General features: G+C 32.4%; 5 protein-coding genes across 8 annotated transcripts; 4 read left to right on the top strand and 1 right to left on the bottom strand.

Annotated features, from left to right (window-relative positions):
- Positions 1–11,988: 11,988 nt before the first annotated feature.
- Positions 11,989–16,279, top strand: LOC118048451 (auxin transporter-like protein 2). 3 transcript variants are annotated; one of them, XM_073410233.1, is made up of 8 exons: positions 11,989–12,626; positions 13,020–13,239; positions 13,346–13,531; positions 13,676–13,788; positions 13,909–14,190; positions 14,742–14,949; positions 15,062–15,319; positions 15,794–16,279. In XM_073410233.1, the coding sequence occupies exons 2-8, from the start codon at positions 13,066–13,068 to the stop codon at positions 16,019–16,021; spliced, it is 1,449 nt and encodes a 482-aa protein (XP_073266334.1). In that variant the 5' UTR covers positions 11,989–12,626; positions 13,020–13,065; the 3' UTR covers positions 16,022–16,279. The 3 variants fall into 3 exon arrangements, with proteins under 3 accessions (XP_073266334.1, XP_034914029.1, XP_073266333.1); XM_035058138.2 differs by having other exon boundaries at positions 11,989–12,771; XM_073410232.1 differs by lacking the exon at positions 11,989–12,626 and adding an exon at positions 12,781–12,922.
- Positions 16,280–22,445: 6,166 nt separating this feature from the next.
- Positions 22,446–24,852, top strand: LOC118048452 (histidine-containing phosphotransfer protein 5). The gene is made up of 6 exons (XM_035058140.2): positions 22,446–22,693; positions 22,854–22,984; positions 23,138–23,206; positions 23,398–23,469; positions 24,043–24,115; positions 24,508–24,852. Exons 1-6 carry the CDS (start codon positions 22,631–22,633, stop codon positions 24,556–24,558), a joined length of 459 nt encoding a protein of 152 aa, XP_034914031.1. The 5' UTR covers positions 22,446–22,630; the 3' UTR covers positions 24,559–24,852.
- An 8,194-nt stretch (positions 24,853–33,046) lies between these two features.
- Positions 33,047–34,937, top strand: LOC118048453 (probable aquaporin PIP1-4). Of its 2 annotated transcripts, XM_073409756.1 has the most exons (5): positions 33,047–33,517; positions 33,628–33,923; positions 34,010–34,150; positions 34,243–34,353; positions 34,647–34,937. In XM_073409756.1, exons 1-4 carry the CDS (start codon positions 33,184–33,186, stop codon positions 34,333–34,335), a joined length of 864 nt encoding a protein of 287 aa, XP_073265857.1. In that variant the 5' UTR covers positions 33,047–33,183; the 3' UTR covers positions 34,336–34,353; positions 34,647–34,937. The 2 variants fall into 2 exon arrangements, with proteins under 2 accessions (XP_073265857.1, XP_034914032.1); XM_035058141.2 differs by lacking the exon at positions 34,647–34,937 and having other exon boundaries at positions 34,243–34,645.
- Positions 34,938–48,719: 13,782 nt separating this feature from the next.
- Positions 48,720–51,482, top strand: LOC118048454 (glycerol-3-phosphate 2-O-acyltransferase 6). The gene is made up of 2 exons (XM_035058143.2): positions 48,720–49,469; positions 50,459–51,482. Exons 1-2 carry the CDS (start codon positions 48,846–48,848, stop codon positions 51,326–51,328), a joined length of 1,494 nt encoding a protein of 497 aa, XP_034914034.1. The 5' UTR covers positions 48,720–48,845; the 3' UTR covers positions 51,329–51,482.
- Positions 51,483–56,987: 5,505 nt separating this feature from the next.
- On the bottom strand, positions 56,988–57,377 carry LOC118048455 (josephin-like protein). The gene has a single exon (XM_035058144.2). The coding sequence runs from the start codon at positions 57,375–57,377 to the stop codon at positions 56,988–56,990; it is 390 nt and encodes a 129-aa protein (XP_034914035.1).
- Between the last annotated feature and the right edge of the window lie 14,712 nt (positions 57,378–72,089).

Raw genomic sequence — 72,089 nt, 5'->3', positions numbered from 1 at the left:
GAACCGTATTTCCCTATCGATCAGCCCCACTATTATGTTGCTTTATCGAATTCACCTCATCTTTCAGATCCTTGTACGTCCTAGACAACAGCTCAAGTTGCTGGCCTATGGATCGCAATTGGAAAGCTACGTCAACGTTTTGTGTCGTTGATTCGTTGTTTTCAGACATTCTTTGAATCTGCAAAATTTGGTCAGTAGCACAAATATATCCTCACACCTCTCGTGTATCACACAAAACAAAAATCAAGGCTTTTCACTCTATTAAGCTCTCTACGTCTTTTACCTCACAACTTGCTTTCTTTTGGTTCTTTAGGAACTGAAATCAACAAATCAAAGTCAGTAGCTTTTGTGGCGCACTCTAATTATAATTTTCAGACTCAAGAATAAAAAAAAATATACTAAAAACAAAGCAAAACAAAACTACGATTACGATTTTGCGAATAGCAATGCAAATTCGTGCGAATTGTGGACGAAACGAAGACACGAAATAAAACAAAAGCGAATATTGGCGAAAACAATTACTTAACTCCTAGATAACCCAAATATAAGAGAAATTAAAAGATTCAGACAAATCTAAACAGTATAGATCATGTTCTCAAACTTGAAGCAAATTATGCAATTTTTACGTAACAGAATTGAAACCCAGACCAAACGATCTCCAAATGACCTCAAATTCAATATTTAGTAATAGAATACTATGAAAACACCAAATATCAATTTATAGATCGTTCTCTTATGTCTAGTTACCCAAACCCCTTGTATGATCAATTTGCGGCAGAATTGAACCTCCAATTAAAACCTCCAGAAACTGATATCAAAATAATCTCAAATTTAATACGTGGTGCGATCGCATACCTAGTACTCATAATATGAAGTTTCAATAGATTCCAAGGTGTTTTACTTAGGGTTCACTAAGAGTAGTGTTTCTATGGCAGAATTGAAACTCGAATTCAAACCTCAAGCAAATAATATCAGAATAAGCCCAAATTTGATTTAAGATGCGATCCCACCCCCAATAGACTGAATATGAAGTTTAAATTGATTCTGAGGTGGTTTGCTTATGGTTCACCAAGATTTGTGTTTCTGCGGCAAAAATTGAATGATCCTTCAAATTTCAACTAATAACTCTTTTCTCTATTTCTTTCTGTTTTTGTTTCTTTTTAATAAACTGATATGATTAGAGACTGTATCCAAATGAAATATAATTTTTTTTTTTTGCTTAGATGACGCAAACTCGAAGAACAAGAAGATGGACACAAACACCAAAAAACTTAAGGGAATACTAAAGAAAAAAAAACGAAAATAACAGAATGATATGACCTTATTTCGGAGCCTAGCTCTGATACCAACTGATGCGAACCTCGTGAACACGTGGTCACGCAACCCACAATCAAGATTGAGATCTGATCCCGGAAAGCCGAAATAGGTCTGATAGGAGTGTGACACAATGGAAACCTGCCCTAAGGCACCAACACTATTGGAATGAGTAGAATGACGCCACGAAGCCAGTTAATCTTTGATAATTCAGATTCAGTTCATTCAAGAACTGAAGAATGTAAGAATCACTTTCACACGTTAAAACTGAAAAATTCAGAATAATAATCATCAAAGCTGCCGAAATTTTGGCCTACATGAGTTTAAATAGTTCTTGAAAAGTTAACCCTAATGGACCCTTTATGTGGACTTATATGAGGTCCACTCAAAATTGGCCCAAAACCTTAAAATGAAAAGCTCATAACTTAATCCAAACAAGCCTTGGGCTGTAGCTAACAAAATAAAATAAAGCTCCTAATATTAAATCCATGTTCTGCCATGAGAAGAAGAGAATGAACTAAAATAATACAGAACTGATTGAAGGCTTATTTATAGCCTTACATGTAGCCCCTTAATCCTAGAAACAAAAGGAAAAGGTAGCCACCATGTTGTTTCCAAGTTGTATTAGGATTCTTTTGTTTCCTTTGTTGTCCTCATCTCATGGCCCAAATAAGGTTGTATTGGACCCCTCTTGCACATGGATAAGATGTACTAGGATCTCCTCTTGATACTCCAATGGACCTTCCAATTTTGACTTGGTGGAAACCTTCAAAACCAATGCATTCAATGCGTCTTTCAATGTCTTTGTCTTGGGCCGAGTCATTGGTCCATTTGAAACATGTAATGGGTCCTTAGTGGTGTTTCTGAGCTGGTTTGCATCACCGTCAAACCAGGTTACCTGTCAAACCCAAGATCCGTGTCATGAAATTTTGATAACTAAATAGAAAAAAATTAAATAGAAAAAAATTGAACATTAACAACCTAAACTGAACGAAAAAAAAAATAATTAAAAAAAAACAAAAAAAAAAAACAAAAGACATAAGCTTGTTACTAAAGAGGAAAAAGAAAAAAAAAACACATGAATCAACTGAGTTAACTCGTCAAACCTGTGATTCGCGTCATGAAAGTTTGATAACTAAATAGAAAAGACAATCGACGGGTTAAACCAAAAAAAAATTAACAAACTAAACTAAATGAAAAAAATTGATTAAAAAGGAAAAAAACAAAAAAAAAATTCAGGTTAACTTGTCAAATCAGGTTAACTCGTCGAACCCGAGATTCGTGTCATGAAAGTATGATAACTAAATAATTTTTTTTTTCACATTAACAAACTAAATTAAACAAAATAAAATTCATTAAAAGAAAAAAAACAAAAAAAAAGCAAAAAAAAAAAAACCCAAAAAGGCATAAAAAACAAAAAAAAAAACAAAAAAAATTAAAAACTAAAAAAAAAATTGTTGGGTGTTTCACTATGCACATTGTGCACAGTGAAACACTAATATGTAAAAGGCGTGGGGAAGTTACAGTACTTTCCTCACGTCTTTTAGAGTATTACTTAATGGGTTCGAACTCTGACTAGAATCAAAGGTGAAGGGCCCTTTTCGCAGTATTGTAAATTTTGGCTCTGGTTTTTGTTTTTTTAAAAGAAAAACATTGTATTAATTCTAGTATGAATACTAATAAGCTTTTGATCTATAAATGTTATTAGTGTGCTGGAATTAATTTGATTGTTGTCGTGGTGGTGCATGGTCTTTAAATTTTCTCTTGCTAACAAACAATAGAAAGTTGGACTTTCTACTTATTAAAATAAAGGACACTAATTCAATCTTGAAAGTTAAAGTAATTACATCTATCAATTTCTTCATCTGCAATTAATATCATCAATCTTGATAGAGAAAATTAATTTTAACATTCTATAATTTTATTAAAATTTTACTTGTAAATCAAGTTTTGAAAATTTATAGTTTTGTATTATTGATCAATAATTTTTTTTTAAATCTATGAAATGAACAAAATACCCTCATATATAATAAATTGAAAATCCTAGCTAACTACAAATCAAACCTCTCTCACTTTGACTGGCAACTTCTCTTTCATCTTAACATTTCTCTCTTTTTCAAAAAACCTAAACCAAGCCTATAAATTATTGTTTCTAATCATTTTTTTTTCTCATTCTTATCATCAAATGAAAATGGTTAAACAACAAGACTTTTTTCTTCTGATAGCTTCACGACTTGCAATCTTGTAATCGTAGCTACAATCATGTCAATCTAAGTACCAATGCTCCTAGCAAAATAAAATCTAGTTAATATGTTATGTTCAACCACTAAGCAAGTATTGAACTCAAGAAAAAAGTAACAATTGAAGTAGAATTCTCCACATGAGAATATAACAATAAAGGAGCAGTTAGTTAATTAGTAAAGAACAAGCCACATGCAGAGTTAGTTGGTTAGCTGTTATTTAATAACTATTATAGTTTGTTAGGTAGTTAAAGGTTGCATGTTGTATAAATACTAATGTAGGAAACGTGAGAAGTAAGAAATCAAATAATCACTATTTGACAGTTAATTTTGTTATACCTCTCAATATTCTTCTTTTCCCACTCTTAATCTCCTTCTTAAACCACTATTATTAAGAAGTAAACTTAACAATTTGGTATCAGAGCATCGATCCATAGCTACAATGGTGGGGAATAACAAAATTAAGAAGTTGGAGAAATACCATAGAAAGGTAGATAAGCAAATACAACACTTACATGAGAAATTATATGCGATGGCAGAAGATCGAGTACGATAATTCAACTCAAAATTGGATTTTATCATAGCTTCATTGAAAGTATCATCAGGGGAAATGAAGGCTGAAAAAAAAAAGAATTAATACAGATATTGATAAAATCTTTTTCATGACAAAAATAATTAAAGAAAAGAAGGCATAGAAGGTCAGGAAATCCAAAATAGTGGATACAATGTAACCTTGCTTAAAGTAGAATTGTCGAGTTTTAATGCAGAGAATCTAAGGGACCGACTCAGGAAATATAGGAAATTCTTTAAACTAAATTTCATTCCAGTTCAGCAATGGGCATAGATAGCTTTTTTTATATTTAGAAGGCAAGACAGAAGTGTGGTACAAAGGATTGTTGTTTGGAGGGGAGGGTTTGGTTGGTTGGGAAGAATTTAGTAAATAATTTGTATGGGATTTGGCAACGAAAAGGATGTGGTCGAGGAATTCAATAGACTAGTGCAAGACAAAATTATGGAGGAATACGTGGAGAGATTTGAAGAACTAAAGTCCCTCATAAATGCTTTCGATCCATCATTACCTGAATTTTATTACATTTCAACTTTCCTAAATGGATTAAAGAGTGACATAAGACCTATGCTCAAGATTATGAAACCTATTATATTGATTCAAGCTCTCGATGGTGTTGCTTGCATTGGTGACTAGGAGGAATAATAGTGGTTGAAGGTGGAGTACTAATGTTCCAAGTCGAAAGAGAGAGAGAGAGAGAGAAAGAGAGGGATGGCATTGTTACTGCTACTGGTAAAACTGGTCACATAAACATTATTGCGACTACTAGTAAGGTTAGTCATAGAAACACTATAGGAATTGAGGTTTGTAACCGCTGCTAACGGGGATGGAGGTGAATTTGTTGGTATTGATGGTTGTTGAGGGGTCTGGTGTAGCTAGAACAAAAAAGGTCGTTGGCTAATATGAGAGAGAGAGAGAGAGAGAGGTTGGGTTTATGGCTGACGGAAAGGTGGGTTTTTTTTTTAGCCAAAAATCTTCCTGGTAAAAGGGAAATGAGTGTAAAAGGGGTTTTGTTTTTCTTTCATTTCTCCCCTCCTGATATTTGTCACGAGGATGGTATTTATAGGGGTAAGGAGAATGTTGGACCACCTTACTCATGCCCAAATACATGCCAAGAAAGGCTGGCTTGGCAATGTTATTTGGGGTCACTTTGCAACGGGTTCAGAGTTGCCAAAGCACATAGTTTTCTGCTCTTTTTTAGGTACAATGGAAGGCCACAAGAGGGGTGTGTTTTGTATCATGGTATGGGGGACATAGAGGAGAAATAGAGGGATAAAAAACAAATGGTAAAAAGAGAGGAAAAAAAACTTATCTCTTCCATCTATAAAACTAGTGTAGAGAAAAAAGATGGTGCATAATAATAAAAACAATGTCATTTCCTCATCCTCCTTCTCCTTCTTCTTCTTTTATTCACTTAATTAGCAAAACAACGTCTTTTTAACAAAATAAGTCATTTCATTTAAATAAAACAGTGTTGTTTTGGCGTTTACAAAACAAACTAGGTTTAGAAACTCTTCTCTCAAAATCAATTCTCAATTTTTGATTTATTTAATCAGGTCAATAATTAAGATTTTGATTTTAAGAATCAATTTAATTTCACCCTTGCCAAGTTTTTAAAAAATCCCTTGATTTAGCGCCTTTTTCATCTTAGTCATTGATTTTGAATTTACGCAAATTGATCCTCAATTGAGCATTCAACTTTTTTTTTTTTAATTTGACCCTTTATTTCACCGATTTCAAATCCTGAAGTCTTGCGCCTTTTACAAGTTAGTCCTTAGTTGTGAATTTCTTCAATCAAATCTATAATTGCTCATCAAACTTTAATATTTATGCAATTAAACCATGATTTGATCTAATTAACTCTTAAAATTTGCAATTTGGCTCTCGGACTTTAATTTTTTCTAATTAAAGCTTAAATTGGCTTCAAGAAATAATTTTCCTTACAATTAAACTTTTATAAATTCAATTAAACCTTAAAAAATCAAATTGAATCCTTAAATATATAATTTTGAATTTTCTTCCTCAAAAATTAAATTATCTTTGTCAATAGGGTTAAATTTTCTAATTTTATATATTTTGACCTTTTTCAATCAGTCTTTGACAATTTCCTAAGAGTTTGAGCATGTTCTTTTCAATATATATACATACATGTGTGTGTATATGTGTGTGAGAGAGAGAGAGAGTGAGGGGGTAAAGGGGGGGTAACAATTAACTCCATATCCAATTAAAAAAAAATAATGCATAAAATGTAAACATATATATAAGCACAATAAAAACAATCATATTATTGGTTAAATCTTAATAATCAATTCAAATTATAATTATCAAAAATTGAATAAGTGGACTGGTTGTGCAAAGAAAAGACATGTCTCTTGAAATATACATGGATTTACCAATACTTTATACTAAATTTTATTAATTTAATTACATAGAATGCAATAATTTAGTAGTGATTTTAATATGATTTATATTATATTCTATGACGTATTAAAAGGCAATCAAATTCAATTTAGAAGGCTGGTATTCTAGACTCTAACCAAGAAAAACATCACATTCAAGAAAAGAAACTACTAGTCTCGTACTATTCTGTTTGATTGCTATATATGTGGGTCATTGTATACCTTCTTTTTGAGTTGCAAAATTGATCGGATTATTATTCTCATCAATTGATCACCCACCACGTGAGGTGCTTCAGGACCACAGTCAGCTGCGCCCCTCCAAGAAATCGCAGCAACTGGACTCCTGTTAGCTCATAGGTTTTACTCATGTGGACCAAGATCGATCAATGGTCCTGCAAAGTGCACCATGGTGATAATGTTTATCTCTCTCTCTCTCTCTCTCTCTCTCTCTCTCTCTCTCATATATATATATATCAAAAAGACACATATGCACATGGATGGTGATCAGGCGAGGCTTCAATTCTCAACTTCTCTTGATCAAGAGGCCAAGCTTTTCAATTATGTAAAGATGGAAAAAAAAAAAACAAAAACAAAAACTTTGGGATCTTGGAGCTGGTATGATTGTCTCCTGACTTTAATTAATTGATTACTAAAAACACAGAATTAATCAAGGTGGCTAAGGACTAGCTAACCATGCCATGAAGGGTTATACATGGTGAGACCCTACACGACCATTCATTAAAGCGAAAGGTTCAAGTGAGTGGAGGCATCGAGTACCTCCTCAGTGCATCAGCTCTAAACTCATGGAAAGGTATTTTCCGTCTGAGTTGATGAACTGGCCCCCATGCACCCAGTCCTCTTGTTATCCACGACATTTATTTAAGATTCCACTGTTTTAGAAATGCGTTTTTATCCAAAAAGCATGGCCTCCCTGGAGGCATCGTGCAAAAGATCCACTAACTATTTCATGATTACATAATTAACTCCCATGAAGAGGTTTATTTCATTTAATTAATGCCAAGTGCCCGAGATTTGTACGTTGATCATGACTTGACTGCATTAATTTGTTATCAGAATATTGAGGTCATAATTAATATGTGCTTTGACCTAGCTAGTAATTATACTCAAACCTTGAAATATTAAAAACAGGAGTCTACTAGCAAATCTTGAACCAAAGAATTAAATGATTAAAACTTGAGGGATTTAGCTCTGTTGCCCTTACACTGAATCAAATTGCCCACCAGGCACCATTTACCAGGCTTAAGAACACTTATGGGTGCGGTGCAGTTTGATGTGAAAAGGCACATAGATCGTGAATGGTGACAATATATAGAATCACTAGTCAATATAAAATGAGTGGATTTTCTAATAATGAAGAAAACAAAGCCAAACAATGCGTGCAACACCAAGAGACATGCCAATTCCAACATTTTGTTCTCCATTGTTTGTTTTTCTTTTCCCTAAATATATTTACTAGAAAAATGAAAATAATACTAGTATTAAAAATTATAAAAAACCAATTGGGTTAATTAATCTTTCATGGTAAACAAATACACAATGTATGCATTGTTTATTGAAACAATATAATAACCATTTTATCATTCTAAAAACACAAATGAACTAATTATCGGAGGTAATATGATTTTTTTTGCAAAGATTTATTAGTTATTATTATATTGACAGGAGTCAAATCAATCTTCTAATATTTTTTAAGCATAGTAAAATGATCAAATGACCTTTGAAAAGAAAAAATAATAATAAAACAAACTATATTTTTGTATTTTTACTTTTCAAAGCATAAACAAATAATTATGTTACCCTTAAAAAACAAAGTTTCTCTAACTTGCATCAAGAGGCTTTCTCATATTATCATCTTAGTTTTTTAGCTATACTCAAGTTTACTAGAGGATAATTTGATAATTTTTTAAATATAAAAATTATTTAAAAAAAATTAATATGTTCATTATGATGCACTAGTACGATGGTTGTGGCCATGCCATTTGGGCAACATGTGAGGAGGTGTTTAATGGCCAAATAGTAGCTTTCAGGGTGGTGTTTGAATCATCTCAGCAACCTCTCCATCCTTAAGCAATGAGAGTGGCTTATTGACCTTTAGTTTGGTGCAAATGATTTTTTTTTTTCCTTCATTTCTTTTTCCTCCTTGATTTTCACGCTTGACCCTCAAAAATTTCAAAGCAATCCTTTGATTTTTTTTTCATTAGATTTGATCCATGTTCTTTTGAATATTATTTGTTTTATTTGAAATAATTTATAAAAAAATTTAATTTCATCCTCCTTCAATTTTTTTCATTTGTTGAATTTGATTTATGTTCTTTTGATTACTATTTGTTTTATTTGAAATAATTTATAAAATTGGGTGTTTTTTTAAAAAAAATTTCCTCTAATTTTTTTTCATCTATTAGATTTGGTTCCAATTATTTTGATTGATATTTATTTTATTTGAGATCATTTTTAAAAATAAATTTTTTACAATTTCATCCTCCTTTGGTCCTTTTCTTATCATATATGATCATTGTTGTTTTATTTGATTTACTTTTCGGGTCATTACTTTGACGACACATACAACCTCTTTTAATGTCATAATGCAACATTTTGCAATAATGTTAGAATCATATCAATAAGTTTTTTTTTGTGGTGGAGCAATGTTCATAATGCAGCTACATTGAGTCTCTAACAAGTTTTTTTTTAAGTATGATATTAATAGTTTATTTTTTATAGTTAATTATTGTTAAAAAAATTTTGTTTTCTCATGTTTTTATTATTTATTTAAAAACATTAATATTGCCCAAAAATTTGTTTAATATTACATAAAAAACCAATATAGTCAATTAACTACGGAGTAAGTGAAAGATGGAGATTAAGGAGGGGGCCCATGTGAGGGGCATGGGCGGAACATATTCCTAAAATTGATCCTCGTGGAAAAGACCCGAAGGGGGCGTCAAAATCCATTCACTAATCATTACTTCTCCCACTAAGCCACAAAGCTTTTTTTTTTTAAAAAAAAAAAAAAACCTAATGTTTTATAGTATGACAAAATAAGCGGCTTTCTTTCATTGGTTGCCACCACCTCACCATGTGCACTTTATTAGTCAATTTTTTCCCCTCTAATATGGAATAATTAGAGAAAGATGTATAGGGTAATTATGGGAAAAAAGAAACTGAAGTGGAAGGCTGCGTTTGGCTGGGAAGCGGGCCTAGATTGGAACCCTCAACCAAGCCGACAGATCCCCGTTTGAACGGGGCAACGTGTGGATTTTGCAAGGAATATGAGTAACACATTTCCCATTTTACATGTACTCCTTAAGCACAGGAACATGGTGGCTTGCTGGCTCCTCCACCACCACCACCACCACATTGGTTTCCGCTGCTGACACAACTTGAGTTTGTTTAGGACTAATGCTTATCGTTTCCATAATCTCTTGGCCAAAGAATCTGTCTTTGCCTCTTAGGATAGTCAAAGTTGTCTAATAAGTAGAGTATTTGTTAAGTCTTAATTATACGAAATTGCCCCCTGCTCGATTATATCGTCATTGGAATAAATAAATAAATAATTGTTTTCTCATTAAGTAAAGGAAGAAGTTCCTTAATTTATGGGTCCATCAATAAAGCGTAAAACTTCAAAAAGATATTCAGAAAAAAAATAAAAAAAAACTATGATAAGAAAAACAATATTTCTTTTAGGCGAGAAAAGGTTCTGTAAATTATTTTTTCTGACAAAAACAAAAAGCTGAATTATTAAGAAATACAACAGTGGTTAAGGATAGATCCAGCCGGCTATGATGGGCCACCCTGAGCCGTTGAATAAAAAGGCATGTCGCCTATGATGAGCCGGCGGCAAGTAGGGTTAGAGTGGTTCATTGCGCGCGTGTTTTTCTTTTAAGGCGTGCCCAAACTATTTTTGCGGGTCATCGTGGATCGGCTTGAGCCACCTCTAGTTACAAGGAATCATAATCGTGCGGTTGCGGCTGCGCCAATTTCATATTACTTTGGTGTGAGTAATTGCATGTTGTCTTGGTAGTCTTTCACGTAAAAACTAACATTTATCTCTCCCTTTCAGATTATCATAGTTACAAAATCTGTCCGGTATAGTGACTTGACCCAAGATTCAGTCAATCTGAATACATTTCAGTTTTGATTTTGATTTATTAGATATTGTAATTGTGGATGTTTTTTAAAGTATATTTTATTTAAAAATGTATTAAAATAATTTTTTTTATTTTTAAAAATTATTTTTAATATCAGTACATTAAAATGATTCGAAAACATTAAAAAAAATATTAATTAAAAACAAAGAAAAAATTAAAAAAAAAATTAATTTTTTTTAAATATATTTTTAAAATGTAAAAATAAATAGGGTCTAACTTAAAAAAAATTGCTTCACAAACAACTCATAATTGATAGCAATCTCTCATTCCATAGCTTACTAATCAAGAAAAGAGGATTATATAAAACAATCACTCTAAAGGTGGAAGGAATAGAAATCATGTATCTATATAACATGAGTATTGATCTGGGGGACAGGGAAGAAGTTTGATGGAGCTCGATTAATTAACATTTAATAATCCTTTTTCAGTTCAATAAATGAATTTTTAAAAAAGTGGAAAATGGAATTGATTGGGAAATAAAATGCATGGAATTAGTGGATCTGAGCTTAGGTGTTTGTACACTTTGGTTGGTTTTTACTTGAAAATATAAAAATATTATATTTTTTATTTTTAAAATTTATTTTTATATAAATACATCAAAAAAATTAAAAAAAAAACATATAAAAAAATAATTTACAACAAGAAAAAAAAAAACTTCAAAATTTTTGAAAACTTTTATTGCAACACGGGGTTAAGCACCACCTCAGTAAACAATATCTTTTATCCAAATGTTACATATATGTGATATTACGATGCAAAATGTTTTTAAAAAAATATTTTTTATTTAAAAATATATTAAAATATTTTTTTAATTTTAAACATCATTATGTTAAAATTATTGAAATTTAATGTTCTTTTATACTGAAAATATTTCTAAAAAGCATGTTAATTAAAACACAATGTGAAATGGCCTCATTAGGATTCTATTAATTATTTATTAGGATTTATTTTGAAAAAAATATATATAAAGAAGAGATGATATCCCTAATTTATCTTTTCTAGTTATATATTTTTATTTTTAAAAAATAAACTCTAGAAAATAACTAATAAAATAATACTATTCTTTTTAGCATTATAATATTACTTGTTTTTTCAGTGTGCTACAAAACAGGTTCGAAAAATATAAATAACCCTTGAAAAAATGAAAGGCTGGGAAACAGGTTCTTAGGCTAGAAACTATAGCCCTGCAATGTTAATGCTAGTGGTATATAGTAGTAGTAACTTTAATATAAAGTAAAGAAAAAAAAAAAAATGGACTTAATTTTGATTTTGGGGTGCTTATAAAAAGGAAGGTCCATGGAGGTTCAGTCCTTGGCAAGTGATGAGAACGAAGTCCCCATCGCCTAGATCTCTAAATTCTCTTCTCTCACACACAGACACCAAAACGAAGACTGACAAAGAATCGAATTAAGAGTGGAATTGGAATACAACAAGGGATTTTGGGGTTCATTTCCACCTTTTTTTTAAAGAGTTAAAGTGAGGAATTTCAAAGCCATTTTTTATATAAATAAAACTAAACAGTAAACAGCTAGAGCAGTAGCAAGCACGCAGTACTATAGTTCAGGCTTGGAGCAGTGAGCGAGAGCATTTATATTTTGGTTGTTAAGTGAGAATAGGATTGGAGTAGAAAGGGTCTTTTTCTTCATCATCTGCAAAAACCATTGATTATTATGAGTGCATCCTTTTCCTGCTTTTGAGGTCTCGCCGTCTTTGAAGTTCGGCTCTGCTCCTTTTGTCTATTCAGATTGGTGGCGCATTAAAGTGGAGCTTTTACTAAAGAGATCCGTAGCTGGAGATTTTTTTTTTCTTGGGATGCTCAGGCAGCAGGTATTTAAGTCTGGGTCCTGGAACGCAGAGAAATCTTAAAAACTCTCACAACCGTGGCTGTACCTCCCTTCTGCCTGCGTGCTTGTTGGTTGCTTTCCATTCTGAAAACCAGGTAAAGGTGACAAATCAAAGTCAAGCGAAGGGCATAACAGCTAGGGAGGGTTCGAATACATATCAACAAGTCATTTTCGGGTCATTAGAGGAGAGGGATTCTTCTTTCTTTTCTCCCAACTCGAAAGAGACATTTTAAAAACAAGGTTAGTTTTGAAAGTGGAGGTATTCATGGAAAACAATAAGTTCAAAACTCTGTTCTCTTTGTTTATGTGGGGGTGGAGACTGTAAGTGACTTCACTGTTTTCTTAAAAGGTTTGGAAGAGGGAGTTTGGTGATTTTATTTGGATCTGAGAGGTGGGAGAGTCTTGTTGGCTTTCGTTTTCTGGGGTTGCGTTATTTTTCATTATGCAGTATGTATTTTGTCTCATTTTCTGTCTTTTATATGTTTCAGATTTACCGGATTTAGACGTTGCTTTTAGTTAAAAAAGACGAAGACAATGTTGTCTCAGAAGCAAGCAGAAGAAGCAATAGTCTCCAACTATAGCGAGACAGATCAACACGAGGGCAAAGAAGAAGAGAAAGAAGAGAACCACTCCATTTTTAGTGTCAAGAGTGTTCTTTGGCATGGTGGTTCTGCCTGGGATGCCTGGTTCAGCTGTTCTTCTAATCAAGTACTGTATCCCTCTAAATCCATTTTCAAGAAGCTCCACATTTTTTGGTTCCATGATTTCTCGTTGCAAAAAAAGAAGTAATTAACTTTGATGATTTCTGTTACAGGTGGCACAAGTGCTGTTGACACTACCTTACTCTTTCTCTCAGCTTGGTATGCTCTCAGGGATATTGCTTCAGATATTCTATGGACTCTTAGGAAGCTGGACAGCTTACCTTATAAGTGTGCTTTACATTGAGTACAGAAGCAGAAAGGAGAAAGAGAACGTTAACTTCAAGAACCATGTCATTCAGGTTTGTTTTTGCTTCTCAAAACCGCCGCCGCCACCAATACTAATCTTCAATGCCAGAATATCTTGAATTACAGTAACAAGTTAAACCCTCTTTTAATTTTGTATTTAATGTAATTAAGAAAAAGATTGCTTTTCTGGATTTCAGTGGTTTGAAGTGCTTGATGGGTTACTGGGTCCATACTGGAAGGCAGTAGGACTTGCTTTCAACTGTACTTTCTTACTCTTTGGATCTGTAATTCAACTTATTGCTTGTGCAAGGTAAGACCTTCACGATGGTTTTCTATTTTCGTCTTCAATTAGAAATAGAATAAAAAGAGAGTATGATGTCTTTCTTGTTTGATTTTTAACTGTTTCTTGTTTTTTTCTCGACGAGAACAGTAATATTTACTATATCAATGACCACTTGGACAAGAGGACTTGGACTTACATATTTGGAGCTTGTTGCGCCACCACAGTTTTCATACCCTCTTTTCACAACTACCGTCTATGGTCTTTTCTTGGTCTTGGTATGACCACATACACTGCCTGGTATTTGGCCATAGCAGCTTTTGTTCATGGCCAAGGTGAAGGAGTGAAACATTCTGCTCCTACAAAGTTAGTGCTTTACTTCACCGGAGCCACCAACATCCTCTACACCTTTGGTGGTCATGCTGTCACTGTGTAAGCTTTTTTCGATTTCTTCTTAAAAGATTATATTATCCTCCTCTGCTTTCCTTCGTGTCTAGTATCTACACGGCTTCTGTTTGCAGCTTTTGCCGGTAATGTTGGGTTCGAGACCCACAGACAAAATCATGCAATTTTTATTTTTTGTTCCCTTTCCATTTCTCAAGAAGAGAATTTAAATGAACAGTAAAATGGTCCTCTGCTCTTGTTTCACTGTGCTCCTGACCCTTTAATCTCCTCATATTTTGTCTTTACCTAGCCTAGCTTTCGCATAGTTTCCTAATCATGAATGGGCTCAAAAGCTTATCGATTCACTTATTGGAACGTCGCAGGAAACTAGAGAATGAGAATCCAATGCTGTTTACATGAGGCCAATTGAGTCATTTAACAGTATACATGTGTAAATAGCTTGTAGAAGCTTAATTACTGTTGCCAGCTATGGTTGTTATCGGAATTAGGTAGTTTTATATATATATATATATATATATATAATTAGTTTTTAATATCATTATATTAAATGTGGAATTGATCACACTTTAATTTTACAGGGAAATTATGCATGCCATGTGGAAGCCGCAAAAGTTCAAGTGTATTTACTTGCTAGCTACTCTCTACGTGTTCACACTGACAATTCCGTCAGCTTCCGCCGTCTATTGGGCCTTTGGTGACGAGCTCCTCAACCACGCCAATGCCTTTTCTCTCCTCCCCAGGAATGGATTCCGTGATGCCGCCGTTATCCTCATGCTTATCCACCAGGTCTGTTTAATTCTGGCTGCGTTGATCGGACTACTTGATTGCCCCTGAAAGAATCGATATTGTGCTTTTTAATGGAATTTGACTGAGAGTTTGCTCTTGTTGAATGGCGCAGTTCATCACATTTGGGTTTGCGTGTACGCCATTGTACTTTGTGTGGGAGAAGGTAATAGGGATGCACGACACAAGGAGCATTTGCTTGAGGGCACTTGCAAGGCTACCGGTGGTGGTTCCGATATGGTTTTTAGCTATAATCTTCCCTTTCTTTGGACCTATCAACTCAGCCGTTGGTGCTCTTCTGGTTAGCTTCACGGTTTACATCATCCCATCTTTAGCCCACATGCTCACTTACAGAAAAGCCTCTGCTAGACAGGTAAAAATGCTGCTGCTTCTTGTCGTTTTTTAGCTGATAGAAAGTTGCAATTACCTTCATCTTTTAGGGGTGTTTTGGTCATAGTAGAGTGAGTGGACACTCCGCGTTTTGATGGGGAATCCCAAATTCGACGGTGACAGCGTCCCAACTGAGTGGAGACTGGAGAGAGAGAGAGAGAAGGGAGAGAGGGTGCAGGAAATGTACAAGAGAGCATTCAAGGCTTGGATTTGGAAATATTACGAGAAGAATTGAATGGGTGGCATGTCGTTTTCATTTAGTTATATTCTACAGTTGGTGTGTTGTGCTCTGTTCCAAATGAGCTGGCTGACCTGACCTTCCCTCCCTCCCTTCAATTATAGGCCGAAGTTACATATTTTTGTCGGTAAAAAAAGAAAAGGGAAACACTCGTCAACAAATCTAGTTGGCCTAACTTCACCAGTTGCTAATTTGTTTGACATGGGTTTTCTCTTGCAGAATGCTGCAGAAAAGCCGCCGCCCTTTATGCCAAGCTGGACAGCCATGTATGTCATAAACGCCTTCGTGGTGGTGTGGGTGCTGGTGGTTGGTTTTGGGTTCGGTGGATGGGCTAGCATGACAAACTTTGTTAGGCAAGTAGACACATTTGGGCTCTTTGCCAAGTGCTATCAATGCAAGCCACCACCACCTCTAGCAGCGGCAGCAGCACCGCCACACCATCGCTGAGTGAGCCACGAGATTCAGCTTAAGAAAAGAATATTTTCTGTTTTTTCTCTCTCTCTCTTCATATTTTGTATCATACAAAGGGGAAGTAGTAATATCTCTCCTACATGTGATGTTGTGCTGCGTTTTGCTTCTTTTTTTTCCTTTTGGTTTACTTCAATTAGTTGATAAAATTGTGTGATGGATTCTGATGATTCCTTTGCCCCTTAAAGGCATAGGCTAGTTAATTAAATCATATAAATATATGTTAGTTTTCTTCTATTTTTTCCCACATCCACATGGGTTGCCCGTTGGCTCATGTGTTTGTCACGTGCCAGTCTTTCCTCCTAAATATTTTCTTCTTAAATTCACATGTGAAGTCATACACGAACCTTACCGTACATGCTTTTCTTGGTTGATTAATCAAAACCCATAATTGATTTCCCATTAATCAAGCTTACAAGTACGAGGCCTCCCTCTAATAAATATTTTTTTTACGCTTTCACATGCACCCAGCAGCAGCACGGTGTCGTCTTGCTGTTTCTTTAAGTTAAACAAAAAGTGTGTTAATGTCTCCTCCTTTAACAGTGCTGAATGATGGCTACTGCAAGCTCTTTAATTTTTCTTTAATCGTCATCTACGCCACGATTTGCCTAAGCTTTCCTTTAGTTCTTGTTAGTCATTAGTCAAGATCTTACACGTCATAGCTGGGCTTATGGCAATCAGGTTTGGTAAGATCACGTAGCTTAATTTCTCCCTTCGGTTAGACTCTTGGACTTCAACCATTTTATCAATTTAGTTGGTAATGCTAACCTTCTCTTTAGAGTTAAGAAGTCATCTTAGATGCGGATATTTGTAGTAAAAAAAGAAAAAAAATCAAAGGAATTGTATTTGTTGAAACCGAATATTCCAATTCATGATTGATTCTGATAATAGTTCTAATAAATTAAATCCATTGAGTATTTTGAAAAGAAAAGAAAAAAAAAGGAAGATTATATTAGGGACAAACAGTTTATACGAGGTAAAGGGATTGGATTTTTGCAAGGAAATTAGTATTTTAGAATTTTCCCAAGAGAAATGGTTGGTTATCCGATCCATATACAACAATTGATGTTTGATATCAAATGTGTAGTTTTTCAATTTTGATTTTTATAATTATTTCTTTTATGTCTTCTTATTGTTAAAAATAATTTTTAAAAATAAAAAAATATTATTTTAAAACATTAAAAAATAATTACTACAACATTCACAACATCCTCTAAACTAGTTAGGAAGATAAAGACAGCGAAATGAAATCGATCACTTAGTAAGATTAGTCTTGTGATTCCTTCATAATTGGGATTGATGGGCATGTGCTATCACTTCCAACTTGGGAAAAAAAATTGTGCGATATTTGACTCAACAAGGGACCCCGTACAGCATCAAAATTATTGAGCCAAAGATTCAGTTTTGTGACATATACTTTTGTTCATAGCTTGAGATGTGTTCATCATCACTGAATTCATTGGAGACTTGCAAACAAATATATTCCCAATTGTTATTGCAGGAATATAGTTATCATTATTATCATTAGAACAATATACTCCTTTCTTGATTCCATCAAAAAGCTTAGTCTTCCTCAACAAGGAAGCTTCTGTTAATATAATATACAACAGAGATTAATGTTGCCAAGATTCTTACAGTTACCGTTACAAGAAGTTGCATCAATCTAGTTGACGAGGTCCCCACTGTCAGAATCTGCACTTGCAAGAAACTTGCAAGTTGATGACACTCTTTTCTATATTCTAATACACAAGAACACTTGAGAAATAAGCATCGTGGTGAAGAAAGCACTTACAGAACACAAATCATGGCAGATGAACATAAGATCAGGTGCTGCAGCTAGCAGGATAGCTCTTTTGTTCGAAGAGCGGGCACACATGCATGTGGAAATAAGCATCATAACAGGGTATAGATTATAAATTATGGTTTTAAAGAATAGGAACATGTTACTCTAAATGATTTTTTAAATATCTAAAACGACGTTGATCCCAGCAATATAAATGGAATTCAGATTTCAAAGTCTTTTTTTTTCCCTCTGTGCGGTAATTTGTAGCAGATACTTTTAATTCTATTTTTATTTTTCGATTTCGAACATAAACGAAATCTGGGATTATGGTGATCTTATCAAACATTCAGTTCCACGTCGGTTCCTTGCCTTTTTTTAATGCTTTTAGGTTTTTGAGAGATCAAGAAAATTTACCTCCAAATGCCTCTAGAGACCATTAGAAGGAATATTTCAAGACTGTATGAAATTACAGGCCAGCCCAAAACTCTGTCTGGACTCGATAAATCACCAGTCACCAGTTACATCAAACTAGGCTTAGAAAGTTGGAAATAAGAAATCATGTATACATGGGCCAGGCTGGTGCTTGGAGCCTTGAACCTTGATGCAATTGCATTCAAGAGGAAAAGGTATATTTATAGTTTTATACCTAAACCTTTAGTCCTTTTATAACAGAACCTTTAAAAAAAAACTCAGTGAAAATTTTCACTGTGCATATACTCACGGTAGATTTTAACTGTAAAATTACTGTTTTGCTCTTGAATATTTAAATCTTACTGTATGTAATAAAGGGTAATATTGTATCTTTACATGAGACATATTTGTTATTTCAAGATTAAATGAGAGTAAAGAAGTCTTTTAACCTTTTATTTGCACAATATAATGTATGAAATACTCTAAAAAATTTATTTTTCTTAACTATAAAGGCAAGGGTGTGTTCAATTTTTTATTCTTTAGACATAGTGTAATTACTAAGGCGTTATTTGAGTCAAATAATCTATGTCTAAGATTGAGAGGTTTTTTGATCTTTTTATTATATATTTTTTTGGTAATATTGTATGAGGTCATAGGCATTTTAGTATTTGTATAAATTGAATTAAAAAAAAAAAACAAGAAAGTCATTGATATATCAACTTCTTTCGTTGGGCAAACACCACATTTCAGGGCAGCGTTTGATGCTTATCGCTGCCGCCCTTTTAATGGTAGTGAGGTGTGTGCAACCTTCCCATGCACAGTGGAGCTTCGATGAAGTTTTTTTTTCCCCCATCTTCTCTTCTCTCTCTCATTAACCTTGATAAACATGTTATTGTAAAAAATTAGAAGATTGTATTATTTGTTAATTTTATAATATTTGGTCCTCATTCTTTTAATTGTATCAAATTTCGGTTATTTATTTTTTCAATTTTTCATCTATTAGCATTTTGTTTTTATATCAAATTTGTTCTTTTATTTTATGATGTTTCGGGTATGACCCTAAATGTTTTAATTTTCAATTTAAATTCTTGTCTCTTTTATCAAATTTTAATTTATTTTCAATTTCATCCTTGGATCCATGATTTTATTTTTAATTCTTTAATATTTGTTCTCATCCTTTTGATTTTTATTTTTGTTTTAGGTTCGTTTGTGTATTTAATTTTTCTCTTCAATTCAATGTTTGATGATATTTAAGGTTTAACCATTAATATTTAATTTTGATTCTTAGTTCTTTTATCAAATTTTAATTTGTTTTTCAATTTCATTCTTAGATCTATAATCTTGATTTTTTACTTTTTTTTTTAATTTGGTCCTCATTCTCTTGATTTTTAATTATTTTTTGGATTCATTTGTTAATTTGTTTTTTAATTTTGTCCTTTAATTCAAAATTTTAGGTTTTTTTTTTCTTTTTGAATGAGGTCTTTATTCTCTTAATTACTATTTATTTATCCTTGAATTTCTTTTTATTTTATCATTAGACATTTGATTTATTGGGTTTTGATCTCCTTGGTTTTTTCTATTGTTTTTATGCACTACCCAATAGTTAATTCATGACAAATACTGGGTCACGATTCTAGTGGGTTGACGCAAGTGAACCCAAGTTTTTCAAATCCTTTTGTTTTTATAAAAAAGTAAAATGATAAAAAAAAAATTTAAAAAGAGGAAAATAGTCAAGGGGGTTTTACTAGATTTGCCCCAGGTTAACTAGGACATGGGTCAATCCAGGTCTTTTACCCTTACATTGGATCAATTCTCCCTAAATTTATTTTGAAATCCAGCTTGGTTTAAGCCACTAGTCATATGAGTCACAAGTCAACTTGTCAAGTGAAAAGTTTTAAAATAATGGCTTTCCAGATGTGATGTTTTTAATTTAGTCACTAACTAGGATCATGAGTTTGAAAAGTTAACATGAGTTGACATCATTTTCTTTCCTTGAAGTTGTTCATTTTGAAAAAAAAACTTCGTTATTTTCTTTAGTTTTAATTTCAATAAATTTATCTTTATTTTGTGATCTAGGTAAAAGATTTGTCTGGGTGACCCAAGTTTCGATAATCTCTCTCGATTTTATTGGTGCTTTTTTTTTTTCAAGAATTTTTTTTTTATTTTTTTTAATTTCATCATTCTAAATTTTCATTCTAATCTTTATTTTTTCAATTCTTTTTCTATGATGTCAAGTTGCAGATTTTTTTTTGAAATATACTGACAACACTTGAGCATTGTTTTTTACATTGCAAGAAAAATTATCCTAGCTCGTGGCGAAGCACAGACCAACTATCTAGTATTTCTATTTCAGTACCTCACTTCAATTCTACTTATTTAACTTTCTCAATTTCTATTTTTTCTAATATGATACACATATCTGTTATCTTGTTTTATATGAAAACAAAATTGATCTAAATTAATATATATTTATATGTAATAAAAAAATAGAAAAAAAATGTATTCAGCATGTAATTTCTTCTTAAAATTGTATTGTAATTTCTCCTTGTTCTTCTTCTTCTTCTTCTTCTTCTTTTTTTCCTTATAGTATAGCTTTTTTCTCACATCAATCATTGTAATTCTTCCTTTTACAAACACTATTTTGTTATGGTGTATAAGTTGCATCTTAATTCCATGAATTGCATAAAAAAAATTGAGAATTTATGTTAGTTATACTCTCCATCATGATATGCCTTAAGTACACTTATTAGAATGTCAACCTTTTTTCTTAACAAATGCTTTATACTTTTTAAAATTTTAAATCTTTCTTCTCTTTAATTTTAAGTATCAATGTTAGATTGATTGTGCCACTAAACGACCAACATATTATAATGCTTGTATAGTAATTTGATTATAATGTGGGACCTAAGTATACTCAATATTATAAGAGGAGTATACTTGTTTAAGTTTACTATTCAAGTAGAACTCTATATATCTTAATTTATCAACCTAATCATAGACGCCAAACTAATGTTTTAAGAAATAGGTATAACAACATAACAAATTGGATGTTCCAAGCTTGCATCCTTAAATTAATATTAAATTAAATTTCATTATAATTTTACCCGTGCCTCCACATATGATTTGTTTTGGTTTGGCCAATGACTAGCCCTAAGAACAATATTACTTCCTTTAATGTAGTGAAATGTCTAATCTAGCAACAATACGACTATTTACTATTCAACAATAGTATTACTATAATGATATAACAATGTCACAACAATCTCAAACAATAATTATTTAATTTAATTTATAATTATTTGAACCATAACAATCTCAAACACCATTTGATTCTCTCCGATTACAAAAAAAAAACTTATATAATTTAATAAAATTCAATAATTATCACAAATTATTTTAAAATCAACAAATTCTCAACAAAATTAAAAAAAATTGCAAAAAAATTTCATAATTCATATAAACCCTAATTGATTTTAAAAAAAATCTAATTAATCAATTTACACCGATTCTCACAAATTCAACAAGCCGCACAAATCACATAAAATGCAATTCATTTAATTTATACTTTATAAACTCAATTAATGTAATTTACACATAATTGACATAATTTATACCTCATTAATATAAATTCAACTAAACCCTAACATATATAAGAAAATAAAATCCCATCATAATCATCAAATCATAATAAATTCTATAAAATTAAGAGTGAGATGGAGTGTTAACGTAAAATTTTTAAATGAGAGTTATTGGAGCGTGAGTGTTAGTGTTGAGTGGAGAAAAGAGGGCTAGAAGACAAGGACACAAGGAAAAACTTGCAGTGAAGAGAAAGAGAGGTTACTAAGGACAAAGTGAAAGAGAGAAATTAGAGGAGAAAAATAACATTAGCTTTAGATTGGTTGGTTAGAAGTAACCAATTAAAATTAATAAGTTGCACTAATAGTGTAACCAATAAAAAAATGCTAATTTTCAAAAATTTTTACCTAGTTCTTAAAATTATATTTAAGTTTTGATATTATATGGTTAGGCTGTGTTAATTTTAATGATGATAATAATGATGATGATGATAATAATAATAATAATAATAATTTAAAGAAGTTTTATATGATTTTATCTCATTGATGATGATGAAGAATTCCTACTTCTATTATATTAGAGAATCCTGTGTAATGTAATTGGTAATTTGCCCACTTATGATAAGTCATTAGTTAGTTTCCTTTATAACCTTAATATTTCCAAATATAATTCATGCTTTCCTACTTGCTATTTTAGCCCAATTTTCCGTTACGCTTGATATAGTGCTGCTCCCAGTATGCAGCCATTAAAACCTGTCCCTTTGCCCCCCCTCTCATTTAATCACTTTGTCAGTGTTGAAACCCGACCCGACCCGACCCATGGATCTTCTTAATCAGTTGCAGAGACAGTATACCGATTTCACTACCCTTCTCTATCAAGAGGTTAGTTTTGAGTGTTCTCTCTTTTTTTTTTTTTTTACAAGGGAAATCGTTTTCTTGGGTAATATTTCATTTCCTTGAAAATCAATCAACGGGTTGTAGGCTTTAATTTCTAGTGGTTTTAAAGGGTTTTTGACATAGGTTTTTTGTTGGTTTTGAGAAGGGTTTTGTGGACGATCAGTTCACTCAGTTGCAAAAGCTGCAAGATGAGAGCAGCCCTGATTTTGTGGTGGAGGTTGTGTCTCTCTTCTTTGAAGATTGTGAAAAGCTTGTTAACAATATGGCCAAAGCCTTGTGAGTTTGTTTTTCTTGTCTTCATTTTCTTGGTTTTATGTAGAGATACATGCGGTTGTTTAGTTGACTGTAAAGCTCTTTGCTTCGGACAGGCAGAAAGTACAAGTTTGCCTGCAAAATTGACTTATTAGGTTTTTTTTCTTCTCTCTTCAGAGAACAGCAGGGCGTTGACTTCAAACAGGTGGATTCTCATGTCCATCAACTGAAAGGTAGTAGCTCCAGGTATTTACTCACATCCTTATTTCATTATAGGTTATTTGATTGCTCCATTTGTGCTCTAGTCACTTGTGAGGAGACCTATATTTAATGGAATTGTCGTTGTTCTATCAAAATCACTTGCGTGCATGTCTATTACTTTAATTGTTTTGTCTTCTATAGTATTTAATTATAATATTGCTTTTTATGGTTAACAGCATAGGTGCAGCAAGAATTAAAAATGTCTGCATTGCCTTCAAAACTTTTTGTGAAGCCCAAAACCGTGAAGGGTGAGATCTCTTCCACACTTTCATAGCAAATTTGTATCTTTTTCCTTTCAATCAATATTAATTTGTAAGTCTTATCCAGTTCCACTTGAAAGTTTGTCTATCATAAGATTCTTGACTGTTTATGTTTTGATCTATCAAAAGTCACAAAAGGAATTTACGTGTTCAAGTTTTCTTTTGTGTTTATTTTTTCCTGTGACAGCAGAGTTCCTTTGGATTCCAGAGTTGTTAACCTTAGGTAGATGGTAGTGGATATGAAGTTCGAGAATTTGGATACCATACCAGTAAATCAATTAGTTTAATAGGCTTTCATGAGATACTCGCGTTTCAGGAATGGTCTATCTGCTTTCCTTGATTGATCATAGAATTAGGAAGGAGTCCTATAAGCATCTGTTGTTTCATTGAAGTTAAAAAAAATCATTGACTGGTGAAGTATTGGAGTCGGGATTTGCCAATGTGTTCTTTAGGGCAGTCATGTTGATCTTGCTGGGTATTGTTCATCCTGTTTTTTTGGCTCTTACCCAAGTCATATGATAGTTGCAGAGGATTTTGATTGACCCAAGAATGTTGGTGCAGGTGTTTGAGATGTCTGCAACAAGTGAATCATGAACACACTCAATTGAAGACCAATCTTCAATCTTTATTCACGGTGAGTTTTATAATTTATAGTCAAAGTTAGTTTTAGTTTCCTGGGAAGGATCTGATCATCCAAGGGAGAATTCCCACGACATTATTTATCCTGGTATTCCACAGGGGAAAACTTGCTTGTTGCTCAACGTGCTTTGAAAAAGATTACTTATTTTATTGCATGCCCATCTTTGTTGTCCGCCGCAGCAATTTAAAATCTCTAGTTTGATTTAGTTTCTAGTGTCTGATCATGTTCTGTAAAAGAATCACAGGGAATTTTCTTAAAAATTTCCTTGGGTTGATCAAAACTGCTTGAGCAGCTCTCTTGCCTAACATAAGAATGTTTTAACATTTTCAATTTCTATCTTAAGTTAATGTTTTTCAATATTTTTTCTTCTTTTTTGGCTGCTGTAGCTGGAGCGACAGATTGTGGCAAATGGGGGGTCAATTCCTGGGATGCAATAAATAATGTTGATATAATCTCCTTTCGACACAAATAGAAAGGTGAAAGTTAATGTTACAGATACAGCCGTAAGTTCAAGAAACTTGGGAGTTCTTTGAAATTTGTATGATAGAGGGGTATGTTAATTGACTTTTATACATCTGCTGCCACAAAGCATATAACTTTTGCCCCTTCTTAGGTGTGTTTAAGGAAAGTGATAGAAGTTGCTTTTCAAAGTGTGTATTTTTCTTGGAAATGTATGAACTACAAGTAGGAATGCTTCTCGCAATGCAAAAGGCATCCTGCCATCAGTTTAATCACCAGGCTCAACCATGGAAGTACTCATCGTTGCTAGCAGAGAAATGTTGTCCGAATGTTAAATGTTTCTGTTTATCTGGGTGGGAAAACTCAAGCCAAACCCAAGCGAATATTGCTAAAGTGTAAGGAACAGTATAAAGAAATTCAGTACCTAAGCAAAATTAACAAGACATAATCCCATCCTTGATTTTGCTGGTGACAGGAAAGTGAATAGTGAATGGATCAGCAGCTAAGTCCTTGCATGCATTCTCTAAAATGAACACGCTCTTGAACACTTTGAAATGAGATATCATTCATTCAAGGAATTCAGTGTTCAATGTCACGAACACCACACTTGTAGTATTATATTATTACAATTACAAATAAAACTAAATCTCATCACTGTTTTACTATGAAATATTCACAGTGCATTCCACAGTTAAAGTAAAACGACAATAGAAGTATGATAGTAAAAGTAAAACGACTGATAAGCTCTTTGATGATTTAAAAATAAATAAACACGCAAATGGGAGTAGAATCATATTTTTACATATTTATTGTAGTGTAATTACTCTCATACCCTGGGAAAAAAAACACAACCAATGTCTAAGGGATGTTTTTTCATTTTCATCTTTTCTTGGATAATATAATTATCATATAACCCTCGAGGTCAACTTTCTTTTTGCTCAAGGTCAAGGGGAATTTTAGGTTTTTTAATTTTGGTTTTCTTGGAAGTATCCCATAGGGTTATGGGTGTTTTGGTCTTTCTAAAATTCAAAAGAAAAAAAATAACTTGTGCATGCAGCAGAGCATGTGCAAGCAAGTAGGAGTCACCCATACCTTTTGGATGGCGCGTGTAACACCTCCCGTTAGCTGTAGGTAACCTTCTGTGGTGGTATTCAAAGCATCACACCACCCTCTACACTATGGTTAATGCGGGTTGGCTTCCATGAAATAAAGGAGTTTCAGCATTAATTTTTCTCCTCTCCCCTCATTTCTCTCTCCTCCATCTCAAAAGGCCCCTTGCAAAGTGATCCTTAATCATTTAATGTAACGAACTTGATTTATTTGTTTTTTTAATTTCATTCATTGATATTTGAATTTTTATGTTTTTTTTTTCCCTTAAATTTGATTCTCATTTTTTAATACCTATTTATTTTGTTTTTAATCCTTTTTTGATTGGATTTTATTTTTCAATTTAATCCCTAATCATTTGATTTTAATTCTCTGTTTTTTTTTTTGAATTTGATCCTTATTTTTATATTTGCAATTCTTTTTATTTTGAGTTCTCTTCTTGATTAATTGTTTTCTTTTTTGTATAATTTCGTCCTTTATTGTTTAATTTATTGAATTTTCATATCATATTTGATGATTTTTTTTATCATACTCTTAAAACCTGGTCCTGGAGGCGACCCTCGTAATGTCTCAGGTCACGAGCTAGGTTGAATAATTGGGGTTATAGAAGTCAATTGTATTTTTTACTGTGTAGGAAGTAAAAATTACATTAGTTTGATAAAAAAATAATGAAAAAAAAAAAAAAATCAATGGGTGTTAACATGATTTTTCCCTAGCTAATCGCTTGATTTTTTTATTTAGATAAAAAGTAAAAATGGTATTAAAAAAATGATAATGGAGAAAAATTCAATTATGATCCTTTTTTTCTTGGTCTTTCTTTGTTTTGGAATTTTTTTTTTTTCAGTTTCATCCATTTCCATTTGATATTGTTTTGTTTTTAATATTAAATATGGTACTCATTCTCTGTTGCTTTTTTTTTTTAATCATTTTCTTGGTTTTTTTTCTTTTATTTTGCCTCTCAACATTTTATTTATTTTATGTTTTTTTCTCTAGATTTAGTTCTCATGTTTTAATTACTTTTTTAATCCTTTTTTTAATTTGTTTTATCTTTCAATTTTGTCCCTCAGTATTTTATTTCATTTTTTTTTTTTATCCAATTTTGGTTCTCATTATTTTAATTCCTTTTTTTTTTTATCCTTTTTCTTTTTTTTTATTCTATTTTTTTTTATTAAATCCCTCACTATTTTCTTTCATTAGTTTTTATATAAGATTTGATTATTATTGTTTTTATTACTATTTTTAGTTTTTTGTTAGTTAATAATTTTGTTCAAGATTGTTTTTGTCTTTCCATATGGTTATCTTAATCTCATGACTAGAGTTGCTGATTTTAAATATTAGCTCGATTTAACTTTAGGTTTTTTTTTTTTTTTTTTTTTTTTTTTTTTTTAATTTTTTCCTTTGACATTAGACTATTGGGCTTTGAACTTTCTATTTTTTTTTGTTTTCTTTATCTAGAGTTATCTTGGATAGCGAGCTAGTCAAGTTAATCCGGGTTCACTTAAGTTATCACTGTTTGGATATTTTTTTTTATGTTAGAAAAGAATTGACCCATCTCGTAGCATAGCGCGAGCAGAAAAAATTTTTTGTAAGAAAGTAAAAGAGAATAAGATTTCACCTTGTAAAACCAGGTTCATCCTCTTATATTTCACTATTCATATTTGATATACAAATTCCCTTTATTGGTCCCTCAAGTTTTGTATTTCTTTTCGTTTAGTCATCGAGCTTTTTTTCTTTTCAATTGGTTAGTGAGCTTTTTTCTTTTCAATTTTGTCCTCTAAAGTTGTGCCTTATTTGTCTTTTATTGTTTTTTGTTCTTTTTAGGTTGTGTTCTACGTGCTTCTAAGCTATCAAATTAAATTTTTTTGCCATGGTGAAATTGAGTGTTGATGTTGCATGATAAAGTTTTTTAATTATTATGAAAAATCAAATTAAAACAATAAGGATTAAAATTAATATTGACAAAAACTAACAACGTGTTTCCCATGTGTATTGTTCAAGGTGTATAAATCTACACTTTGGTCTCTCAATTTTAAATGTTATGATATTTGGTTCTTTTTTTTGATATTTTGTTTACACCCCAAACTTTACTTTTCTTATGCTACAACCCCTTGATCTTGAAAAAGGAGATAAAAAGTTAGCAGAAGTTTTGAGGAGAGAGAAAGCTTTTAAGTAGTCTATGCTTTTAAGTAGTCGGATTTTAACCAACAATGACTTTGATTTTATTGTTTATGGATTCATCTTTGAGAGGGGAACTCGATGGAGGTAGTTTCCATTTTTGATGATGCTAGAGAAAGTATATCACAACTTAAAAAGTTTTTTTAATTTAATTTGATTTTTTTATTTTTGGATTGATTAAAATATATTTTGTTGTTAGAAACAAGGTTATAGAGGTTCAATGGATTTTTATTCTTATGTTTTTATCTGAAAAAATAGTTGACCTCTATGTTATTAGAGTCCAAAATCTTTAACCCTGATTTCTTGATCAGGTGCGATATCTCTAGTGACTAGAAAACATAGTAGTGGATGAGACATAGTATGCATAAGCGAAATGTCATCCATTTTTTTTAAGAAAATAATAAGGGTGGACGACGTGTGGTTTTTCCTTTTAAGAAAAAAACCAGGAAAGCAAGCTTGGGCTTTTAAGTCCGTGTGCCTGAGTTTAAATTTGGGCTAGGTGTGCGAGCCCAACTTGTTGGTCCTTCAATTGTTTTTATTTTTTTATTTTTATATTTTCACACTTTATAATCTTGATTATTTTTTAATTTGATTGAATAATGTTTAAATAATAATTCAATTATGCTATTATTTTTAAATGATATTAGCATTTTTTATGGTACTATTAACATTTTTTTTTTAAAATGATTACATATGAATCTATCATGCATAATTTTCTAAATGCGGATGGTTTTTTTTTTTGTATTTTTTGTCAATATTTTATATGACTTTACTATATTTTATTTATTTTTCTATATTCTTAAAACACATGTGTTAAAATTATTAATTCATTATGTTTTTTTTTTTATTAAAACTTGTTTTTTGAGATTATGATATTTTCTTATTTAAAAAACCAAAGTTATGATAAAGAAATTATTACGAACAGGTACGCATTAAAAAAGGAAAGTGGTTTTAATTAAAGGACACCCTTTTTATACTTATTTCAAATCATTAATTATTTTTTTTGAATGTTGGTTTTAATTTTTTTAAATTTTATACAATAAAAAATATACCTAAAAAAGATATGTTTTTTTTGTTAAAAAAAATACATAAATAGAAAAAAATTTATAGCAACAATTAAATTTTTTTTTGTAAAATTTAAACGATTACCTTTCTTATGAAAAAATATATTTTTTTTATTTTTATATAATTAAATAAAAAAAACTTAATATTAATAAATTAAATATCTTCATATACATCTACTTAGCTTCTCACTTTAGTTCCTGATTAGCCTTAATAATTCTTTTTAAACTTATTAGTTTATATAATTTTTAATTTATTTTATTTAATATGCATATAATTTTTTTTATTTTCAATTAAAATTTTTTATAACGTTAAATAATGCATTGATAATTCATTCGTATTCTTCTTTTATGCTAAAAATCAACCTGAAATCTTATGTTTGGTTTCTAGACTTGTTAAATCTAGAGTGGATGTGGGCCGCAGAGATCGATTGTCCTTTGCTCTCGAGATTTGGCACTAATGATCTTGTGGACTTGTTCTAAGCACAAGAAGCTCTACTTCCAGGATGCCCTTGTTTTATTATGAAGTTATTTTTGTAAGCCAAAAAAATTGAACAATTTAATTTAAGTTCCACTCTTTGATCCCATTGGTTCAACTCATGATATTTATATTATAAACAGCACCAAATGATTTTTTCTTCACTTGTGCTGACACTATCATCCTACCACACCCAATATGTATTATTACTACGTTATTTCCCATGTTATCACTACGACTTGTTCTATTTTTTTAACATAAAAAAAATAATATTTAGATTATAAAAAACCTTTTGGTATTATTTTTAAATTTGATGTAATAGTTTAAATTTTGAAAATTTTTTTTCCAATTATTTTTTTAGCTTGAATTTTAAATTAAATCAGAGTTGTTTTGACATGACCTTATCGATCAGGCAAGTTAAAACAACAACAAAAAAAAAAAACAAGTTAGGTTAATCTCAGTCAATTTGTCAAACCAATGAACTCCATCAGGTTAAATTAATTTTTTTATTTTATTATATAATAAAAATTTCAAAAATCTATTTACAATCATAATACTAAAAATAAAATTCAATAAAAACATAATATTAAATAATAAAATAAGCAAATCACGTGTTCAAGCTTTAACTATATATGCTGGAAACAATATTACGTCGAATAAAAAAGATTATTGTTTCTAGCATAACAAGAGCTCGAGCTTGCGCCCTAGTTATTTTACAAACGGTAACTAATTGAGCTATGAGACAAGAAGCTATAAAGCAAAAATATAAATATATCAATCTGGTTCACCGCTAATATAAACAATTAAACCGATCCCACACCATTTAGTTCTTTTGTTAATAAGCTTATACAATATAATGTTTATTTAGAAAATACAAAAAAAAAAAGACTAAATAAGGAGTTGTTTTTGCAATTTAGCACATTAACAAAAAAAAATTAAAAAAATAACATAGTTCATAATGATAAAATATTTAGATAAATAACACATTTTGGTGAGTTGTATTTCTTATCTATAACTCGTAAAAAAAGTGATCAAGGCAGATTTTCAGCTTCTCAATTCCCTGCCACGAAAACCAACCAACCCAACAATTCTCAATTTAAAAACACAATTTACAATTCATCAAAGTTAACATTTTATAATTAAACACAATGAAAATTTACATTACATTTAATTTATACTAAATTTATAATTTTTATAACCTTAAAACATATAATCTAGCAACATTTAAAAATCATGCTAGCTTGTGGACAAGCCTCGAGTATTCGTAAACAGGCGTAGAATATTTATGAAAAACTTTTATGATTTCTAGGAAGTAACTCTTACAATTCTATTAATTACTTTTTAAGTCCATCTTAAAGAAAGAGACATACACAAAAAGAGGAGAGAAAAATAAATCTCATAAACCCCAAAAGTGATAATAATATTTTTTCTTAGGATTTTTTTATCCTATTTGTATTTTTTTTTTTAAATGAGCTCAAAAAGTAGTTAATACGAGACCACTAGTTATTTCCTAAGTTCTCAAAACTTGTGGGCGAGTTTGGAGCTAGCGTTCATAAACAAGCCTAAAATATTTATAAATGAGCCTACACCATCCCAACTAATGCAAATCAAGTACAGATCTATAGTTGTAGGGATCAACGTTAAAATGACCCCAGTCTATAAATAGATTTGGAAAGCTCATGGACAAGTCTAGGTCACTCTTGACGAATCTGTCTCCCTATCCCAAAACCAATTCACATGCAAACCGGCTAAAGATATTATTCTATAGATTTGAATTTTTTATTTTATTTTATATTGAAAGTATATAATCAATAACGTACCATGGCTGCAGTCTTGTCTTGTCTTGTTTTTTACACTTGCTATCGGGGTGGGGGTGGATTGGATTCTTATTTCCATGATGAACGGCACTGTGTTTTAATTTGTTCTTGGTTTAAAGATTGCTTTAAACCTACAAATCATCCATGTTTCGACACAGAACTAATGGTTGCCGACAATTTACTTTGGGAAAAAATCACAATTCTTGCTTAGAAAATAAAAAGGGAGACAACAAGGGGATTATAAAATTTCTCAAAGCTCGTGGATAGACCTAAAACATTTATGAATAAGCCTAAAATATTTATGGATAAGCCTAAACCATCCCTACTTATTCATATCAAGGACAGATACATAGGGCTTGTGTAGAGGTCAACATTAAAATTGCCTCAACTTATAGATGGGTTTGGAATGCTCATGGACAAGTCCATTTCACTCTTAGACGCATCTGTCTTCCTAACTATATGTCTTTATTGACTATAAATGATTTTATCTTTTACTAAGAGCGCTTTGAGATGCCTAATATTCCAAATCTCTTGAAGTCCATCATAATATAAATTGAACGAATTGTCGAACAGAACATATCCTATCTCATCTACTCTACAAATATCAACCCCTACTCTTCAAGCCTTCTGTAGCAAGTAATACATTTAATAAATACAATAAAAAATAATTAGCACTCATGATATATAGTAAAACTATCAATATTTGTTAAATGTGATAACCCAACGCGTTATGGACAAACACATCTCATATAGTCGTCCAGATCAATTGCGGATGTAGTTCCACAAATATCCAAATTTCTCCTGGCATCCCATGTGATGATGGGTGATGGTGGCGGCGGCCAAAAATGTAAGGGAGACCCACGGGTAGAGAGAGAGAGAGAGAGAGAGAGGAGAGATGGTGTCACGGTGACAGTGTTGGTGTTTTGTGGTGGAGAGGGAGAAGGGTGTGAGTAGTGATAGGTCGTGGGTGGTGGCCGACGATGAGATGAAAAGGGAAAATACAGAAAGAAACTGTGTTATTTCCATATATAGATTGTATTACTTTTTCAATTTTTTTTTTGTTACCGTGCTAAATTTACAAAGAGTCCTAATTATTATCCTCAACATCAGCCAACTTTATCATTAACCATCAATTCCAATTATTTTTACGCTGTGAAGACCCAAATTCTAAAAACTTAAGCACTATATGCAATGGCATGCACTCAGCAGGCTCTAAAAAGCCACATATTCAAAACTATAGGTTATAGCAAGAACCCATACAAGATTGATGGCCAGCTCGATATGTAATGAATGACACCTTTTCCTTCGAATGCAAAGCTACCAAGCTAAATAGGGCCAGCCCTAAATCTGTAATGGAAAAAAACACTCCGAGAATGGCTACTTTCGTTAGGGATTCTGGATGAAGTAGTACAGTTTGTAAGAGCAAGGAATTGCTGTAAGAGTATATACATTATTTACCACAATTGAAATGTTTCAGTGGCATATGCATTGCTAAGCACTGCCATTATCATTCCAAATCTGAGTGGCTATTTTTCAACCAGATTGTGGCAATCACCATCTTCGAAAAATAGTTCAAACTTAAATTAAAAGGAAAGAATGGGTTCAAGCTGTTCAAGTAAAGTGATGGGAAAGAAATAACATCAAAATCTTCTCATGATATCACAGCAGCAGAAACTACTTTTTCAAGGAGCGAGTATATGTGTCGGTAACAAGTGAAGACAATGCACAGTTCATTTTCCTCTCAATCAATGAGAAGACGGTGAAAAAAATCTACATACACCAGAACAAACATCTGTCCCAAAAACAAGCTACAAATACCCCACTTGCTCAGTACTCGAAACTTGTGAGTCTCTGAAATTGATCAAATACACTTAGCTTAAGCTATAAAAAAGGCTTGGAGCAATAGTAACAAGAGGCAAGTGAGACCAAATTCTTTTTTCATAAACTGTGAAAGATATAGTGGAAATGGAGGAAGGAGAAGAAGATGTGAAGGTGGGTGCAAATAGGTATGGAGAGGGGCAACCCATAGGAACAGCTGCTCAAACCCAACATGGCAAGGACTACACAGAGCCACCTCCAGCACCACTTTATCAGCCTGGGGAGTGGTCATCATGGTCTTTTTACAGAGCAGGCATTGCAGAATTTGTTGCCACGTTTTTGTTCCTTTACATCACAGTTCTAACTGTCATGGGGGTGGCAAGATCCCGCACCAAGTGTTCCACGGTTGGCATTCAGGGTATTGCTTGGGCTTTTGGTGGGATGATTTTTGTTCTTGTCTACTGTACTGCTGGCATTTCAGGTACTGCTCTTCTAACCATAGTTGTTATCTGACAAGTTATGGATTACATGATGATGTTTAATCATCAATGTGGTTGGGAATAATAGCTTCACGATGTTGTTGTGATGCAGGGGGTCACATCAACCCAGCAGTGACTTTCGGGCTACTGTTGGCAAGGAAGCTGACATTGACAAGGGCAGTGTTTTACATGATAATGCAGTGTCTTGGAGCAATATGTGGTGCCGGTGTTGTAAAAGCTTTCCAAAAGAGCCCGTACGAGATACTTGGTGGAGGTGCAAACACTGTCAGTACAGGATACAGCAAGGGCAGTGGACTTGGCGTTGAGATTCTTGGCACCTTTATACTTGTCTACACCGTCTTCTCTGCCACTGATGCCAAGCGTAGTGCCAGAGACTCCCATGTTCCTGTAAGTAAAAATAAATGTTATTTTTTTTCCTTGATATCTTTTTATCATTGAAATTGATTTCCAAAATGCTACATTTGGATGGTCAGGTCCTGGCACCACTACCTATTGGATTTGCAGTGTTCTTGGTTCACTTGGCAACCATTCCTATTACAGGCACCGGTATTAACCCAGCCAGAAGTCTTGGTGCAGCTCTCATCTACAACAAGGACAAAGCTTGGGATGATCATGTAAGCCTCTCACACGTTATTTTAGTCCCTACACTTCATCTTGGTAAGGCCTAAGGAAAACATTAGCAGCGTTTGATTCTTTTTTGGTGCAGTGGATATTCTGGGTAGGACCATTCATTGGAGCGGCACTTGCATCCTTGTACCATCAGATAGTGATCAGGGCCATCCCTTTCAAATCCAAATGATGCATGACAGAAAACAAGGTTCTTTAGAGTTCCCGATCAAAGTATATCTGAAATAATCCTAATTATTCTGCTATTGAGGGATCTAGTTATTTATTTTTCGTCCCTCATCTTAGCATGTAGATGGTGAAGAAAGAAATGTTATAGCTTATGGCAGTGGTGGTTCCATTTATGTAAATTACTCACTCACCAGGTTACCAGAATTACACGCTCGAAACTATGGAGTTTGGCTCTCAATTGTGTCCGGGTCTACTCCTTTGGAAGTGTCCTATCTACTCTAAATAAATTGTTTCCTGGAATGGATTTATCTACAGGTGACAGGATTTTATAGTGACTATTGGGAAACATCAGGCGGTGTGAGGTGATGCAGAAAAGTGAATATCACAAGCACGCAAGCAGTAAACATGGACTTCAAACTGAAATGATTTGAATGAAATATGATTTCTAAACTTAATGGAAATGGTCCACTCCATCTTCAATAATTGATGTCAAGTTAAACTCAAGAGTACCATGGCATGCCAATAAACAAGAGACGAGTATCAAGAAGGTGAATTTCTAGGATCACAGACACAAAATAAATATATACAAGGCCACAATAACTTCCATTTATCTACAGACAGAAAGATCCTAGCTTAAACCCCCAAAGAATAAGCTTAAACAATTTAATGACATGTGCCGAGTAGAATGAAGAAAAATCGAAGTGAAGATGGTTGCATGAATTGCCGACAAGAGATGCAATAGTGACACCTGGACTAGACAAACAAAAGGTAAAACAAAAAGAGATAAGGTTAGAACACTGTCATTCCCAGTTGCGTATTTCAGTTGGGCTTTCTTACAAGAGACTGCTGAAGCAATATATAAACAACATGAGACTCCTTCATTTGCAACTTTCCAGCTCACTTGTCGCTGCACCAATTACAAGCAGTTCATAGACAGCAATCACTCGAGAGTTGAGTATGAAGCATTCATTTCACCAGAAGACTTGAGCTGGCCTCGCCATTGTTGTGCTGCTTCAAAACTCAATTAAAGAAAACGAAAAAAAATTAAACGCTGTCCATAGAAATCAGTTCAGTCAAGTTTTATCTGTGTCTACAATGATCTTACATGCTGAACTTCAATTGAACTTTTTTCTTAAAATAAACAAATAATTACATATCATAGAAAACCGTACAACCAAACAAACCATTCGATCATCTTTCGCATTGCTGCCATCATCACCACCCCCTCCCTCACCTTCAAAATTGACAATTTTACTTTTAATTTCAGCATACAAGCATTTATTAATTTTTAACATCGAAAGTAATCAGCAATTTATGGAACACCTATTAACACAAATTCACAATCAAACCTTACTACATAGAAAAGTCCAAACAATAAAAAGGACAAAATCGTGGACCATGAATATAATATTAGAAACATAAAACCTACAAAAATTGCATCAAAATTAATGATTCATTATCTTTTTTTATTAAAAAATATTTTTGAGGTTATGATAATTTCTTTATTTTAAAACTTAACTTTTCATAAAAAAAAAAATTATTACAAAAAGTACACATTAATAAGAGAAAAATGGTTTTAATTGAAGGGATACCCTTTTTATACTTATTTCAAATCATTTTTTTTTAATATTGGTTTTAATTTCTTTAAGCTTTTATACAATAAAAAAAATCTAAGAAAAGATGTTTTTTTTTTAAGAAATAAATTAATAAAAAAAACAATTTATTACGACAATTATATTTTTTTTGTAAAATGTAAATGATTATGTTTTTTTTAATGAAAATATATTTTATTTTCATATAATTAAATAAAAAAACATTTGAAGATAGCTCCACGTCATAAGATCACACACACACACATATATATATAATTTAATTGATTTAAAACAATTCAAATGGAATCGAGTTTGAAGAATTAGAAGATATCCACCTTCTTAATTTTTTTTTTGCTATATTTAGGGACTAAAATGCACAGGCAAGGGAAGGTTCAACTCTTGTTATTTTGATCTATCAATTTAATTTTTTTTTCTTCAATTTGACCCCTTCATTTTGCTTTAATTTAGGATTTGACTTGGTAGTTTTTTTTGTTGCCTTGATATAGAGATCTTGCAATATCGAGGGAAATTCCTAGTGCTCAATTGAGGCTTGATTTAAAAAAAAAAACATTTCCAGCTAATTTAAAACAATTTAGTTTTAAGGGAACAAATTTAAAAATATAATAAATATGAGGATCGAGGTAAACTAGCATGACAATTTGGCTAGTGTGTGTAATGCACGCATTAGCATTTGGGATGCTTCCGCAGTTTTTGAACTGTGTGTGAGGCATCATGCAACGGGCAAACACCACCTTCCGTGTGTTGTTAGAAGCATCATAGTGTCTTCTTCCTTTTAGGTGGCATATGATGGCAAGTGTGGGACGTTTTATACCGATTATATTTTCTTTATTTTTTTCTCTCTTTTCTCTTTTTCCTTTGAAATTCGTGCTAGCCATTTAAAATTTCAGAGTTGTCTTCTTATTTATTAAGATTTCAACTACTGTCCTTATTCTTTTGATTTTTAATTTTTATTGTTTATCATGTCAATTACAAAAGGAATCATTGACGCAACATTACGTTAGTATTTTTCAAAAAGCACTGGAATTGTTCATTTACCAATTGCATTGTTAATTCCTGTTTTTTATAGAAAAAATCACAAACGGATTAAAAAGTTATCGGTGTTATTTAGTGGGTTTCTAAAATTTTTGGATAAATTGAAAATTTAAATTCAATATTACACACGAAATCACCAACGGATTGAAAAGTTGTTGGTGATATTTGGCGGTTTTTAAAAATTTTTGATTAAATTAAAAATTTAAATTAAACATTACAAACAAAATCACTGACAAAATGGTTAGAAATATTAATATTTAATTATTTGTAGATAAAATCATTGGTAAAATGCACCAATAAATAAAATCTCTCGTTTCACAACAGACGAGCATGTTCTTCTTCTTCCTTTTCTTCTCATTCTTCCCTATTTTAAAAAAAACATCAACATCCCTTTCTCTTCTCTTCTCTTCTCTTCTCTCCTTAACTCCTCTTCTCCTCCACTCTCGAGGATGTCTTTTTTTTTTTTTTTTCCTTGTCTCTTTTCATATTTTTTAATTAACATACTTTTTGAATTTGTTTTTTTCCCCCCCCTCTTCTTAGCTTTACTCGCAACTACATTAAGATAATATTTTTTTTTGTGTGTTTTTTCATTATATTTGTTATTTTATTTTTATTTTTTTTGTTCTTAATAATTGTATGAATGTTGTTGTAGGATTTTTGTTCTTTCATATGAGATCAATGTTGTTGTTGTTTTTTTTTTTTTGTTGCAAATTTTTGAGTTGATTTTTTTTTTCCCAAGCAATTCAATTCTGAGTATTATAGAGTGTTGATTTATATTTAAATTAATTATTTTCTAGTTTTGTTAAATAGATTTTTTTTTCAATTTTTTTAAATAATCACCAATGAAATTGCATACGGTATTTTTTATGGTTAAATGACAATTTTCTTGAGAGAAATACCGCCAGAATAAAGCGAGATTTTTTTTGGTGTTTATCTTTCATCTATAAAATCATTGGTTTTTATTTTTTTTTATTGATAAAATTAGCAACAAATAATGAAATTACTGATAAATATTATTTTGACAGATGTAATTTATCAGTAAATTAGTCGATTTTATAGATGAAATAATAATCTCTATGTCGACAAAAAATTTTGTTAGTAAAATTGTTAAGTATTGTAGTGTATGACTATATACAAATGAAACAAAATTGTGGCATATGCAGTGGTAGGCACTACCATTATCATTCCAAATCTGAGCGGCTATTTTCAACCAAATTGTTGCAATCACCATCTTGTAAAAATGGTTCAAACTTTCATTAAAAGGCAATAATGATTTCAAAGAATTGTACACATGGGAAAGAAATGACATCAAAATCTTTTCATGACATGACAGCAAAGTGAAGACAATGCACAGTTCATTTTCCTCTCAATCAATGAGAAGACAATGAAAGAAACTCACCTACACTCGGACAAACAATATGCGTCCCCAACTCAAGCTACAAATAACCGCGCCACCATACAATGATGCGTATATAGCATAAATAGGAGGCCCAAACTGAGAAGGGGATCGGTCGGATGTGAGGACAATGAAATAAATGCACCTACACCAGGACAAACAATATGCGTCCCAAACTCAAGCTACAAATACCCCACATGCTCACTCCTCGTAACTGGCGAGCCTCTCAATTGATCTAATACACTTAACTTCAGTAATAAAAAAGGCTTAAGAAAATAGTAATAAGAGGCAAGTGCCAAGTGTTCCACGGTTGGGATTCAGGGCATTGCTTGGGCTTTTGGTGGGATGATTTTTGCTCTTGTCTATTGCACCGCTGGCATTTCAGGTAATGCTCTTCTAACCAGAGTTGTTATCTGATAAGTTGTGGATTACATGATGATATTTAATCATTAATGTGGTTGGGAATAATAACTTCATATGCTATTGTGATGGTATAGGTTTAAGATTTAGGATTATATTATTTTTTATAGATTTAAAAATATTTTATTTTAATAAAAAGTGTTATTTTCTCAATTATTTTTTTTGTTAGCGTGCTAAATATAAAAAAAATCCTAATTATTATCCTCCACATCAGCCAACTTTATCATTAACCATCAATTCCAATTATTATACTATTTGAAGACCCAAATTCTAAAAACTTGAGCGCTATATGCATTGGCACTCAGCTGGCTCTAAAAAGCCACATATTCAAAACTATAGGTTATAGCAAGAACCCATACAAGATTGATGGCCAGCTTGATATGTAATGAATGACACCTTTTCCTTCGAATGCAAAGCTACCAAGCTAAATAGGGCCAGCCCTAAATCTGTAATGGAAAAAAACAGTACTCCGAGAATGGCTACTTTCGTTAGGGATTCTGGATGAAGTAGTACAGTTTGTAAGAGCAAGGAATTGCTGTAAGAGTATATACATTATATTTACCACAATTGAAATGTTTCAGTGGCATATGCATATATTGCTAAGCACTGCCATTATCATTCCAAATCCGAGTGGCTATTTTTCAACCAGATTGTGGCAATCACCATCTTCGAAAAATAGTTCAAACTTACATTAAAAGGAAAGAATGGGTTCAAGCTGTTCAAGTAAAGTGATGGGAAAGAAATAACATCAAAATCTTCTCATGATATCACAGCAGCAGAAACTACTTTTTCAAGGAGCGAGTATGTGTGTCGGTAAGATGTGAAGACAATGCACAGTTCATTTTCCTCTCAATCATTGAGAAGACGGTGAAAAAAATCTACATACACCAGGACAAACATCTGTCCCAAAAACAATAGATTTGGTATGCAATTTATTGTTTTCATTCAATTTTTGAATGGTTTCTATGGTAAGTATGTTTTTTTTTTTTTTTTTAATTTTTCATATGTAATTATTAATTTGAATAAAAAAAGGTAAAATTAATAAATTAAGTTGTTTTAACCTCAAAAATAATACAAATAAAATTCATTAAGCCATAACTTGAAATGCTAGATTAGTTCTCTTTCTTAAAGCTTTCATTACTGAATATAAAAATTGCTTTTCAATCTTTAATTTGATTGATGTTACGGAATTAATTAGAGGCTTTCACTAATTAATTTAATCTTTCTCGATCTTCCTTGCTTAAAGAAATTGAAGTATTTTCTTGAATTAAAAAAATACTTATTTTACTTTGATGATCAATCTAATTAGTTGAATGAACAATCTTTTTGAATCAAGCATATAAACATTGAATTATCTTTTATATTTTATTTTTAGAAGTTTAATTGTTTTTAGTTTCCTTGTTAATCCCCAATCTTTATTTCAGTTTCTTATAAGAAGAATTAGAATAGTTTCTCTTGGGCTCGACTTGGCTTTCACTATAGTGCTATAAAAAATCAAGTCTTTAAAAAGAGAGAAAAGTCATAATTAATTTTGGTGTGAGAGAATCACAATGTCAAGAGTAAGATTGAATTCAAAATGTTATATTTTTTTAAAATGTTCAAATTTTATTTTTCATTATCTTAACCAATAATTTGTTGCATGATTTCTAATATGAGGTGAAAAAAATAAAATCAAAGAAATATTTAAAAGAAAAAGGTCTTCCAGGTTGGGAAGACTTTGTTGTACAAAGAGATTTCAGACCTTTGCATGTCTCGGAGGCTATCGAGGATGCTTATACCCAGTACATTATATTTTAGCATTTCTTGTGGTGATTTTAATATGATGCAAAAAACCAAAACAAGGAGATTTATGGTTTAATAACCACTCACACTAGCAGATCCATTCAATTTATTTTTTATGTGAAGCGGATTGTAAGATTTTGTTTTATTACTTTTTTTTAAAAAAAATGTTGTGTTATATAAAGATGTCTAACTAACAATAGCTTTCTTTTGCTCAATTGAGCTTTTGTTGAAACTCACATGTGAAATGAGGACCATCAGAAAGTGGTGTAGTGACTTGTTGATAACTGAGCTTAAAAGTTCATGGTAAGTTAGATTTCAACAATTTTTTTTTCTTACGTTATTATTATAATTTTTAAAAAATTACTAATTGTTTTTTCTTGGGAAATTTTAACTTTTGATTACAAAAGATACAAAAATGATCCTTGAATCCATTCAAAACTTGATCCATATGGTTGGAGGCTAGATTATTCGGTAAACTTAATATACATTAGGTTTATGGTATCTCAAAACTACAAGTGATGATATGGAAATGAGCCATAATGTAACGACCATTGGTTTCTTGCAATCGGGTTTGAGCTCTCAATCTCTGACTGTTCAAGTGATTGTATGACCCTGCATAGTGTTGAGACAACCCAACTTAGATTCGAGATTACTTAACTTTGGTGATTCTATAAGGAGCTATTATCAAACGGCAATGGTACATGTGGTCTACCTCGTTGCCCACCTGTTCTTGATGAAAATCAGCCTCCGCCTTGGCCTCCTTCTCATTCAGCTTCAGTCCTCTAGAAAAATTGTATTTAATAATATTTTTAAAATTTATAACAAAAATGTGGTTTATTATTTTAGCTTTATTTATTTTAATTGTTTTATGTTTTGTTTATTTTATTTCTTAAAAAAATATTAAATATAATATTGATGGAATTACAAACAAAATAATAATCACAAATGAAATTAATGACAGAAAAAATCCCTGGAAAAGTTTTAGAAAGTGTGAAAACAATTATATAACTTTGCCACTGACAATTACAAACGGAATCACTGATAGACTAAATCCTTCAAAAAGTTCTAGAGAGTAGTAGATCACCGGACTTTGGCACTAACAATTACAAATGGAATCATCGACGAATTAAGTCTCTTTGAATGTTTCAAAGAGTCGGAAAAAAAAAATTGGACTTGCCACTAATAGTATGTGAATCTCAATAGGTTAATTATGTCGATAATATGAATTCAATCACTGATGGAATTACAAATGGTTTTTTTTGTTGGTGATATACCATAATCATTAATGAAATTACTGATGGAATGGTGCCAATATTTTTTTTTTGTTTGGCATGCTTTTTCTGTTTGCAAATCCATCAGTGATTATATTATTGAAGGAATGACCAACAAAATAGAAATCACCAACAATATGTTTTTCGATGATAATGCCCATCGATGATTTTGTCAGTAAATGTTTTTTTTTTTTTTTTTTACATAATCAATGTTTAAATATTGACAAAATATTCCATCAATTTTATAAAATTTTCTAGTTGATAATTAACAATATTTACAGTATTAGAAAAAGAAAATAAACATGAGGAACTTAAACTTCAAAATATTATTTTTATGTTAATGATGAAGATATTTTATTTATACTTCTTTTATTTTAAGAAATTTACTTTCTTAGTGTATTTGACATTAATTTTTTTAATATGTGTGTGTGTATTATATACACAATATAAGATCCCGAAATGGCACACTAAAATGCTCCGGATCTAAAATGTATTGTTCCAAAAAGAAAAGAAAAAAAAATGTTAATCAGAATAAAATTGACTACCTTTATACCTCGATCTTTCTCCTTCATTTGCAACATTTCCAGCTCACTTGTTGTTGCACCAATTACAAGCAGTTCATAGACATCAATCACTCTAGAGTTAAGTATGAAACATTCATTTCAGCAGAAAACTTAAACTGGCCTTCTCGAAAATGAATTTTTTTTTCAATGTTGTCATAGACTTCAGTTCAATCAAGTTTTATCTTAATTCTTATGTTTACAATAATCTTACACGCTGAACTTTAATTGAACTTTTTTATTTAAATAAAAAACCAAATAATTACATATCCTAGAAAAACACATAACCATACATACCATTCAATTATCTTTCACATTGATGCCATCACAACCACCCCTCACCTTCAAAATTGACAATTTTACTTTTATTTTCAGCATCCACATAATAATTAATTTTTAACATCAAAAGTAATTACCAATTTATGGAACACCTATTTAACACAAATTCAAAATCAAACTTTAATACTTAGAAAGGTCCAAACAATAAAAATGACAAAATCATAAACCATAAATATTTTATTAGAAACATCAAACCTAACAAAAACTCTAAGAAGTCCATAATAGAGAATAAAACCAATGATTTCTCTATCAAGGAGATCGAGATTAACTAAATCTCTAAAACACTTAGAGAAATCATTGTACACCCTAACTTGGTTTACTATTTATAGCTATAGTGAAATTACTTTTTTACCATTGGAAGAAAAAATAAGATGCATTGGTGTTGGGGATAATTTGTTCTTTTTACATGACTCATTGGTCATTAAAGAATTATTCAGGTGTATATATGTCTTTTCTAAATTCTTGAAACGGTAAAATAACTAAATTACCCCTAAGTCGACAAAATTTAAAGTTGTTGACCAATGTTGTTTCTATCTTTTTGCTTTTTAAACATGTGTTGTCCACATTACAACGTCCTTTGAACGATACATGTGGTGACTTCTAGTGTCCTAACTTGCCTTTTTTTTTTTTTCATATTGTTAGAAGTGTTGCCGCATCCTCTTCCTCCCAGTGTGGCATGTGTCGGCGGTAATGAAGCGGCTTGTCGCTGATGAAGTTTTTTTTCATCTTCTTCTTTTCTTTCTCCTCCCTAAAAAATTAGAGGTTGGCTCTCTTTGTTTTTATTATTTTGATTTTATTCCTTATTCTTATGTTTTCTAATTTTTTTCTCTAGCCCTTTTGTAAGAGTTTTATAAGTTTTTAATTTCATCATTTAATCCAAATTATTAGTGTGTGTGTCTATATATATTGTTTTTTTTTTTAATTTGATCTTTATTTTTTTGATTCTTTTTCTTTAGTTAAAATTATTTTTCTTTTTAATTTAACTTTTCAATTGAAAATTTTTGCTTCTTAAAAAAAAAAAAAAACTAGTGAGATTGTGTATCGGCTGAGATATGGTGGTTTATTATCCATAACACGTATTTGTGATGAAATTTATCTCGATTTTCACAGTTTGGTACATTTGAACTCATCTACTACTCGCAACATAACAGTGATGATCACTGGGCAGGACTCCTTAGGAAAGGAGCAAGTACGCATAATCTAGGGCTACATATGTCGTGTTCAGTGCATTTTTAATTCGTTTACCTAATCAATGCATGTGTTGGGTAAGAGGAGAAGCAAGCCGGCTAATTAGTTGAGAATATCATGAGAGAAAGGCAATCAGTGCCTTCGACAAATCTTAGGCATTCATATTTAGAATGTGACCTTCATAGCTAACCAAACTTGAACTTAACAATCTCGTGTAAATTATTAATATGAATTACGTGACAAATTCTTTTATTTACAGGACGCCATTTATAGTTATGTACACCATCCAAATGATATTGTCATGCTCCTGTAGGCTTTAGCTCGACCCCACACGAGTCATGTTGTGGAGCAAGGTTGTTAAAATTGCGATTTAACTCATAAAATCATATGATTTTACGAGTTAATATATACTTAACGTGTCGAATCGTTTTAAAAACTCGAAAATTGATAAAATCAGGTTAAAATCGAGTGAAATCGGTAAAATCGGATAAAATGGCAAAAAATCATGATTTTACTGCCAATTTTACAATTTCAACAAAAACTTCTACTGCACTGTAATATTTCTCTGGACCAATAGCAGCATGCCATTAATGCACACAAAAGAATTGCTGCCAGCTACACCCGAAAGAGAATGACATGGCAAACTTTCTTGTCAGGCTCGATTCACAATATATCCCCTCTTGCCTCCACTTTAAAAGCACAATTAACCTTTCTTGATTAACTACTCCTTGATTACTTATTAACTTAAATTTTTTAATATCTCACCTATGTCACCTACCAATAGTGTCCCCCATCACTAATGTTATAAACAAAAGCTATTTCTAGCCGAGTCATGTGGTGTTTTCATGTTTTTAAAGTTTTTATTTTTTTTTAAGTTATAAATTAATATTTTTTTATATTTTTAAATTGTTTTGATATATATATATATATATATATATATAAACACATGTATTATAAAACAATGTATGAATTTTTATTTGAAACATGAATTTTTTTTTTAATATATTTTAAAATTTTTTATAATTTTACGATTTTATGATCTGTTTTTACGAATCCGAGTTTGTAAACGATTTTTCGTACCATGTTAAAATCATGATTTTAATAATCTTGCCGTGGAGTCTTTCATAGACTTTCTTATTGTCGTTAGTTATGATCAAGTTGTCTCTCTTTTTCTTCAAGCAATTCCCATATTCTTTATAATCTGGTGACTGAACTTGACTTATGTCCACGATCTCTTGGAAGCGTTTTTCTTTATTTGCAAGAATTAGACTTTAAAGGTCCCGAGTCTTCTTATTATAGATAAAAACAGATATTAAAGCCTCCAAATCAATTTTTTATTCCCAAGGACAAAGAAGCCAATAACATCATAGAGGTGAGCAAAAAATTTAAAAAACTAATTCCATCAAAATAACATTAATAAAAAAAACTCAAGCCATAACAAATTCTATTAAATTGATTAAAATATTTTAAAAAATTACAAGTTTAGTTCGATTACGGTTTTATAAAAATAAAATTGATAAAGTCCAACTAAGTTTATTTTTTTTAAAATAATATATATATATATATATATATATATATATATATTTCTAATAAAGTATTGATTCTTTTCTAATCTAGTAATCCTAGCAGGTACGTAGTAGCCGCCCATTTCAGTCCGGCAGAGTCGCAAACAATTCTTCTTCTTCATTCTTCATTCTTCATTCTTCATTCTTCGATCAATATTGCGAAATATTCATCAAGTCATCAGTGATCATCAACATCAACCACCCCCTACCCATGCTCCCACAAGTGACACGCCAAACCCAACCTTTCAATTTACATCTCTTATTCTAGCATACTAGTTAGTATCGTTTTTTTTTTATTGTGTCTGTTGGAGTTGATACAAATGATATAACTTCTTATTATTATATGTTGTATAGGTGGATTTCTCTCTTTGTTTACAAAGATCTGCATAAATTCTTAACAATTCTTTTAATTTTACTTCTGTACAAGTTCTTTAGAAAAATTGTCAAAATTCCACAGTGTCCCGAAATGCCCACCACTACCAGCGGAGCATTGTTTGTTTTATTTACTTATTTCTTGATTTTGTCATAACAAGTTTCAAATGCAAATAGAAATTTGATTTGATTTTTTCTTCTTGACATTAAAAAACCAAATCATATCAAACTAAAACTAGTTAGTTGGAACTAGTTTTGATTTAAATATTTTTTGAAAAAATAATTTTATTTAGTTTTTTATAGATAAAAACCAAACCAAACTGAAAGTAATAACTCATGAATCTCATTGTCCTTTTAGCGGCGGACCATGTCATAGCTAAGCTTGCAAGGGGCCATGCCACCCCAAAGTTTGACATTCTTTAGTCCTAAAGTTCTTTAACATTTCAAAACATTAGCTTGAATATAAGAATTATTTAAAAAAAAGAAAAGAAGGAAAGAAACTACATTCGCCTAGGAAAAAGAAAACACTATTCGATTTCTAAATCTCTAACTCTGCCCATGCATATATACTCTTGGAATCATAAGTTCGTTGTGGTAGTGATATATAATATTGCTCAACTAATTAGTTATCAACTTTTCATAAAGAAGTAGCTAGTCTTTATTATCTACTTTTCCTATCCATTTGCACATCAATTGTCATATATATAATGCCTTCATAAAAGCCTAGGCATGCCACGACTATCAGCTAGCATACGATCTTGTCCCATTTGGTGCATTTGGTGTGTGTAGTTTTTAAAACATATTTGTTTTTGTATTTTAAAAGTGTTTTTTTAAAAAAATATTATTTTTTTTATTTTTTATTTACTTTAAATTAATATATTTTTAGTGTTTTCAAATTATTTTGATGTGCTGATGTCAAAAATATTTTTTAAAAAATAAAAAATATTATTAACATGTATTTTAACATAAAAAATTATTTAAAAAGAAACTGCAATCATACGGCTAAATAAAAACTTAATTCGGTTACTTAATGTCATTGAGTGAGATTTTTAATTAAAGCTTAAAAATAAAATGTGAAAAATACTTTGTTTTACGAAAAGTAAACAATGCGGTTGCATGGGCCAACGGGAGTCGTTGGCAGAGACTTAATTGATACGGAAGAATGGATCCGAGGGCAAAAGAATTCCTAATCTCAACTACATAATCCACAGTTAATGCAATTAATTAAGGCTTTGCATTTTTTCTATCTTGTGGTTTTGATTGCTTCCAAGTTAACTGTTTCTTATTAAACAAGAGAGAATTTTCGGTTGATGTCAATATCTACCCGTTAGGAAATTTGGCAAGAGGAAGAAGATGGCTCTTGAAGTTGTTGGTAGAAGCTTGAAGAGGAACGTCAACACGATAAAAAGGAGATGGTTATCTTCATGCATGATAGCTCACGATGAACTAATTAAATTCACCAAATATTTTCTACTTAATATTTTTTTGGTAAGACCAAGGAGTGATTAGTTAAATTATCCCGTCAAAGAACTTGAGCACTTGTTAGATCCAATATTAATAATAAGTCTAAGTGTGAGGTGTTATTATTTGGGTATCCCATCACTATATAGGTTAATTTTCCATGTGTTAGTCTTAATTATATTAATATTAAACTAACAATTAAGCAAATTATAAAGGTTCAATGTAGTTTCCTATTAAATCTGATCACGTAATTAAACATTAATGTATGCTTGGGCTTGATAATATCTGACACGCACAGGTGATATTTTCTCAACCATACCCTTTTCAACTTTATTATTGCCGCCTCCCCATCGAAACGTAGAGTAATCGATCGACTATAAATAACAAATTAAGTAGCGCAGCACCAAAAAGAATAGATGGCTACTGAAATTAATGGACTTAATTTCTTCTTCATTATTTCATTTAAATTGAATGCTTTAAAATTGGTATCATTATTTCACAGATGCTGACATTCTGGATTAATTAGAGATATGGTTTTATTTAGAAATATGATTGTAATTGTTTTTTAAAGTATTTTTTTGTACTAATATGTAACAATAAACTATATTGCAAAAAAAAAAAATAAAAAGAAAAAAAAAATAACGTTTTAAAAGTGTTTTTAAAAAAAATTATTTTTTTTTTATTTTTTTTTTACTTTAAATTAATAATTTTTAGTATTTTGAAATTATTTTAATGCATTGATTTTAAAAATAATTTTATAAAAATAAAAAAATATTATATTAATATATTTTTAAATAAAAAAATATTTTTAAAAAAAAATTATAATTAAAATAATAAATTCCTGCCGCCACATTAAAGAGAATTTAGCCGAGCTTTAATAAGGGAGCCATATGGCCGGCGTCCAAAAACTGAAAAAAAAAAAAAAAAAAAAAAAAGAATTTAATGGCTTGTAGGTGTTGGTATCAACTGCCAACTATTCGATCCCTCTCACAACTGCCCTCGACTCAGATCCCTCCTCACAACTGCCCTCATTTACGCGTCAAAAATTTGTCTTGCAAATTCTTAATAAAAATAAATATAATATTATTGTATTAATTAGTTATTAATAAACTTTTAAAAAAATTGATAAAAAAAATTCATAATTCATTAAAAATAAACTTAAAAAATAACCAATAAGATTTTATTAAAATTATTTTCATAGCACCGTGAAATTGCTCGTATCAATCCCTCTTTTATTTTGTTTTTCTTTTTTAGATAAAAAATGAAACGTCTGGTCTAGTCTCCCAACAACATAATAGTTTCATGCTCTTCGCACAAACAATTAACTTCTTGTCCAGGCAATCTTTCTCCTCTCTTCTTTTATATACCCTTCTCCTCGATGTTTCTCCCTCACTCTTCTTAACACGACATAACTTACAAGAAAAACACACACACAAACACACAATAAATTAACAGTCCTTTCTTCTCCCTCCCTCCCTCCCTCGCTCTCTCTCTCTCTCTCTCTACTCCTCTCTCATGGTAATGGGGGCTCATCGCCATTTTGAACCAATAGCAAAATGTAGCACAGAGGGACGATCAAATCAGACTGTGGCTGCCGACCTGGACGGAACACTTCTTGTATCAAGAAGTGCTTTTCCATACTTCTTGCTTGTTGCTGTTGAAGCTGGGAGTCTCTTAAGAGGACTGATTCTCTTAGCATCAGTCCCATTTGTATACTTTACGTACTTATTTATATCAGAGGCAATGGCAATCAAGACTTTCATCTTCATTGCCTTTGCGGGACTTAAAATAAGAGACATTGAGCTTGTTTCAAGGTCTGTCTTGCCAAAGTTTTATGCTGATGATGTTCATCCAGAAACTTGGAGGGTGTTCAATTCTTTTGGAAAAAGATACATTGTTACTGCTAATCCTAGGATTATGGTCGAGCCATTTGTCAAGACCTTTTTAGGGGCTGACAAGGTTCTTGGCACTGAATTAGAGGCTACAAAATCTGGAAGAGCAACTGGGTGTATCAAGAAACCTGGAGTTCTTGTTGGAGATCATAAAAGAGATGCTCTCCTAAAAGAGTTTGGCACAAATTTGCCTGATTTAGGCCTGGGAGACCGCGAAACTGACCATGACTTCATGTCCATTTGCAAGGTTAGATCTCCGTATTATTTGAACTGTAAAACTACTTCTCTCCTCTTTACTTGCCCCTCATTCTTTCTAAGTAAATTATTCAATTTTTTGGTGAAAATATAGCGCGAAGGAATTTAATTTGTGTGTTTATGCAATTTGGACCGAATATTAATAAGCAATTAATGTGACAGACATGCAATATTCGATCCAAATTGAACCTGTTGGTATTCAATTTGAACACAAGTGAATGAGAAAATGAAGTCAATGCCCCTTTAGCTTGCTCTTCAGTTCTGAGAACAATTTGAGCAGTGTGTGCTGCGCTGTTTCTAGCTCAATATGGAGAGTACACTTTATTTTGGTTTGGTGAGAATGTTTATGGCACTAGTGTTTTGTGCATGAACTTTTTCTCTGTCCATCAGTATAGAGCTAGCGGCTTCTATTCCTAGCCCTTAATCTTATTGCTTTTCCTCCTATTTTTTATTACTGCTCCAATAATATAAATTCCAAATACCTAACCGATGAAGTACATATAGCATTCAGAGCATATACTATCAGAGCAATATCTACCATTCATTCTTCATGTCCAAACCACTCTTCTATTCAAGTCAACTTGTAATCCATGCACCTCATGTAAGAGCTATGATGAGTGAATTACACAGCACTAGCTATATTTTATCCCTCCTTGATTTGTGTTTGCGAGGGATGTAGTGCCATTAATCTTAATTACTTTGCATTTATGGAAAAAAAATAATCATTTTTAATCGTTTTAGATAGTCTCTCCAGTCGTTTTCAGAGTTAGATGAAGTGCAGTTAATTCAACGACACAAGTGGATCCCCATTCATTTAATTGAGATCATGATTAGTTTCCATATATAGCTTTCACTGGTTTGAACAATTAATTAGTAGCAAGCAGATTTGGCTCAGACGTGCATGTGAAACAGTAGTGCTGAATTAGAGATTAATTTATGATCAATTGCTGCCATGAATTTAATCTTGTTAAATTACTGCAGGAAGGATATATGGTGCCAGGAACCAGGTGTGAGCCTCTAGCAAGAAACAAGCTTCTAAGCCCTGTCATATTCCACGATGGCCGGTTAGTTCAAAGGCCTACTCCTTTGGTTGCCCTTTTGACCTTCTTGTGGATGCCAATTGGTATTATTCTCTCCATACTTAGAGTCTACCTTAACATCCCTTTGCCCGAGAGACTTGCCTGGTACACTTATAAGCTACTAGGAATTAGAGTTATTGTCAAGGGTACCCCTCCACCCCCTCCAGGAAAAGGCCACAGTGGAGTCCTCTTTGTTTGCAATCATCGTACTGTCTTAGACCCAGTTGTCACCGCTGTTGCACTAGGAAGAAAAATTAGTTGTGTCACCTATAGCATAAGCAAGTTCACTGAAATTATTTCACCCATTAAAGCTGTTGCTTTATCAAGGGAGAGAGACAAAGATGCTGCTGACATTAAGCGACTGCTTGAAGAAGGTGACCTGGTCATTTGCCCTGAAGGAACCACATGTAGAGAGCCATTTCTCTTGAGATTTAGTGCTCTTTTTGCTGAGCTTACTGATAGGATTGTGCCAGTTGCTATCAATACAAAACAAAGTGTGTTTCATGGCACGACGGTTCGAGGGCACAAACTGTTGGACCCTTATTTTGTGTTCATGAATCCAATGCCAACATATGAGGTCACCTTCTTGAATCAGCTGCCCAAAGAGCTTACTTGCCAAGGAGGCAAATCAGCCATTGAAGTTGCAAATTACATACAAAGGGTGCTGGCAGGGACACTTGGATTTGAGTGCACTAACTTGACCAGGAAGGACAAGTATGTTAAGCTTGCAGGAACAGACGGCCGTGTTCTATCTAAGAAGGAAAATGCTTGAGGAAAATTCTCCAAAAAGCAAAAAAAGAAAATCCATCATTTAATTTCTCTACTGGTTTTTTATATGTTTGAAACATTGTTATAACAATAAAAATTGATAATTGTTATTGTGATTAATTAGTATAAAACTGTTAACTTTAATGTTTGTTTTCTTTTTTGAGTATGTATACAAATATCAAATTACTGTAATTTAATGTTTATTCGGTTTTAATTATAAATATGGTTTTGATAAGGTATATATATAATGAAAAAAACTAAATAGTAGAAAAGAAAAATGTGTTTAAACAAACATTTTTTACTCACACCTTATTTTTCTCATCATTAAAAGAAGGGGAAAGGAAACCAAAATTAAAAATCCATGAACAACCACCTCCTACTCCTCTAAAAACTCAATTGCAGCATGTCTTTGCTGCCTTTCCATTAAATTGAGTTCATAGTCACACCTTGCAATGATTCTGGATAACAAACCCACATGCAGCACTTCATCTTAATAAAATCTAACAAGCCTCAATCGAAGCCTTGCAATTCGATAGACTCTCTCCTTGAAGAGTTAGTACACAGATTATTGGAGGCCATACAAACGCCTAGAGTGCAATAATTAGCCCCCATACACTCACCACAATCCATTGTCAATTCCTTGACCAGAAGGGCACAATCTTCCTTACCGAAAAACTATTACAATAAAGCAACTTTAAACAACCTCGATGACTCTAGTGGTGCTGGAATTATAGCAACTAATTAAGCTTTAAATGACCCATATCCATTAATTGTTCTTAAAATCTAAATTACTAAATGCAGTAAGAATATACTTAGACTCGTCAGAATTATCTTCAGCACCATTAATCTTAGCGTTTTTCTCATTGATATCCTTCCTCCAATGGCTATGATAATCGTGATTACAATTTTGATTATTCTTCTTTCATTTAAGACCATCAACTTTAATATGCCTTTTTTTCTTATTAAAAAAATATAACAAATCCATATGCCATGGTTGTGATCTACCATGACCACCATTGTTGCTCGAACCTCGCCTCCTAGACCTATTTATTACTATAAACGTGTTGAAAGTAAAAACTAGATTTTAGTTTTGAAAAATAAAGGAACCTATCTACCAGTTGAGAACTGGTCGACTGGTTCAGTCGGCATAATATAATTCATGTTTAGATTAGAATTTTCTTGTATTAGTTTAATTCATTGATTATCTAAAACTTTATGCCTATAAAAAAAAGCTTGTAATTCAGAAGTATTTAGAAGCACAAAAAAGAGACAATAGTCAAGAGAGTTTAAAGAGAAACTCTTAATAAAAATATACCTTCCTCTCAATCTTCTTCTTGTACTTGAGTATTTGACTTTGCATTACTATTTTTGATCTTCTACCACATTAATTCTTCTTCCAACAAGTGCTATTAGAGCTAGGTTTGATTATTTAACATGGCCAATCTAAACTTTCCATTTCAATGTCTTAGGTTGACAAAGAATAATTATGCAACTTTATATATTCAAGTGAAAGCTTGGTTGAGTTCTCAAGATGTATGAGAGACGATTAAAAAGGGCTTTGAAGAGCCAATAAGCATAGCAACATTGAATTTAGCCTAAAAAGAGTTTGTGCAAAAGGCATAAAAGAAGGATCAACAAACACTCAAAATCATTTATCAATATCTGGATGATGCTATTTTTTGAGATAGTGGCCGATACAACCACTACTAAGTAAACATGAGAAGTTGTGCAAGAATTAAACTAAGGAGCTGATATTGTAAGAAAGATACATATACTAAAACTACGTAGTGACTTTCAAAAGTTACATATGCATACATCATAGAATTTTTCAAAATACTTTGCAAGATTATTAGTCATATGCAATCAAATGAAGAGATATATAGAGAAGATAAAATAGACGTGTATGGTAAAGAAAACCTACGTTTGTTGCAAAGAAAGTTCCATTATGTGATGGTCACGATAAAGAAGTCGCAAAATATGGATGTTATTTCAATCCAAGGTCTTATAGCAAAAGTACAAGCCCATGAGAAAAGAGTTAATGGGATTCAAGAATATGGGTGCACATGCATTTTTTTCAAAGTAAGAAGGTTCTAGATATTCACAAGGAGGTAAAGGATATGAACAAAGCAAAACAAAGAGGAGGAAAAGGAAAATTTGGAAGAGGAGGTCGTGGTAGCCTTAATAGGTCAACTAGTAGACCACATAAAGTAAAACAGTCGATCGGTTACATTGGTAATGGCAATCTAAAATCCAAGTTTGACAAATCAAAAGCTAAATGTTATAATTGTCAAAAGATAAGTTATTATGCTAGGGATTGCTAGAGTCCAACCAAGAGAGTTGATAATAATGTAAATCTATTGATAGAAGATAAGGAAGCCATCCTATTACTAATGCATGATAAGAGAATGCAAGATAAAGAGAACATATGACTTCTAGACAATAAAGCTAGTAACCACATGTGTGGAGACTAAGATAATTTCATGGAGTTTGATGAAACAATTAGAGATAATGTCACATTTACGAATTATTCAAAAGTTTTCATCAAAGAAAAATGTATGATTTTGATTAAATTGAAAGATGGAATTCATCGATTTATTGGTAATGTCTATTGTATACCAATGGTGAAAAGCAACATATTGAGTTTAGAACAATTACTGGAGAAGAGGTATGAGATTAAGATGAAAGATCATACTTTGACATTACTTGACATTAAAGGAGTTATAATTGCAAAGGTAGTCATGATAAATAGTAGAATGTTCTTGCTAAATATAGAGATGGATATGTTTAAATGCATGTGTGAAGGATGAGATTTGGCTTTGGCATATGAGACTTGGGCATGTAAACTTTGATAGCTTGAAGATGATGGCACAAAAAAAGATGTTGAAGGGTCTACCATCCATTATACATTTAAATCAGCTGTGTGAAAGATGTTTAATGGGCAAGAAATTTTGCAAGAGCTTTTCGAATGAGTTTATATTAAGAGCTAGTCAAAACCTACAAGAAATACATGTCAATGTTTGTGGATGTATCAAACCATGTTCGTTAGATAAAAATCTATATTTTTTTTTATTGATGATTATAGTAGAAAAACTTAGGTATACTTTTTTAAAAAAAAAACATCTAATATGTTTAGTTGTTTTAATAAGTTTAAGACATTATTTGAAAAAAAAAGAGGTGATTCTATAAAATGTACTTAGGATGAAAAGGAGAGAATTTTGTTGTAATGATTTTAATGAGTTTTTTGAAGATCATGGTAAAAGTAGACTTCTAACAATGGCTAGATCCCCCTAACAAAATGACATGGTAGAGAAAAAAAATAAAAGCATCCTTAACATGGCAAAAAAAATACTTAAAACCAATAAGATGCCTAAAAAGTTTTGGGCTAAAGTTATAGATTGTGTTATCTATTTGTTAAATAGATGTCTTACTAAAGGCTTGAATGGCATGACTCCATAAAAAGCATGGAGTGGAAGAAAGCCAAGTGTCTCTCATTTGAAAGTTTTGGGGAGCATTGGCTATGTACATGTAGATGATCAAGTAAGAATCAAACTGAATGACAAGAGTAAAAAGATGATCTTTGTGGGATATGATTAAAAGTACAAATAACATAATCTTTACAACTCTAATGAAGAAAAGATGATAATTAGTAGAAATGTTGAGTTTAATAAAGAATAAGCATGAGATTGGAAGGTAGATGATGATTAGAAATATAACTTCCTACCAATTCTTGAAGAAAAAAAATGAAAGATATGAAGATCATTAATAACCTATAGTTATACCTTTATAAACACTAATGAGCTCAATTTCTCCTTCTTCTTCTTTTTCTAGTAGAAGCTCAAGTAATGGCACTCTACCAAAAAAAATAAGGAATCTTGATGACTTATATGAGATAACTAATCCAATTGATGATGATGTAACACTATATTGTAATCTTGCTACATGTGATCCTATAGTGCTTGGAGAAGTAATAAAAGATGCAAAATGAAAAATTGTTATTGGTAAGGAGATTGCATCAATTGAGAAGGATGACATATAAAGATTGGTTCCTAGACCATGTTTTAGGAATTATGAAGAAATCAAGTTGAAAGGGGTGTTGAAACTAAACTAGATTTCAGTTCTGAAAAACATAAGAACCGATCTATCAGTTAATAATTGGTCGGCTGGTTCAGTCAGCATAATACAATTCATGTTCAGATTAGAATTTTCTTGTATTAGTTTAATGCATTGATTGTCTAGAACTTTATACCTAAAAAATAATACTTTTAATTTAGCATTATTTAGAACTATAAAAGAGAAAGAATAGCTAATAGAATTTACAAAGAAGCACATAATAAAAGTATATCTTCCTCTTAATCTTTTTTTTGTTCTTGAGTTTTTAACTTTGCATTATTGTTTTTTATTTTCTACCACAACTATCCTTCTTCCAACAAAACACATCCCCTAATTAAGTTAGTAACCACTGGGATTGCCACTCAAGTATTTATCTATAAGATCTTTAGAAAATATCAAAGACTTAATCTCCTCTAAAGCTATAATTTTTCTACTACATAGAAAAGTCTCTATCAAGTTTTAATATACAAGAGATTAAAAAACATAACAATAACAAGGCTTGATTCAACAAATATGTAATAATCGAATTGAACTCATCAGTATAAGATTGAAGTTATAGCAACAAAGATCGCAGAAATGGGTGATTCAATGACCGATCGAATAAGTTGTTAATCTCATTTCTAGCTTGCGGGGACCTCAGTAAGTATGATACTGATTGCCCATATCCGCTGCCGAAAGTGCTGAGGGCACTTACCGGAGATTGGATTCCATACAGTTTAATATGCTCCCTCCTTATAAGATAGCTTTGAAATTGGAAAACTTCAAGTTATTGCATACAGAACTTTCAAAAGCTCTTCGTGGATATTCTTGATTGTGCCATTTGATACCATTCCTTGCACATAACATGAGCAAACGAACTTCGAAAGGTTAGTTTTTTTGTACTAGTGTGCTATTAGTTGACATTCAATGATTAGAAATAATAAGAGCTCTCTCATAATGCTCCTTTTGTCTCTCAAATTCTCAGTGGGTGATGTTCAGACAAATTAGTGTCAAGAACAATGCTTACACATGATTACTGGGCAATTATTAGGCCATTCCTATTATTGAAGACATTGAGTGAACTGAGTCCATGACTTGTGGACTTATTGTGATCGAGTTTCTTGAGCAAGCTGGCTAACTTTTTTACAGTAAAAAGAAAAAAGAAACAAGTGAATTCCAGGTGGGATTTTTGTTGTGTAATGGCCATGATAGTGACTAAACCTTTTCGTGTTAGATAGGCTCGCCCCTCTAGGGTGTGGCCCACCCTTGGAATGGTCTGTATCCATTAGTTGTATGGTGTTGAATTATCATACATGAAATTAATTGTCTTGTTTGGCTTCAGAGGTGTTTGCTGTACTGGGTGAGAATTAGACTCTAAGACTTCGTATATATGCAAAACATTCTTGATACTCGAACTCTATGCATGAACATATTAGTGGCTGTTGCTATTTGTACTGATTACACTTGAATATTTGCTTACTTCTCTATAAGAAACTAAGAGACCACCGATGATCAATGAAATAATATGAACGATTTGATCCTTCATGTACGTACTTATCTCATGACTGCAGAGTTTAGTAAGAATATGTAGAAACTGAGTTTGACCTCTGCAAAGAGGATGAAGAATTTAGGAACTCGATGCAATCTTCAATAGCTTCAGCTCGTTGAGAGTCTACTGCCTCAGCAAGTGATCTTGATCTTGGCAAACTTGATGAAGTGACATTATGTGAAGACTCCTTTCTCATGGACACAAAACGTAGAGCTCTTGCTACCTTAGCACTGAGACTCCTTAGTAGTCTTGCTGGAGAAAATTTTGAGGTTCTAGGAAGCCTAAAAGTGAGAGTTCCAGCTATCTTCTTCCTGTTTCCACCTACTCTTGTTCCACTTCCATGTTTAAGAAAGATTGTTGGCTTATCATTGACATCGGGACTGAAACTCACTCGCTTGCTTGCTTTACGTGACATTTAGAACTGGGAGTGGAGTTCCAAAGTGGAAAGTACCCTTCTTGTTTGAAATATAGAGAGAGGGCAGTGCGCGCACACAGAGAGAGCGAGAGAGAGAGAGAGAGAGTTGTGATCAAGAAGGGCCAGATGGTAAGGTTGTGGGGGGGTATTTATTGATGAAAATTGTGACATAAAGAGAAGGGAAAAGAAGATACTGCGGATAAAGGTAAAATTAAATACTGGATTGGGGCTTCTCATCGAAATGAGGAATAGACACAGTAGTATTTGTGAAAATAAATGCATTTTCAAAGAGGTTGGTTGATTGTGAAAGACAAAGGACCTTGCAAGCAGCTGTTTGGTTCAACTTCACCTCTTTGTTTAGGGAATACGTATAGACATGCATGAACCGTGCACATGGCATATTGACCGTATTCTACATCTTGTACATACCCATCCCTGCACAATATCCTCCCCGCTCATGCCTTATGATTATAACTTAGGATGCTCTCTTTCAATTATTGAAAATGGAGAAAGCAGTACATGAATCGGATTCATGTGAATCAAAACTGTACAATTACTTAGGTATATCGGACTTTAGTACTGTTCTAGCTCTTTAGAATCATCAATCCTTAATATATTATTGATCTGGTTTGTATATATGAACTAAACTTATGTACTAATCTTTATTGAATTACGGTTGTTATTTGAAATCACGTATATTACGCATGGTTCTCACATGTACGAATATACTTTTTATTTAACAGCCAACGGTAAGAAAACCATGACAGGCATGGTACAAGGTTTCTATCAGTTGGCTAAATAATTAAAGACTGAGCATTTCAGTATTTTACCCTTTTTACGCAAGTATGAACAATAACCAGATTGCGTGCATACAACAACAGAATCAAGGAGGAGGAGGAGGAGGAGGAGGTTTGGTCAAAAGAAAGAGGAGTGGGTGGAGCCTTTAATAGGGTAAGGATGAGAGAGATGAGGAAAAAAAAGAAAAACAAGAAGAGAAGAGGGCACAAAGAGGGACAGAATTTGATACTCTTCTCGTCAGCGTTTCTTTTTAGGTTTTCTGAAGGCCCTACCTGCCCTTTGCTTTTGGTGGCCATCCTGGTTCTATAAGGATTAAAAAAAATTCTACTAATGATGGCCCCCACTTTAGAGGGAATCTATTTGAATATGGAAGTGTGGGCTTGGCGTGAATATTATCCAACCCTTCTTTTTTCTTTCCTTCTTTTTTTGTCACTTTGACAGCAGAAAATTCCTGGTGAACAAGTCTGTTTTGTGGTAATTTATTTTTTCTTGGAGCTTAAAGGTCCCAGTTTTATGTCCTGTTTCTCTCTCACTTGAGCTGGTCTCTCAATGCATGGAGCTATTAATTAACGGACTATTTTTTATTTTATTCTTTTGAAGTTAACTATCGGACCATCTTAAAGACAGAAGAGGAAACATCCAGCTTGAGAGCACATGGCTAAGGTATTTATGGACAGACACAAACTCAAAACCTTTCTTATTAATTAAAAATTACAACTCAGTTGTCCATTTGCAAGCATTTGGTGGAAGTAAGAAATTAAGAATGGTGCTCGATTTCGTCCATCTTGGCATTTTGAATAAATAATAATAATTCAATGCCTCTGTTTCTAGTGATATAGCAACTTAGTCCTGGTTTTGGAGCCACAGTTTAATCCCTTGGCTGTCTGTCTCATAGTTTTAAGACCCGGCCCAGTCCAAGGCCTGGGTTCCTGGTTTTGACCGGGTCACTGAGTCTTGACTGGATCGCCGGGTCGGCTGGGTCAATTTTTTTTTAAAAAAAAAATCAAAACGACGTTGTTTTAGTAAAAAAAACAAAAAAAAAATCAATAGGTTTGCGGCTGGGTCTTGCCAAGTCAACCAAGTCACCGGGTCACACCGGGATTTTCCTTCCTTCATTTTTTCTTCAACCCAGCCCGGTTCCAGCCTCGGGTCAGCCGGATCCCGGGTCGATCCGCCAGGCCAAGCCGGGTTTCAAAACTATGGTTTGTACCTACTATCGCAAATTCATTAAAAGCTTCGTTTATTTCTTAGAAAATGGCCAGACTACTCCTTGAATTTATTTCAATTAATTCACGAAACAACTATAAGAGATTTAAAGTAAAAATTGTTCTACTCTTTTCTTTTTTATTTAATTTTTTTGTCAACTAACTTCATAAGATAAAATTTTAAATTGTAGTAGAAATAAAAAATTAAAAGAGAGGATCACAATGTAAAATACAGAAAAAATGTGTTGCTAATCTTAGATGTTGAAATTTTTATTTTGATCTAAAAACTTATTTTGTTTATTTTTCGGCCTACAGAGTCAAGAGAATACAAGAAAGTCATTGGAAAACAATAAAAAAGAGAGAACTTGTTAATTGACCATAATTCAACCATAAAAAATAAAGATCTTTATGTTAATGGGTTTCTTTTCTCAAGAGAAGTTCATTGAAGTTGATTTTTCTCTCCAAACATGACGGGAAAGGTAAATTGGTTTTAGTTTTAATTGATTTTTGAGATTTGGTTTTCTTTTGTGATATTAAGGTGTTTGAGAATTGTTGGTGGTTTATATAAGTTTTATGGTGTTTTTTAGATATTTTTAAGGTATTTTTAAGGTGTTATCGATTAAATGGGTTGAAATTAGATTTTTAGGGCGAAACTCTTCATTTTTCTAGTTACTAAAGTGGTGATCAGACTTTAGGCTATAGCCTAACAAGAAACTTGTCGCTTGCTTGATTAAAAAAAATGACCTTAAGGGAAAAAAGAAGAAGAACCAAGATTAGGCTTCCATACCCACGCTCATGGTTTTTTAATAAAGGCCTAAGCATGCTAGGCCATCTAGGTTAGCATGACTAATCTTTTTTTTTCTTTTGATTTATTTTTTGTTATGACATCTTTCAATATTAGGTTTTCATTGAATTGTTTTTTTTATTTTATCATTCGATATTTGATTGATTTTTATTTGAAATTTATAATTTATTTCAGTTTGCTTTAAATAAGGTTATTTCACTCTCAAAAAAACTTCTCAACATTTGATTGGTGTTCAATTTTATGAGTGTTTATTTTTGTTATATCATCTAATTAAGTAAAATAGTTTTTTAAAAAAATTTCTTAAACTCGATGGAGTTCATGATCCAAGTTTTTAGTTAAGTTGTGAAGCTTGAGTCGATTCAATAAATTATCATCTCAATGTTAAAAAAATATCATCTCAAAAGTTTTTTTAAAGCCTAACAACACTTTTTATTAATCATTCAAATTGCATTTGTACCTGTCAATTCTACTAGATCATGTTGAGATAGCTCTCACATTATTTAATTTTCAACTTTGGCTAGGCAAGGAGTCAGGTCAAGAGGTTTCAAGGTTGTTCTACATGTTCAAGTTTAATAAAAATACCAAACAAATTCTTTGCGATTTAAAAAAAAAAATTAATCCAACTCATAACATAACGCAAACTAGTAAACTAGTATATAAATAAAAGGATATCTTGGAAGGAAAAACAACTAAATTCATGACAACTCAATATATTATTACGGGACACTTAACATAAAAAAAAATAGGCAATGGTATAGAAAATTTCAAAAAATATATATTATTTTTTTCTCAGTCGTTTGGACATAACCCAAATAGCGAGAAATTTGTCACCCAAAAATCCACCCCATACTTGATGTTGATTGAATCTAACCTATCTACTTACATGCTTTTTTATATGATTTTTTTGGGTTTCCATAAGCCCTTCACGCAAACTTTTCATAACACAACTTTTCTATGCATACACAGGCTTTTTCTATGCAAAGTTGTTAATATTTTCAATAACATTTATGACACAACAATCATGGCGTAACACATCAACTAAGAGCCATCATGGTTAGCCAAACCAATATAGCACAATGTTTTTCACCAATAATACAATATCACCTCCATGAAAAAACCTAAGGCCTAAGTGTATAAATACACCAGCTACTAAGTAATCAACTAGTGCATAACTAATCCTACAATTTAGAAGCAATTTCTAGCAAGACAATCCTAGCCAATGCAAGCCAAATGCCTTAAAAGTCATCAAAATTCCATGAAATCCAGGTCAAAATCATTGAAAGCTAGACAAAACCAGGCTAATTCATATAATTTCTAGACCAAATACGCACTCTTTAACCTTCACTTTGTTTTTTTCTCTTAGTGTATATTTTTTTTCTCTCTGCATGCACATATTAATTTAAGCATTAGAGAACTTCTTGTTCTTTAAGAGATTTATTTTTTCAAGAGAATAACAACTATCAATCAAGTTCATCAATCCAACTATAAAAAGCCTAATTTTTGTATAAAAACTTTTCACCACTTCATTAATATCTTAGACATTTTTTTATTATAAGCACTAACAAATTATTTTGTTGAAAAACTAAAGAGTGATCTTCACTATAAGACAATATTAAAGTAAATTATTGTTCTTTGCTACCCTATCATGGAATATGAAAGACTCTTTAACAACTCTTACAGAAATGGAGGGAGGCCTCATAGTTGTAAATTTCGTTCCGAGCACCATTTCACTTTTCTTGTTTTGTATGAGATATCTCGGTATCAAAACATTCTAGAATTTCATTTGGGAGTCTTTTATATTAATACATATAAAACAATTCATCATAATATCAATTTCATGATACATCATTTTCAACTTAAATATAAAGATAAATTAGTTTCAAACGATGAAATGTAAACAAAATATCAACCATTTAAAATTAAATTTCAAAGTTTAAAACATTCTCAAATGCTTAAAAACATTAACATGTGTGTAACATAAACGATTTTATAGAGAGAAATTATTAAAGGTCAAGTTGTAAGACTAAAAAATCATTGTCATGTTAGAAATAAAATAAATTCTTGCAATTTCTCATAAAAATTGCCCATATTTGAAGTTCTCATTTTTTTATTAATTAGTTAAGGACACATATGAAACATAAATTATTTTTTGAGAAATAAAAATAATGCATATATAGAATAAAGAAAAGAGAGAAGTTGTAAAAAAGAGTAAAAATAAATTTAGTGGCTATTTTATTATTTTGTAAATTAATCCTTCCATTTTTAAAATCATAAATCAGATTGTTAATTTTTTTTTTTTTGAAATTTCTAAATTATCCTTTTTAAATACACTTTTTAATTTTGAGTGTTTGGATTACAAATGAAAGATATTGGAGGAAAAAAACAATTCGATGAAACCATTATAATTTAAATCTTGTCCTGGTTTGATTCAGAATACAATGGATGAAACATACTCTAAATATCTTGGCCGGTATTTAGCTGAGATATATGATCGAGATGGGCTGAGGAGATGGAATTTATTCTATTATTTTTGAGGTGGTACAATATATTAACAAAAACCTAAAGGAGATAAACAAAACATTGTAGCTTGTGAGGATAATCAATGTGAGTTCATAATGTGTGATTCCTCTTTGTTTTGTCTCTTTTTTTTTTTATCTTTCAATTATTTTTGTGGTCTTTTAATATTATATTGATTTAAAAATATTGTTCTTGGTGATTTATTTTTTATGGATGTGTATGGGTATCTCGTGATGTTGGAGGAATCTCCTGTCACACGGTTTTGCAAAAAAAAAAAATTAATTTTATTAATCTAAAAGAATTAAAATTCAGGGATTGAATTTAAAGTTTAGACAAATATTTAGTCCCCCTTTTTTTTTGCTAATATTAGAAGCTAATTTTCACAGTCATGGAAATAGTTTTTGTTTTGTTTTTGGTCACTTAACTTTTTTTTAAAAAAAAATGATCCATTCACATTGACTTTATTTTGGGTTTGACTTTCAGGTTTGTTTCGGTTGTGCCTATATATAAGGTTCGCACAATGTTGAGGAAGAATTTTGACACTCAGTTGATGTTTATTTTGGTAAAATAAACAAAAATTATGTTGATGTAAACCAATTAAGTGTTTAGAGACAAAAATTAAAACTAAAACAAATATAATGGACTAGGGTGGATAGATAGGTTAACTTGGCTAGCACGTGGGTCACACACACCAACATATGGAGGAAGCTCGTCATATTCAAACGGCATGCACAACTTTTTCTGGTGGCCAAACACACTTGTTCGCAATTGCTTTCGAAGCAATGTTTCAAGGTTTGTCGTGTGAGGCAATGTATGAAGGTTAAGGATCAACAATGAGATGTCGGTGATATTTTTTCTTCTCTACCCTTTTTTCTCTCCCCTCTCTTTAAGATTCGTGTTGATTTAATTAAAATTGGAAAATGTCCTATCAATTTCTTTTAATGTCAAATTTAGTCTTCATTCTTTTAATTATTATTTATTGCTTTGGGTTTTTAAAAAAAATTAATTTGTTTTTTTAATATCATCCTTCAATATTGGGTTGATGAGGAATTGAACTTTGTAAATTTTCTTTGGGTTATCCCGACCTTATGACCTAGGTTGCGGCTTTAAAAGGTTAATCCTGGTTGACATCGGTCTTTAATTTAGATCTTTTTTACACTTATTTTCTTTTTTAGTTTCGTGTTTGACATTAAATTTATTGAAAATTAGACATTATCATTTTCTTTATATTTTTTGTAAGTTTATTTCATTCTCTAACCTAGATCTTTTAATTTTTTTAAGCATGATGATGGACGCGCATGGCTTGCATATGAAGTCTCTATTCAAGTCCTAATTCATAAATCACAACCAACCATCTAACTGACTTACCAAACCTTGACTTTCCTAGCCAAATTCGACCTGACCCAAACTAAAAATCAGAGCGCATCCTACAAGGCATTTAATTGTAATTTTGGGAAATCAAAATATGGTTGTAACTAGAAGAAAAAGGAAAAAAGAAAAAATCAGTCAATAATTGTTAACAAAGCAGTTCAAAATCTAAAATCTTTTGGATCAAAGCACAACGCCCCTAACAATGTATAAAAAAACCTAGTCATCGTCATGGTTGTTCACGAAAAGTGGATATTTTTATTGATTGAAAGTAATTTTCTTTTCTTTTTTGTGCATCTATTTTCTGTGCAGTAAGTATGGTAGTTACAGATTCAAAATGAATTTTGACTGGGTTTAAAGAAGGAAACAACGATCAGCAATCAAAATGGGCTCCGCTGCATTAAAGAAACAGAAGTGGCCTTTTCCTTAGGAGGTGATATATGGGTATTCTCACTTATTAACGTTGTTTTTAAACAATATTTGTCAAATAAATTATAAAAGTTTGAAATTTCAATTTTTTTTTAATAAAATAGAAAAATTTAAAAAATGTTGTGATTATAAATTATAATATTTAAAATTATCACGATTGAAAAAAAAAAACACGAGAACTAAAAATATTATAATTCTCCATCATGACATTTACTCAATTTCTAAAATGAAACCTTAAACAATATCCTAACTCCAAATCTCATCCTAACTAAGCTCAAATCTTAAAATTAAACCCTAATCAATAATCTAACCTCAAATCAAACTTGAAAACAAACTCTAAATAATATCCCATCTCCAAACTCTCACTCTAATTAATCTTAAACACTAAATATTAAATTCAAATTTTGAAATCTTTTGTGAAATTGAAGTGGCTTATAATCGAAATTCAAAGCTAAACCTACATAACATGTGGGCTATTGTAACCTACATTAAATATTATGTAAAAACCTAATTTTTTTTAACTATAATTTCTTAACCATTTCCAACTAGTATTTCTTTTATTTTATTTGATTTTCAAGCATATTCATGTAAATTATTATTTTGTAACCTGTATTATAGTAATTGAAGTTGTTAATAATGCAATATAACAATGTTGGCTTCATTCACCTATAAATGACTGATTTGAAATTCTAAATAATCTACATATGAAAACTGGAAAAATGATCAAAATTAGTAATTTATCAAACACGAAACATCCTACAACAATATTAACATTCCAACTACAATCAACCTTATTGTCTATTAGAGAGTAATATAAAATCATATCTTGAAGTTTCATCCAAAAGCTTAAGTTATTGGGTTGAAATGTTCTCTAACATGGTATCACAATCTTGATGACCAAATAGTCACAAATTTAAATCTCACCACTTTCATTCTCTCTTTTAATTAAAATGTAATTAATAGTACAAGATAGTGTGCACTTGTGCAAGTTTCAAACTCAAAAGGCTTTAACTTGAGATGGTGTGTTAGAGAGTAATATAAACTTATATCGTGGGATCTTATTTAATAGTTTAAGCCTTTAGGTAAATTGGTTCTTTGACATTGTCTTCATTCACATTTCCGCCTATAAAATTTTAGTTTGGGTGAAGGATTGAGGTTTTGTTTAGTGTTTGATTTTGGGCTTTGAGGTTAGTTAAGAAGAGGTTTTAGGGTTAGGGTTGTTGCTACCCAATTTTTGACCCATGTTTTTGATATATTTTCAAAAAAATTCCAAAAATAGAGAAAAACAAAGAAAATCCAAAAAATATGTTTTTTAATATATTTTCATCATTTTAGCATTTTCAACGTCGTCCAAAAAAAGAATTTAAATTTTTAAGGGTCTTTCGAACGCGTTCGACTTTTCACGCGTCATTTTTAAAATCATTGATTTTCCGTATTAGAGTCGACGTTGATATTGCTCGTTTTTAAAAAAATACAAAAAAAATAAGAAAAATCAAATTTTACAAAAAAAGAAAATTAAGGGAACAATTTTGAGGCCAAAACAATATTTTTGTCTATGTGTAGGGAATTTTGAATTATGGAAGAAGGGGCAACCTAAGAATTTTTTTTCTCTTCACCCGAAACTAGCCGTTCCCCCTGGCCCAAGACCATTATTTAATCCCTCTCTTTCGGCTAAAAATTAGGAACTCAGCCCCCACCCAGGTTTTTTTTTTCCTTGTTTCCAGCCGACCACATACGCTCCCCCTCACTATCTCCCCACTCTCCCTGGCCCTATGCAAAACGAAGACAGCCCCTTTGTAATTAATTTTCTTCTCTTTCCCCTCATAAAACCAGCCACACACTCTCCCCGAGTAGGGGGCTCTGCCCCCCCGATCTGTCCTCCTTTCTCTCCTGAACCGGCCAGTCACTCCTCCCTTCTCCTCCAACAAAAAGAAGGAATCGGCCAGCTTCCCCTTTCTTTGAAAACAAACTCCACCTCCCTCAGCTTTGGTTCTTCTCCTTTTCCAGCAGCCGCTGGCCAAGATTCCTTCTCCCACAGCCCGGTCTTCTCCCCTCAAACCAGCAGCGCCGATTCTCCCTCTCAGCCACCGTGAACGGACCGCCCACTCCACTGCCTTCAACCGGCCCGAACGCAGCGACCAGCAACAGAACCTCCCCTTCTCAGCAGTGTCTCCTCCTCCTCCGGACCATCAACGCCGTCCGCCAACCGCAGCAGCTCCTCCCCACGGACCCGCTCTGCTCACCACCGAGGAAACATCTCCACCGCAGCAGCATCCCCGCCGCCAGAACTGCCCAACAGCAGCCACAGAAGCTGGATCTGTCACCAGCAGAGGAAAACGCACCGAAAAAAAAAAGGAAGGGATAATCAGATCTGAAAAGTAAAGAAAAATTAAAATCGACTGGATGTGGGGTTTTGTTTGGCTTTGCAGGTGACGCCGTTCTCACCGCCGGCAAGGAAGGGAAGGGGGAAGGAGGTCGTTGCAGACCCCCCCTGTTCGGTTGTTTTTCGCGGCAGCGCGTGGGTCCACGCGCCGCCAGTGGCGGTGGTGCGTGAGGACCACGCGCCGACACTGTTCCAGCGCTAGAAACCCTGCTGAAAACTGTTCCGGCAATTCCAGAAGTCCGTTTGCCACTGTTCTGAATAGTTTTAGATTGTTTTGTAATTTTCAATGTATTATTTGTTTGATTTTGAGTTGTCTTTATAATGTGTAATTTGTGTAAATGTGGAAGAAAAGAAAAGAAAAGAAAAGAAAAGAAAGATAATAAAAAAAAAAAAGGTTGTGTGTGTTTGTTTTTTTTTTATGTTATTGAATTATAAAAGTAAAAAAAGACAAATAATTATTTGTTAATTTAAATATGGTTAAATATCTTAAGGACAAATAAAATCAAGTTGTATTTTCCATGAAAGTGAGAACATGTTTCTACACGTATTCAGGGATTTAATAACTGATTTATTCAAGCCTTAGAATTTAATTAATATTTTAAATTTTCAAATCACATCAGAACACGAAGCAGCTTATCTCAGGTAGGGTGTGTTAGGGGTGCTAATACCTTCCCTAACCACAACCAGTCCCTTACCCACGATCTCTGACAAGACCAGTACATCAGGTTTCCTAGTAGCCCTCAATGAATTACTAGGTGGCGACTCCAACGAACTAAATTCAAGAAAACGCAACAAACGATGAAAAATTGCCAGCCAATGCCGCGCGCCATGATTTTTTTTGGGGTGCGACAGAATGGCGACTCCACTGGGGAAAGGTATTGTTTTCAACTTTATCGGACTAAGCTTTGTGTTTTGATGTGTTCAATTTTATTTTTTCTTTGGTGCTTTGTTTTATTTATTTGTGTTTTATTCATGCATTGTATATAATTCTCTCATGCATCACAAGTTTTAATTTTTGTTAAGCACACACCTGCTTTAAGTTAGGTGGGGGACTAGCAGCTTACCTTATGACTTGAGTCAAGGTTGAAGTTTGTGTAAACCCCAACTCTTCGTTGAGTGCTTAGACTGGTAATAATTGGACACGTGCCAACCAATTACCTGCTGGGCCCCTATATTGCCTTTACGAGGGCAATCACTGGGACAACAAGAGACCCCTTTTAGAGACCAAGTAGCAAACCTACCCTGTCTCACGTAAAATGAATAGAACCTGTCCTTAAGTTGTATGAGCTATCGTTGTTTGCATCTGGGCAAAATCACGATTCTTGTTCCATCATACAAGAGTTACGACCATATTGTCACCCCTCGAAGGGCGAGTTCATCATATAGATTACATGTTCATACATTTATCATGCATGAACCGGGTTGAAAGGTAGGTTCCCCCGCACAAGCTGTGTTGCAAGTGATTGAAGAAAGATGAGGGAAGTGAAGAAAGGTGTCAGATAGCGGCTCATTATCAGATTGAGTTTGAGAGCATCAAAGGTGAAGTAGCTGGACTCAGATCTGCTCGAACAAGTGTTGAGCATCAAATGGAAAGAGAATGTCTGCATAGTCTTCTGTGGGAACACTGCTGGTTCACATCTAATTGAAGTTGTATCTCTCCTTTTCCGTCATGAACAATAGCAACAATGCCTTCAGTCATCAACTAATGACAACTCTGGTTTTTGCCCAGTTGCACTGTTAAATGTTCATTGCCTCCACATCATCTAATGGAACCAAACGACTACTAGCCTCTTGTTCATGGTGCATCAGTCTGTTTTGAAGTTACCCCAATTATGAGCTCAATTCCAGTTCAGCAGCACAAGATGGTCTGAAAAACCATGATTAAACACTGAACTTCAATGTGGCAGAGCTCTCTCTACAAAAATCCCTTTATGACTCTGTAAATTGGGAATGCAAGAGGGGATTTATAAGTTGCATATGCTACAAATATTTCTCTCATCAATTTCAGCACGAAGACATCTTAGTAGGTTGAAGAGCCAGACCTGGTCTGGAAAATATGAGCAGACTTCAAACTTCACCATAGCAGAGCTCTCTCGGCAGGAATCTGTTTGTGGATCCACAAGTGGGAAATCCAAGAAGGAATACAGTAGTTTCAGATCATCTATGATTTTCCTCCAAACAGTATCAGTACTAAAACACAAAAGTAGAGAAGAGACATGCCTAGACTGAAAAACATGGAGAATACTGAAACTTCAAACAGAGCAGGACTTCCTCTATAGGTGTTTGTTTGCCGCACTGTCAGTGAGAAATCGAAGAGGCGACAAAGGAGTTGTAGATTCATCAGGAGCTCTTCCAATAGAGGAAATGTGTGATTCCACACGTCGGTAGTAGCGATACTACAAGTTTCTATGCACTACCAAGATTACCAAGCTGTTGGAAAGTTTTCTAACAATCCGCAGCCAACCACAACAACATTGGAAGATTGAAATGATGTTGTGAGGATTTGCCGAAGAATTGAACAAGCTATGAAAAGAGGATAGATTGAAGGATCTGCCATGGATTCCAGAACAATGATGAGAGGTGAATCAAGAGATGACTTCGACGGTGTGAACAATTATGGGGTATAGCTAGGTCTCACGGTAGCATCAATTGCTCAAATGTCTTTGCCAAGATGGGACATTCCTCTGCCGTTTAAGTTTGTCGACCAGCATCTGCCAGATTCCAGAATTTTGCTTGACTCCGACAAATCCCATGCAACCACCAATTTCTCGGTGGTATAATCCAGATAAGAGATGTGATGTCATGGTGGGGTCCTCAACCATTTCAAGTGAACAGTTTCAAGAATTGCAAGAATTGAGTCTGAAAGTTGGTGAGCAAGAGACAAGTGGAGTCGGTGAAGGAGGGTGTCATTGGCTATATTGTCCCCCGAACATCTTCAGAATGACATGTTGATCGAAAGCGCTTGGCAAAACGCAAATATTGCCAGAAAAGCTGATTCAAGAATGGTGATGAACAGTCAATCATATTGTTTTGGAATTCTGCATTTTGTTTTGAGATCACATCTCATCCTTCAACGAAACATGTCTTGCTTTGTCTCTTTGTTGTTTTGAAATCAACAGATGTTTAACATTTTATTTTGATAAAATATTTTGATCAAACTCCAACATGCGATAAAGGATAATCAATCCTGAAGATTAAAAGTGTTTTGATTGCAGAAATGACTCGATTCTTGTTGAAATGACATGAGGTGACTAAACAATTTTGAACTCATACCTTTTGAAACTGAACCACATATTATATAGCTAAGTTTTAGCAGTATGCATAATGACATGTAGTGGATTTGGTAGTTATGGACTCGTGAATCATTGACTCTTACAAGTCCAAATCATTACACTGGATGAGGTCAAAATTTATCGGTTCTAACCGACCTTGCTTGAAATGAGAAAAGGCCATCTTTGATATTCCCTTCACTTTCTAAAGATTATATCCCTTGTAGTCCCATTTTGAGCTGGATAAAATATCTTTTCATGAAAACCCTGACTAGGATCACACCCCACACTGGGGGCAAATGATAGATATGTTGGAGACATTGATATGATTAATGGATAAAGGGAAAGGCTTAGAACAAAAGTGCAATGATTGAGAGAGAGCTAAAAGTAAACACATAGACTGGGGGCATATAAGAAAGTTTTGAGGAAGGCTATGAAAAAAAAAGAGAACGAAAAAAAAGGGAAGTTGAAATTACCTTCACTTAAATACAAGTCAAAGGTAAAGGAAGGAGAACGCTTATCAAGTCTATGAAGAGCAAAAGAAATTTCAATCAAGGAAAGGCACAACAAAAGTCAATACCAGAAAAAAGACTAAGTTATAAACGTGACTTTCGGTGTCCATTATAAAGCCTCTGATGTTATCAGATGATTAAGGTTGGTTATTCATCAAGGAAAAGTGGATTTGCATTATGACTTATGTTAAGAGAAGTCTGATCTTTGAGGTTAACAAGGTTATATGTCGTTTCCTTTACAAAGACAACAAGAGAAAGAGAGTTGATGAATAATTGATGTTGATCCTAGGTCTTTGAAACCCTCAAACACCTTTTGAGCCTTTGAAATTCTTTTCTTTCATAGCCATGAACCATAGCCTGCATTACGTGTTTTTAAAAGCCCTTTTTAATCAAGCAAGCAATTTGAATCGATAAATGGCGCTCTCAAAACTTCAAGAACTTTTCCATAAGGGTCGTGACTTCATGAAATAAGCTACTGGTTATTATGCATGCTGATAAAATAAATGCTAAGAAACAACCTTTCTTGATAAAGCCTGAGCATCTTGTTTTTGAAATTCATAAAAATGTCACCTCATCATAGACTATCAAATGATATACCCAATATCAAGGATTCAAATTGATACAAAGAACCATGGAAAAAGCCATTTTTAATCCTATATTGGGTCAATTTCTGTTTTTAAAATACAAGACAATCAAAGGACTGTGTATTTCGAATAACGTGTGTTGGGTCTTTGATCAAAAAGCTTGATTTTCAAAAGATTTTCAAAAAGGACATCTCTGATTTCATTTCAACAAACTAGACTTTGAATAGACAAGATCTTTGAAATATGAGAGTTGATTCCAGAACAAGGAAGATTATCAAACACAGAAGAACATTGATTGAGTATGCAAAATCGTTGATAGAAATGACATTGAAATCCTCGACACTACTTGAAAAGTTGAGCAGCTGGGGGCAATACAGTAGACCTTGAAAAGGAAAAACAAGCAGTGCTCAGATCAGCTATGAGGCAATGAAAGATGATTAAATGATGAATCAGTGAACTGAAGACAATGATGTTCAAAGACAGATAATCAATGAACGAGCACATTCAGATGATACTGGGGGAAATGTCGTTCCAAAATAGCCCATGCTCTAGGGAACCCTGTCAGCAATGGAGAAACAAGGATGTACTTGAAGGACACTTTCATACCATCATCTTTTGAAGCATGGCTAGCAATCGTTGAGGATACATGAATGAATGCAATTGAATGGTGAAAAGATGCACATCACCAAGACTGACTGTGGAACAATGCTGCACTTAAAGGACAATCTCATATTGTCATTCTTTGAAACATGGTCATAGACAGATGTTATCACACAACTGCACTGAATGAATGTCAGAAAGGCACCCATCTCGAAGACTGATTGTGGGACAACTTGTTCTGA

This window comes from Populus alba, chromosome 6 (genome assembly GCF_005239225.2).
Source record: "Populus alba chromosome 6, ASM523922v2, whole genome shotgun sequence".
In the NCBI taxonomy this organism is placed as follows: domain Eukaryota; kingdom Viridiplantae; phylum Streptophyta; class Magnoliopsida; order Malpighiales; family Salicaceae; genus Populus; species Populus alba.
Note: the sequence above shows the minus strand (reverse complement) of the source record. Positions and strands in the feature narration are given on the sequence as shown.

Bases quoted from the DNA above. Each gene is read 5' to 3' on its own strand.
- LOC118048451 (XM_073410233.1), top strand. From the start codon at position 13,066: ATGTTGTCTCAGAAGCAAGCAGAAGAAGCAATAGTCTCCAACTATAGC. The intron at 13,240-13,345 runs GTACTGTATCCC...TTTCTGTTACAG, and splicing joins TCAGCTGTTCTTCTAATCAA to GTGGCACAAGTGCTGTTGAC. The intron at 13,532-13,675 runs GTTTGTTTTTGC...TCTGGATTTCAG, and splicing joins TCAAGAACCATGTCATTCAG to TGGTTTGAAGTGCTTGATGG.
- LOC118048452 (XM_035058140.2), top strand. From the start codon at position 22,631: ATGGATCTTCTTAATCAGTTGCAGAGACAGTATACCGATTTCACTACC. The intron at 22,694-22,853 runs GTTAGTTTTGAG...GGTTTTGAGAAG, and splicing joins CTACCCTTCTCTATCAAGAG to GGTTTTGTGGACGATCAGTT. The intron at 24,116-24,507 runs GTGAGTTTTATA...TGGCTGCTGTAG, and splicing joins ATCTTCAATCTTTATTCACG to CTGGAGCGACAGATTGTGGC.
- LOC118048453 (XM_073409756.1), top strand. From the start codon at position 33,184: ATGGAGGAAGGAGAAGAAGATGTGAAGGTGGGTGCAAATAGGTATGGA. The intron at 33,518-33,627 runs GTACTGCTCTTC...GTTGTGATGCAG, and splicing joins CTGTACTGCTGGCATTTCAG to GGGGTCACATCAACCCAGCA. The intron at 34,151-34,242 runs GTAAGCCTCTCA...TTTTTGGTGCAG, and splicing joins ACAAAGCTTGGGATGATCAT to TGGATATTCTGGGTAGGACC.
- LOC118048454 (XM_035058143.2), top strand. From the start codon at position 48,846: ATGGTAATGGGGGCTCATCGCCATTTTGAACCAATAGCAAAATGTAGC. The intron at 49,470-50,458 runs GTTAGATCTCCG...AAATTACTGCAG, and splicing joins ACTTCATGTCCATTTGCAAG to GAAGGATATATGGTGCCAGG.
- LOC118048455 (XM_035058144.2), bottom strand. From the start codon at position 57,377: ATGTCACGTAAAGCAAGCAAGCGAGTGAGTTTCAGTCCCGATGTCAAT.